Source organism: Aulonocara sp. 'chitande type north' Nkhata Bay, linkage group LG20, assembly GCF_057382095.1.
Source record: "Aulonocara sp. 'chitande type north' Nkhata Bay isolate Kocher_YH1m ecotype deep benthic linkage group LG20, A_spYH_male_GT1.1, whole genome shotgun sequence".
Taxonomy (NCBI): domain Eukaryota; kingdom Metazoa; phylum Chordata; class Actinopteri; order Cichliformes; family Cichlidae; genus Aulonocara; species Aulonocara sp. 'chitande type north' Nkhata Bay.
In genome coordinates, this window is record NC_141363.1 from 27745205 (window position 1) to 27806152 (window position 60948).

The 60948-nt window shown below is 42.2% G+C and overlaps 3 protein-coding genes across 4 annotated transcripts; 1 reads left to right on the forward strand and 2 right to left on the reverse strand.

The window, feature by feature from the left end:
* Positions 1–17436: 17436 nt before the first annotated feature.
* On the reverse strand, positions 17437–23910 carry LOC147305822 (uncharacterized). Of its 2 annotated transcripts, none has more exons than XM_086278049.1 (2): positions 20722–21192; positions 17437–18805 (listed from the first exon to the last, which is right to left on the reverse strand). In XM_086278049.1, the coding sequence occupies exons 1-2, from the start codon at positions 20931–20933 to the stop codon at positions 17437–17439; spliced, it is 1581 nt and encodes a 526-aa protein (XP_086134175.1). In that variant the 5' UTR covers positions 20934–21192. The 2 variants fall into 2 exon arrangements, 1 of the variants encoding a protein (XP_086134175.1); XR_015126653.1 differs by lacking the exon at positions 20722–21192 and adding an exon at positions 23844–23910 and having other exon boundaries at positions 18682–18805.
* On the forward strand, positions 22009–49003 carry phc2a (polyhomeotic homolog 2a (Drosophila)). The gene is made up of 7 exons (XM_086278047.1): positions 22009–22299; positions 23145–23307; positions 31726–31804; positions 32966–33077; positions 33506–33632; positions 40736–40985; positions 48468–49003. Exons 2-7 carry the CDS (start codon positions 23170–23172, stop codon positions 48620–48622), a joined length of 861 nt encoding a protein of 286 aa, XP_086134173.1. The 5' UTR covers positions 22009–22299; positions 23145–23169; the 3' UTR covers positions 48623–49003.
* Positions 49004–53066: 4063 nt separating this feature from the next.
* On the reverse strand, positions 53067–58614 carry kiaa2013 (KIAA2013 ortholog). Its single transcript, XM_086278021.1, has 3 exons — positions 57211–58614; positions 55852–56705; positions 53067–53396 (listed from the first exon to the last, which is right to left on the reverse strand). The coding sequence occupies exons 1-3, from the start codon at positions 58166–58168 to the stop codon at positions 53346–53348; spliced, it is 1863 nt and encodes a 620-aa protein (XP_086134147.1). The 5' UTR covers positions 58169–58614; the 3' UTR covers positions 53067–53345.
* Between the last annotated feature and the right edge of the window lie 2334 nt (positions 58615–60948).

Sequence of the window (60948 nt, forward strand, 5' to 3'; positions counted from 1 at the left end):
TTGAAAGTCCGTGTTGCTTGGCGACAGCCCCAAAACATCACTGCTCTCGAGAAGATCTGCATGGAGGAATGGGCCAAAATACCAGCTACTGTGTGGGCAAACCTGGTAAAGACCTATAGTAAACGTTTGACCTCTGTTATTGCCAACAAAGGTTATGTTACAAAGTATTGAGTTGTATTTTTGTTATTGACCAAATACTTATTTTCCACCCTGATTTACGAATAAATTCTTTACAAATCCTACCATGTGGATTCATGGATTTTTTTTTCACATTCTGTCTCTCACAGTTGAAGTGTACCTCTGGTGCAAATTACTGACCTCTGTCATCATTTTAGGTGGGGGAACTTGCACAATCGGTGGCTGACTAAATACTTTTTTGCCCCACTGTATATAAGATCAACAGGACCCTGAGAGCCTTCATCAGGAACTCAATGGGGATGTGGCGGACAACACTGGAGGCCAACCTCAAGCCCATAGCACAAGTCACCATCAAGTGCGGGATCTACCAAGGAGATGCTCTTACCCCACTGCTGTTCTGCATAGGCCTGAACCCCCTCAGTGAGATCATTGACAAGACTGGCTACGGATACCGACTACGGAATGGAGCAGTTGTCAGCCACCTCCTGTACATGGATGACATCAAGCTGTATGCCAAGAGTGAACGAGACATCGATTCACTGATCCACACCACCAGGTTATACAGCAATGACATCGGAATGTCGTTCGGGCTGGAGAAGTGTAGTCGGATGATAACAAAGAGAGGGAAGGTAGCCAGAACAGAGGGGATCAAACTACCAGAAGGCAACATTGCAGACATAGAGGACAGTTACAAGTACCTGGGGATCCCGCAGGCGAATGGGAACCATGAAGAGGCCACTAGGAAAGCTGTAACCACTGAGTACCTGCAGAGGGTCAGGCAAGTCCTGAGGAGTCAGCTGAACGGTAAGAACAAGATCCGGGCTATCAACACCTACACCCTGCCCGTGATCGGATACCCTGCTGGGGTAATAGGCTGACCAAAGGAGGAGATAGAAGCCACTGACATCAAGATAAGAAAGCTCCTTACCATGCATGGGGGGTTTCACTCCATGCACGGTACACAGTATGTACCACCGGCAGATAGAGGAGGTGGCTGATATCCAGAAATCCTACCAGTGGCTGGACAAAGCTGGACTGAAAGACAGCACGGAAGCACTAATCATGGCAGCACAGGAACAAGCTCTGAGCACAAGATCCATTGAGGCTGGGGTCTATCACACCAGGCAAGACCCCAGGTGCAGGCTGTGTAAAGATGCTCCATAGACAATCCAGCACATAACAGCAGGGCGCAAGATGCTAGCAGGCAAGGCATACATGGAACGCCATAACCAAGTGGCCGGCATAGTGTACAGGAACATCTGTGCCGAGTATAACCTGGAAATCCCGAGGTCAAAATGGGAGATGCCCCCAAGGGTGATGGAGAATGACTGAGCTAAGATCCTGTGGGACTTCCAGATACAGACGGACAAAATGGTGGTGGCTAACCAACCGGACATAGTGGTGGTAGACAAACAGAAGAAGACAGCCGTAGTGATCGATGTAGTGGTTCCGAATGACAGCACTAGGTGCGGTGACTTCCAAGCTAGGCGAGTGGCTCCAGCAGATCCTGGGAAAAACATCGGAGATCTCTGTCCAGAAGAGCGCAGTCCTAGGAACAGCTAAGATACTGCGCAGGACCCTCAAGCTCCCAGGCCTCTGGTAGAGGACCCGAGCTTGAAGGATTGACTGCCCGCAGGGGCGAGTGGGGAATTTTTTTTTTTTAATATATACATACTCTATATATCGCTATATGTGATGTTGAGATGAACTGCACTCCTGGAAGTGCTTACAAAATGGGTATTATTAAAACCTGATTCTTTGATCCCCATAACAGAACAGAGAAAACCCAACTCAGAGTGGTCAAAACATTTTATATTTAATTCAATCATCTTCCAGAAGAGAGAGCCTTGCACAGCCCAACGCCAATTGCAGAATCCCTAACATTAGAATCATAAAATGTGTCTCATATAGGTGTTATTTTGGTACTTTACACGTCACACAGTTTCAACAGCTCCTAATATGGTACAAGTTCCTCTTTTCTGTCTGGCTTCCCGTATTTATTAATATGCTTGTATAGCTCTAGACTAACTTCCTGTTTTTCAGTCTGGCTTTTGTAACCCCCAAATTACATTAATCCACTACAATTTTGGATGCATTAATACTGTGATTTGAAATGTCCTATAATTCAAATAGAACATCCAAAATGTATCCACTGATTGTGCAAATTGTCTTTCTGAAGTTGTAACTTTTATTAAATTGTCCTTACAGCTTATAGTCTGTAAGGACAATCAGCATAGAGCATACAAAATGAACGGTCAAGTCTCCAGTTCATGCTAATAAATAAGTAAATAAATAAATGGAAAACACCAGAGTGTGAGGTGACAGGGGACACTTTAGTGTACAGTGGTTCCTCGCTATAATGCAGCCTTTCGCGGCCTCGCTGTTTTTTTAGGTGCAATTTTCCATGCTTTTTTTTTTTTTTTTTTTTTTTTTTACAGTGCATTGTGTTCTGCGTCCTGATTGACAATGGTCTACAGCCAATCAATCTTGTGCCGTGTCTCCTGTACAGTACAGAATGCGTTCAGCTTGTCAAATTTACATAAATCTTTGTTCGCTAGCAGTGTGACTCTGAAGTGCTGTACTGTATGTTTGTAAGCTTTCTCCCCAACAAACACAACAATGTTGACAAAATGGTGTGTCAAAGGCACCTGCGGTAGCACCCAAAAGGCACAGGAAGATTTTATTTTATTTTTTTCAAAACAGTAGGGCAGGGTTTTTTTTAAAGATGTTTTCTAAGCTTTCTCTTTTTGTTTATGTCTTCTGTGATCTTTGGGGCTTGTTCTGAATTCTCACAAGAGGACAGTGTTGGCCAGGTAAATGTAGGTAATAAGACTGGGACTAGCCAGGATGACTCAGCCAGGACTGGTGTCCTACACCACCACATGTGTGCTGCTTAGCTGTCCAGTCCACTCAATACGGCTGAGGTATGAGGTATGTACTGTATGTGTGAACGAGAAGCTGTACGTTTTTTTAAATAACCATATGAATTATACTGGTGTTTCTGACTATCGCTCATTGTATTAGGGTGATTTAGAGAACTGTTTGCTCCCATTGATCTTTCTTCTGCCAATTAATTTTCATGGTAATACGATAACATGACATTGAGACTAACTGACGACTGTTTCCTCTTTTGTTTACTTACAATTATTTTACATATGATTTGACAGCGCATGATTTGTCAACTTCTATATTCTTCCCTCTCTGATATGTTAAGTTTGTTATTTTAGCCTAATAATGTCCTCCCTCACTAACATCTCTTTGAGCCTGAAAAGCCTCTTCTTCTTCTTCTGGGTCATCTTTTGGCTGTTCCCTTTTGGCGTCACCACAGTGGAGCATCTCCCTCCATCTTATACTACCTGTGACACACAAACCATCTTCGTATCTTTCTTTCCTGTAATATTCTCGATATTCACAAGCTATTGTGAAGAGCTATTTGTGTATATGAGCTATTTGTATATATTAGAGCTATTTCTTATATTTTGTAACTTTGGAATATATTGTATTATTTAATTTAGTTCAGTTTGTTACTGTTCTTATTGTCTGGGAGCAACTGTAACCACATAATTTCCTGAGGCATTAATTCTGATTTCATGACAAGCCTCCTCTTTGGTCTCACTCTTTTCCTCCTGCCTGGCAGCTCCATAGCAGATCAACATTGGTCTTCTGCTTGACTATCTCCAGATCTGCATAGAAATTTCATTGTCCTATATTTGGAAGATTGCTTTTGAAATGTTTAGATTGGTTTTTTTTGTATATTGAAAGCTATGTCAATGATTAAACATGAATATATAAATACTTATTTGTGTGATCTGTAATTTGGAACAGAAAATGCAAAACATGAAAAAAGTCTTAGTATTGGCTAGTTAAAAAATGTTTTTTTAATCAAGCAGTTTAATTGAGTTAGTGATACCAGGAACCATAGTAGTCCATGGTCACATTGAAGGATCCCTGAAACTGCTGGCTAAGAAAAAATGGGTCCCGACAAAACGGTGTTCCTGTCTTTGGGAATGCATAGCAGTGGCAGACATGGGCTGAGGCTCACCTGCGGCTTGGCAGCGTGCAGTGGGGTCCTGCACGCTGCCCTCCAGCGGACGCAAGGCAGGTCCCGTGGGTGCGCAGAACCCAAACTCTACTACAGCAGGTCCCTCCTGCGCTCTGGCCACCGCCGACCTCTGACTCCGGCTGCAAGGGACTCTCCCACATGCTGTCCGCTGGCTTAGGTCAAGCACCACAGTCCAGCACCTTGACCCCCGGGTCCGGCAGAGCAGGTCCCTCTGGTGCTCTGTCCAATGGGTTGGGCTGAGCAGGTGGTGGAAACTGAGGTTGCTCGACTGCCCTCCTCTGTGGAACAGGAACAGGTGAAGGCACCTGCCGGTCACCAACCGCCTCCCATCTGTGGATGGGGGTGAGGTCAGCAGTCCGGAGCAGTCCGGATATCAGCCACTCCACTGCAGTCAAGGGACACCGGTGGTGTCGGCCAGGAGCAGACTTTAGCAGCCAGACTCTATATCAGGTGTATCTGGTGCTCACTCCGGTTCTCCAGTTCCTCCACCTCTCGGGGCGACACCGCTGCCTTCTCCCTCTGCGTGGCCACCAGCTCAGCCACCATTTCAGGATCCAGTTCAATCCTTTTATATGCAGGGGAGAAAGATGCAGCTCAGGTGTGTCCGCCTCCCCCGCAGCCTCACCACCGACCACGCCACAGAGACCTACCACAGGTGTAACACAGCATCACTGGTCAGTAAAGCCCAACAACAACTACTTCCTCCGCAAGCTGAGGAGAGCACCTCAACACCTATTATGAGCACCTTCTACAGAGGCACTGTTGAGAGTATTCTCACCAGCTGCATCACTGTGTGGTATGACTCTTGCAAAAAGCTGCATCGAGTAGTGAGAACATCCGAAAGGATCGTGGGCGCTTCTTTTCTCTCCCTCCAGGATATCTATTGCACACACCTCACCTGAAAAGCCCTCTACATTACAGGTGACTCCACTCATCTGTCCAACAGCTTCTTCAGTTTGCTGCCATAAGCAATGCACTTGATTTCTTCTTATGGTTGCCTTTGTCTTCACAGTTACCTTCATTTCCCACTTACTAACCTTCAGCACTTCCCGATTCACTAAATTACCTCCATCTGTGCTCTTCTCTCGCTCATTTTCTTCATCAGCTGATAAAAGTACCCCTTGCATCTTATCAATACACTTTTTCATCCCTTTACTAGTCAATTTCCCTACATTTTATGTCAGGTCTGTAGTAAGAAGCGGACCCAAACACAGTGGTGATTTCCCCAAATTCCACCCAGTGCTTGTGTCCATGGCATGAATCGTGAATCTTCAATTCTCTGTACAATGGCTCCGCCCCCATGACAAACTCCATTCCCAAATCTTAGTGAGAAAAAAAAACATCAGTCTATCGGGCAAGCAGTGCGCACACAAAGTTTTCACTAGCGAACAGGGGCTTTAATGACAAGTAAACTCAACGATCTGGCATCGACTGAAGCTCAGCCACACAGTTAAGTAGGGAGGCTGATGACGATGACAATCAGCTGCAGCTGGTGAGGGCTGTGAGCAGCAGGTGTGGCAGACTTCAGCCTGGGAATACTTCTCGGTCAAATGACGCTTGAAACCAGACTTCCGGACACACACATCAAAACACAGAAACACACAAACAGGGTAGGGAACTGGGAGGTGAGCCGAGACAAAACAAATCACACAGACATAACGGGCAGGTCGAACGGCGAGGACATTTAAATTCACTTCCTTGCCTTTCATTCTCTCTCACCGGTTCTGAACATGCATTCACCCGCTCCTCTAGTTCTGTCTTTAACCAACAATATCACAACCCAGGCCCTGACCGGTCGAGTATTGAAATGTTGATGATGTGCATGTTTGGTAAAGAATCAAACAGGGGCATCTGGGCTTGTGGCTGGCATTAGGACTACACTGGCTTGTGGCCATCTTGACTTTTTGATTTAAAATCCACTGTGGGGTTGTGTGGAGGCAAAATTACAGTCTTTGTCCAGCAAATTTTGGACCTGACTCTATAGGCTCATCCGTACTGGCTTCACCTGGGATACATGAAAAACATTATGGATCTTGATGTTGTGGGAAGATTCAAATAAACAGTTACAGGGTTGATGATAGACTGCATTTCAAAAGGACCACTTGTAAGAGAGCCAAACCTTCTGGCCAGCTTGGTAGGAGGGAGCTGGAACACAACGTTGATCAGCCAGATGCTTGTTGTGTTACACTGACCTGAGGAAAGCTGCCTGTGTGGTCCTCCATAAACGGTGGTAGCGGTGCGTGTGTTGCTGCATGGAGGGTACAGCCAGTTCTCCCTCTGTGATGGTCAGAAGAAGAGGTTGGTATCCCAGGGACGCCTCAAAAGGTGACCCTGAATCCTCCCTTAGTTATGCTGCAATAGACGTAGGCTGCCAGGGGATTCCCATGATGCATTGAGTTTTTCCTTTCCAGTCACCTTTCTCACTCACTATGTGTTAACCCTTTAAAACTGGTCGGAGTGAGTACGCTCTGTTTTGCGTAACTAGTTTTAAATCCCTGTAGAACTGCAACCACATAAGCTAGCTCAATAATTTTTTTTTGCATAAGAAACCGGAGGAGTTGTACTTACATCTTATGCCATCAGCTTGCCATAGGTCACGGTTTCCTTCCACATATAGCTTTGCAAAACAAAGACATAATATTCCAGAAACACGCTTCGCCAATCCGATCAGCTATTCATAACACTTCCTAGTTGGAATAGAGGTCAGCGTGAGCTATCGCATGTCCACCATTACCTGCCCAAAACCGGAAGTGACGTCATTTTCACAGAAAATGTAGTTTTTTTTTACCTTTGGGGCCTTATAAGCCTACACTGGTGTTTTTAAAAGTCATGTTTGACTTTATGCTTTTCTGTATAGTTTCTGGGATGCTTAGAACTCAAATTGCACTGCAGGAAATAGTTTAATTTGATGCACATGGAGGTTTTTTGCAAATTTGCATTATAATGGGGTGGCTGTAGCTCAGGCGGTAAAGCTGATCGGAAGGTTGGTGGTTCGATTCCCCTAGTCTGCATGCCAAATATCCTTGGGCAAGATATTAACCCCAAAATTGCTCTCCGATGCATACATCGGCGTATGAATGTGTGTGAATGTTACTTAGAAAGCACTTAGATCAATGTGCTTGTGCGAATGGGTGTGAATGGGTGAATGCACAAGTTGTGTAAAGCGCTTTGAGTGCTCAGAAGAGTAGAAAAGCGCTATATAAGAACGAGTCCATTTACCGTTTAATATTTTTTCTTCGTTTTTCCTGCAGTATATAAAAATTGGTGTATCTCCAAAATAAAACTATGAAGACACTCAAAATAAATTTCCTGTTGTTGGAAACTATTTTGTGCAACTTTTTTGTATTTCCAGTTTTGAGGGATAAACCTCTTAAATTTCTCTAACTAGAAATATATGTAAAAGTATATATTTCTTTTTTGTAGTTTATTGCACTTTTTTGCAATTTGCGTAACTATTATGCACTTAATGCATACATATTATTAAAGTTTGGGCTATAATGGTTGTATTAATGTATAGCAACTTGAAATGCTCCCAAAAATGGCACTACAGCATGTAAAAATATAAAGATAAGCTCTGGCGGACTTGGTTCTATGGTAGGTCTTAAAGGGTTAATAGACCTCTCTGCATTGAATCATACTTGTTATTAATCTCTGTCTCTCTTCCTTTATCCTGTCTTCCTTCTCTCACCCCAACCAGTCGCAGCAGATGGCCCCGCCCCTCCCTGAGCCTGGTTTTGCCGGAGGTTTCTTCCTGTTAAAACTGAGTTTTTCCTTCCCACTGTTGCCAAAGTGCTTGCTCGTAGGGGGTCATATGATTGTTGGGTTTTTTTCTGTTGTATAATTGTACGATCTACAATTGAATTAAATTGACCCTGCAAGGGTTCAGAGAGGGGGATTAATGGAAGCCCCAACCTCTTGGCGAGGGTCTCATTGATAAAATGTTGTTCTGCCCTAGAGTCAACACATTTTCAGTCAGGCCTGTCAGTATCCCCACAGCTACTGATGGGCAGCATCTTTTAGCTGCGAGGGGCAGGAATCTGCAAAATGCCCCTTCTTTTCACCTACAATCTATCTTATTCTTCAATCAGGGTAGGACAGCTTGGCATGGCCGAACTGCATTGGCTATTCCTACCAGTCCACCTGCTCGTGTTCCACCTAGCGCCGGTCTGCAGACAGAGACCCTTTCCAGGGGCTCGAGCTTCTACCAGCCTGCCGAGGTCCACCAGTCCATTTTCCATACTCATGCATATGATCATCTGCCCTGACACACATAGCAATGAAAGCATCCAAAGATTTGGGCATTTCTTTTGTAGCCAACTCACATTTAAACTCCTCATTTAGGCTGTTCAGGAATGCTCCAGGGAGCGCTTTCTCCTCCCAACCCATCTCCTCACCCAAAACCCAGAAGTCCACTGAGAAATCTGCCATGCTTTTTCTGCAACCTTTATCAAAAACCTTTATCAGAATTTAGCCAAAAGGTCATTATATCATCACTTATTATGATGGCGGCGCGTGAACAACGCGAGGCTCAGTGTCTCTCCAGAATCTGCTATTTAGCGGTTTTTTATCTACTTTTAACCGGATTATTCGTCCAGAATTGCTGTGCGTTGCTGACCTACAGCAGACAAGAGCTTCTGGACATCTGGACTCATAACTCCAACAGTTTTATCGCCGATCTCCGACTCATCCCAGAGATCTCCAGGACACCGGAGGCTGCCCACTCTCCCTGGCCGGGCGGAAGTGCACGCAGACGGCGCAGAGATCGTAAACAAAGGCGAGGTAGGCGCGGAGGGCTACGGGCTACGGGCTAAGCTAAAGCTAACACCACACCGGCTGCCTTTACCCAGTATTTTCCTCGCCAATGTCCGTTCTCTGGCAAACAAAATGGATGAGATACGGCTCTCCATCACTAACAACTGACGGATTATGGACTCAAATGTCATGTTTTTCACCGAAACATGGTTGAACAACAGCTGCCTGGACAATGTTATCGAGTTAGCAGGACGCCACACACACTGAGCCGACAGGCTAGCAGATGACTCCGGCAAGACCAGAGGTGGAGGTTTGTGCATTTACATTAACAATGCTTGGTGCATGAACTCCACTACTACTGAGAGTCACTGCTCACCTAATGCGGAGTTTTTAATGGTCAAATGCAGACCTTATTATCTCCCCAGAAAACTCACTTCGATCATACTCACTGCCGTGTATATCCCCCCCGATGCTAATGCTAGGTTGGCCATGAAAGAACTTTCTGCAGCCATTAACAAACACCATAATAAACACCCCAAGGCTGCTTTTATTGTTGCTGGCGACTTCAACCACACCAACTTAAAGACAGTCCTCCCCAGATTCCACCAACATGTCTCCTGCCACACCAGAGGAGACAAGACTTTAGACCATGTGTATTCCAACCTGGCTGGAGCCTACAAAGCCACACCCCTCCCCCACATTGGACAATCGGACCATCTCTCCCTGTTCCTCACACCTAGGTATTCACCACTCATCCAACGTGTGAAACCTGCTGTGAGGACAATTAAAGTGTGGCCAGAGGGGGCAGACGCAGTGCTCCAGGACAGATTTAAAAACACAGACTGGAATATGTTCACCCACACAGACCTGGACCAGTACGCCTCATCTGTACTGGATTACATCTCCGAAACCACAGACAGTGTCACCACCCAGAAACGGATCACCATGTACCCCAACCAGAAGCCTTGGATGAACCGGGATGTTCGTCTCCTCCTGAAGGCCCGCAACACTGCCTTTAGGTCAGGAGATGCACACGCCTACAGTACAGCCAGGGCTAATCTAAAGAAGGGCATCAAAAAAGCCAAACACCATTACAAAAAGAAGGTAGAAGAACACTTCTCCAACTCCAACCCCCGACGCATGTGGCAAGGACTCCAGACCATTACAGACTACAGGACCACCAAACCCTCCCCCGCATCCTCTGATGTCTCCTTCCTCAACGAGCTCAACAACTTTTATGCTCGTTTTGACCGAGGGAACCCCACAACCACAACCAAAGCAGACATGACGCCAGACCACCAACCTCTGACTCTCTCCCCCACCGATGTAGGAGCGGTGCTGAGCAGGATCAATGTCCACAAGGCTGCAGGTCCTGATGGCATCCCCGGGCGTGTTCTCAGAGCGTGTTCTGGGGAGCTTGCAGGAGTGCTCACAGACATATTCAATCTGTCCTTGGCCCACGCTGTGGTACCGGCCTGCTTCAAATCCACCTCCATCGTCCCGATACCCAAAAACTCCAACCCATCTTGCCTCAATGACTACCGCCCAGTAGCACTCACCCCCATCATCACTAAGTGCTTAGAGCAGCTGGTCCTAGCACACTTTATATCCTGTCTCCCCCCCACCCTGGACCCCCACCAATTCGCATACCGCCAGAACAGGAGCACAGAGGATGCAGTCTCCATCGCACTGCACTCTGTCCTCTCACACCTGGACAACAACAACACATACGCCAGAATGCTGTTTATAGACTTCAGTTCAGCATTCAATACAATCCACCTCTCACAACTCATCAGGAAACTGACAGACCTGAGCATCAGTTCCCTCATCTGCAAATGGTTACTGGACTTCCTGACCAACCGCCCCCAACATGTCCGGCTGGATAATCGCTGCTCATCTACAATCACAATGAACACCAGTGTACCACAAGGCTGTGTGATGAGCCCTTTCCTCTACTCCCTCTTCACCCACGACTGCAGACCTGCTGATGGTTCCAACACCATCATTAAGTTTGCAGATGACACCACGGTGATTGGCCTCATCAGTGACAACGATGAGGCCGCCTACAGGGAGGAGGTGGATCGTCTGGCTGAGTGGTGCGACAGAAACAACCTGCTGCTTAACACCGAGAAGACTAAGGAGCTCATCGTGGACTACAGGAGGAATGCTGACCCACATCCACCCATCCACATTAAGGGGACGGCTGTGGAGCGTGTGAGCAGCTTCAAGTTCCTGGGAGTCCACATCTCCGAGGATCTCATCTGGATGACCAACTGCTCCAAGCTGGTCAAGAAGGCTCACCAGCGCCTCTTCTTCTTGAGGACTCTGAGGAAGAACCACCTGTCCTCAGACATCCTGGTGAACTTCTATCGCTGTACCATCGAGAGCATCCTGACCAACTGTATAACAGTCTGGTATGGGAACTGCTCTGCCTCGGACCGGAAGGCGTTGCAGAGGGTCGTGAAAACTGCCCAGCGCCTCGCTGGAGCACCACTTCCTGCCATAAAAGACATCTACAGGAAGCGGTGTCTGAAAAGGGCTGGGAAAATCATCAAAGACCCCAGTCACCCATCACATGGATTCTTCACCCTCCTGCCCTCTGGGAGGCGCTACAGGAGCCTCCGGACTAGGACCACCAGGTACCGGAACAGCATCTTCCCCACAGCTGTCAGACTCCTGAACTCTGCCTCCTGACATCTGACCCACGTTAAACTCATGGACTGAACATACACACACACACAATGGACAACTGTACCCTCAAACACACAATAATAACATGGACTGAACCACCACTCACAACCACTAGCACTTTATATAGCCTCTGTAGAAATTATCCACACCCTCACTTATCTTAACTGCACTACTGTATAGCTCTGTGTAAACAATCATTCTGTACATATGATAATTTTTAACCCTACAACTGTTTACAACTTGCATAGTTCCCATTTCTGTATAGCTGTATATCTCAGATGTCTGTAAAGTTATTTATTTCATATTCTGTATAGTTTTTCATATTTATATCCTGTTCATATCCTGTACATAGCTTGTACTCACTACAGCCTGTACATACCTATAGTTATAGAATATTCACAACATACTTCATACCGTGTACATTATAACAAACCATAATAGACCCATTTCTGTAATATACTTACATATCTATATTATTGCTAATATATATTGTAATATATCTATATCACTAAAGCACTTCTGGATGGATGCAAACTGCATTTCGTTGCCCTGTACCTGTGCATGTGCAATGACAATAAAGTTGAATTCTAATTCTAATTCTAATATGAGATCTCTGGGTGAGTCCTTGGTACTGCTTGTGCTCATTTCAGCGCTCGCCCCGTCACCAGTTCCACCACAAATGAAACCTTGGCACAGTCTGAAGCATAGGCTTGACTCTGCTGTCTGAAAAGCACATTGCATGAGAAAACCTGCACTTTTATCCAACTCTGTCAATATTTTTTCCGACACCAGCAGCGGATGCTCCCAAGGAAAGGGTGAAGGGGAGGTAGAGGACAGGCAGCAGGAAGGCAGAGAGGGTGGAACATTTTCTGCCATGGTGAGGTTGAAACATACATTTCAGTTTGGTAACAACCTGGAGGAGCACATTCTGTTCCTTTGAGATATGCTGCAGCATTTTCTTATGGCGATCCAAAAAATCTGCCTGAAGTGACAGCTCTCGCTGAACAGGGCTCGAGTCCACTGGGTCCTTTGCTGGCTGGATCATTCTGTCAGGTCTGTGGTAAGAAGCGAACCCAAACGCAGCACTCTTCCAACACAAAGTTTTCACTAGCGAACTGGGGATGTACTGACGAGTAAACTCAACGATCCAGCTTCGAATGAAGCTCTGTCACACAGTTAAAATAGGGAGGCTGCTGACGATGACAATCAGCTCCAGCTGGCGAGGGCTGATGAGCAGCAAGTGTGGCCGACTTCAGCCTGGGAATACTTCCCGGTCAAATGACACTTGAAACTGGACTTCCGGAAACACACACATCAAAACTAGAGATGGCACGATACCACTTTTTTATGTCCGATACCGATACCGATATCATAAATTTGGATATCTGCCGATACCGATATGAATCCGATATAGTGTGTTTTAATCAATAAAACTGTTTTTTTAAAAATATCTTGCTGCATTTTGTATAAGTTCATACTCAAGTTTAAAACAACAACTACACTAAAGCTATTCTGTTATACCTATATGCAAAAAAAAAATATTTATAGTTCAGCAATACTGATCAATCTAATAAACTTAAACCTACACCATCCTCCCTATTCTGGTATTTTAAAGAGTACTTAGCGTAAATATTAAGCAACCTAACTAATAGGGTTCCAACTCCCAGCAACAACAAAAATAAATAAATAAAAAATAGGGAACCACCCCTCACGCTCCACCTCATGATGCTTAATCAACGTAATCAACCTTAATTTGATGCAGTGTGAAAAAAAAAATGCACAGAAATCAATTATTTTTCAAGAAATATTAAATAGATTCAACATCTTTCTTCAACAAAATTGCAGACTGTACAGATGGTACCTTCCCAAAGGAAAAAGTACTATAGCTTACTAGGGTATATATATTAGACTTAATAGTCACTATATACAGTAATTGACTTCTATTCATTTTACATCAAATTAAAACTTTCGGTGTAAGATTCGGATAATTATTTATTAAAAGCTAGACATTTTAAATGAGAATAAGAAAGAAAAGTATGTCTTTGTGCCCCCTTTTCCCTGTTAATGCCCTATCGGCCCCCCTGGCTAAACTTTGCTAGATCCGCCCCTGCACAGTTACCAGCCGTCAGCTACATAGAAAAAGATCCTCGAGTAGAAAGTAATAATAAATAAATTCTAACAACAGCTGATCAAGCTTAAACGTGCTGCTGTTGTTTAGCCGCTGGTTTCCTCTTTCTGGTGCAAAGTGGGCCAAAAACAAACCAGAGAGATGGACTCGCAACAGAAAAGCCGATCAGCTGATCATTAAGCAGTTTCATGATTGAAGTAGCAGCAAGAAGAGGCAGTCGCTCCATATATCGCTTGTTAAGCTTAACGCAGGAATGCTTTACAAACATTCAGAGATGGACTTACACACTTGCTTTACTTCTCTCGGGGATAACTTTGTCGGAGATGAAATGCCGGTTGCTAGCGAAGCTCCAAATGCTATCCAGACCATCGACAGGTCCCGCATGCCACAGCCGCTCTATCACGTGATGCATACTGCTCCGACGTGCTAACTTTCTGAGGTGAGTTACGGCGTATTGCAAGTTTTGTGAGGTGCTTTCGTGATATTTAATGGATCGGATTACATTTTTTATTTTTCTCCGATATCCGATCCAGTAATTTAGGTCAGTATCGGACCGATACCGATACGTAATATCGGATCGGTCCATCTCTAATCAAAACACAGAAACACACAAACAGGGAAATAGAGAACCGGGAAGGGAGCCGAGACAAAACAAAGCACATGGACACAACGGGCAGGTCAACCGGCGAGGACATTTTAATTCACTTCCATGCCTTTCATTCTCTCTCACCGGTTCTGAACATGCATTCACCTCTAGTTTTGTCTAGCCAACAATATCACAACCCAGGCCCTGACCGGTCGGGTACGGAAATGTTGATGATGTGCATGTTTGATTTGGCAAAAACTCAAACGGGCATCTGGGCTTGTGGCTGGCATTAGGACTAAACTGGCTTGTGGCCATCCCCCTACCTGGGTTCAATTACATCACATCTTGACTTTTTGATTTAAAATCCACTGTGGGGTTGTGTGGAGGCAAAATTACAGTCTTTCTCCAGCAAATTCTGGATATGACTCTAAGACATTGATTTTTAAAATAAAGGTACTGTTATGGCAATAGCTTAAGAAAATGCACTTGAAGACATTAAAAATCCTCTTTTTTAACATTATATAGAGGACATGGCAGTATGAAACATATACAAAAACCCACACACCTACAGTCGATTTAGAATCACTAATTAACATAACGACATACATGTCTTTTATAAGAGACAGATAAGACGAAGCTGGAGTACCCAGAGAGAACCGCCAATCCCCACACAGAAAGGCCCAGGCTGCATTCAAACCCTGGAGCTTATAGTATGAGGCACCAGTGCCACCACACCACCATGCTATCTGAAAGCAAATGCCAAATGTCTAGCAAGTGATAGTTTAATCTTTGATGTTTGTTTTTTTTAAAGGATCAGTGCATAGGATTTATAGGCATTTAGCCATAAGTTTACAAATTCAAACTCACTAAATATACCTTTCACTTTCCAAAACGCAAATGCCTAGGGGAGCCAGCATAACAGAAGAAGACCCATCCAGGTCATCGTACTATAAGGAGCTTGGAAAGAAAAGCGTCTGGACTTCTTTAGGTTGCTTGAAGACGTTTCACCTCTCATCCGAGAAGCTTCTTCAGTTCTAGGGTCAAATGGTGGGGAGTCCCAGATTTAAGCACCGTGGGAGTGTCTCCTCAAGAGGGACAATGGATACCCTATGATTCTCTACCTAAGCATACGAGCCGAGGTGTGAAAACAGGTGTGGGTCACAATCAGCCACGGTTTCGGGTGAGCTCATTGTGAAACCCAGCCCCACCCTATCATGTGATTTCCTGAGGTCAGATGGCCCAGGGTGTGAGTGGGCGTTAAGGCGTCTGGGAAGGGATCTCAAAACTGGATTATAGATGGCAGACAGTTGGTGTCGTAAGCCACTGCCTCTGTTCAAAGATGGTCGCTCACAGTGGACATACTGTCAAATGGCTTCTTTCACTCCTTTTTCAAACCATCTGTCTTCTCTGTCCAATATGTGAACATTGGCATCCTCGAAAGAGTGACCTTTGACCTTTAGATGCAGATGGACCACCAAGTCTTGTCCCGTGGAGGTGGCTCTTCTGTGTTGTGCCATGCGTTTATGAAGTGGCTGTTGGGTCTCTCCAATGTAGAGGTCTGAGCATTCCTCGGTACACTGTACAGCATACACCACATTGTTAAGTTTGTGTTTAGGAGTTTTTCTTTTGGATGAACCAGTTTTTGTGTGAGTGTGTTGCTGGGTCTGAAGTACACTGGGATGTTGTGCTTGGAGAAGACTCTCCTGAGTTTTTCCGATACACCGGCTACATAGAGGATGTCACTAAGGAAGGAGGCACGTTGTACAAAATGCTCAGGGTAGAAATGCAACATATAAGACCCAGTCCATTTAGCTAACAAAAACAAGGCAGTTTGTAGGTGATTGTAAAGAAAAGATGAGATAATTATTTATATTACCCTTCAGTTTTGGCACTGGGCCCCCCCTGTAGCCTGAACAATGGTCCTTTATATAGAAAGTCAGTAATAATATCTTGAAATATCAGAGTTACATTTTCAAGTACCTCTCACTTTGTCTTTTTCATATCTGACTTTTTGTCATCTGAGTACAATGTGTCAGCTTGCAGCTCAAAGTCTAGGATTTTTCCCATGGTTAGCCCACAAGCGGTATTACAGCTTATGTCCTATATCATAGAGGGCTTTATATTTTATTTTGGTATCTCTATCCTGTTCTCAGTTGAAGTGTTCTCCGTTTTCATTTAGTTTGAAACAAATTAATAAGGGGTATAACATTTTCCTCCTAGAATACTCTAGAACTTGAAATTTGTTTAAAATTTACCCTATCAAGCCATATTCTGTAATCGCCCCACAGCCCTGTTCAGAGGGCTTTTTTGCTACAGCTGCTTCAAATCTCTTCAAAAAGCCAGATGCAATTTTCACTCATACGATGTTTTATCTTCCAATGAATATGCAACAGGGCAATTATAGACAATTATGCTAACAATAGCAACAAAGGCAGCAAACACACACACATTCATTGTGTATTTGTGTTTGCAGATCTTCCAGAAGTAACCCCCTCGCAGCAACATCCCACAGCTCTCACAGCCGCATATGCTCTGGATTTGTTTGGTTAAATGATCAAAGCAAATGGCAATTGTATAAGGTAAAGGTTGTTGTCTTCCCTTTCTTTGCCAAACTTGCAACTTACATTTAAGATTTTAGGTTTTTGCATCATCAGAGGAATAAAAGTTGAAATGAGCCCATACTGAAGGCTTTGTTTTTCATCAATCTTTGTAAACTAGTAAAAGATTACTCTTAGAGATATAAAATCTCTTTCCTCTCAAGAGGACTCTCCATTTATATGAACAAACTGGAGTCTATTAGATAGATATGATACAAACTACTGCAGCGCAGTACCTGTAATACCTACAGCATGTTCTAATCGCTCTAATAGGACATTATGGTCAACAGTATTGAACGCTGCACTGAGGTCTAGCAGGACAAGCACAGAGATGAATTTAAATTTAGGGGTTTTCAGAATCAGATTCTTCTAATTATAAAGCTACTAAAGATTCAAACACAAAGCCTACCTCATTTCTGCAGATTAATTTTCTTATTTTGTGTTTTTCCTGTTGCACATTTCTAACTTTTCTTTTATTTCATTAGAAAATGTACAAATTAAAATGACACAAGATACAATAAAACCTGACTGCATAAACAGTTTCTAATGGAGAATTTATTTTGAAACTGTTCTGGTGTATAATTTGTTTCCAATGACAGGCAAGGAAGGCTGGTCCATTGGTCCAATCAGGTTTGAAGGGGGATTTAAACACCAGCAATCCTTCACTGTATAACCTGGTATAGTCATAGCTACCTCTTGCACCAACCTTTTCGTAGCTCTCAGCTTCAACATGTTTATGCTGGCGGAGCTGTTTGGCAACTGACTTTGGCAGCATTTGGTGAAGCAGATCTTCAGCCAGCTGCCTCTGGTGCTTAAGGTCTTGTGTTTTCTCCTTCAGACTGTGGGCATAGTTCTGTATCCACTCTGTCATCTGTTTGAAAGAGAACATCACCACAGGGTAGATAAGACATGCCATGGCCAGCAGGCATATCCTCATACTGAGGCCTGAAGAGATGGATCGAGAGCCCGCCCTGAGAGCCAACACTGCACGATCAAATAAACACTGCTGAGTGTTTGTCAGAGCTTGAATTCCAGTGTGAGACCCAGACAGACGTTCCGTACTTGTGCCAGAGATCTGCCATTGACTTGTGTCAAAAATATAGGAATGCTGAACATCCAGCGTAGTGTTTATCTCGTGGTCTATGTTTTCTAGCCAACAGTCATTCAGTTTCTCTGTCAAAACCCTGGCAAAGCTGAGGTAGCTCAGAATGTATGACCATCTAAACTGGAAGCCAGTAGGAGTTTGCATGTGGCCAAAGTCTCTCAACTGGTGGTTGAGCTCAATAAATGTGACCAACAGTCTTGCAGACAGTACATCTCTCCAATTAGAATTCTGTTTGGCCTTTTCCAAAGTATCTTCTACTGTACACCAGACGTCAAGAAGTCTTTCAATAGCCAGTGAGAAAGCAAGAATTCCACTTTCACTGGTAATGTTTGTATCCTGTGAAGTATTTAAAAATCCTTGAATGCTCCTCACTAGCTCTTTGCAAAAGCTAGGAAACTCAGTACTGCAAGGAATCCCGATGTCATTACTTCGACCCACCAGTTTGTCACAGTGATTATCAAAGATGAGAAAAAGCATCTTAGGAAAACTTGCCTCAGCTGTCTCATTCCCTACTTTTTTGGAAAATAAATGTCTCGTCTTTTGAAGTTTACTGACAAGTTGCAGGAGAGTTAGAGTCTTGCATGAAGTCAGCTCGCTGTAAGCTGCTTCTGTAGTGTACAGCAAGTCAAAGTTGGAGTTGACGTCGATGAATACAGATCCGAGCAGGGCCATGAAAGAGAGGAGGCAGGCTGTCAGAATCCGACGAACAGTCTGGTTGCTGCCTGAATGGGAAAATATGGAACATCTGCAAAAGAAGAATACAGTTTGTTTAATGTGCTTCAGACTAACTATCCAATGCTAAGTACTGTCTAAATGCTAATTACAGGCACTGTTTTTGTTCCTTTTAGACAAATACCGGTTTCTAGACTCTGTATTTTTAAGCTTTAATGTTATTGCGCCCACTATGCTGGCACACATGCGAATTAGTGCTAAGTGACACATTAAAAAAAACAAGAATTGAACCACACAGCTCATAGCAGGCCATGTTATTTGTCAGGTGAATATGCAAGTGCATATTATTTGCATTACAAATATTCCAAAGGACATCACTACCAGACGTTTAACTGGGTTTTAGTCCTTTTTTTAAAAAAATGTATTTTGCTGGGACTGTTGCAACACATCATACAACATGTTGTTGTTGGGTATTTTTAATATTAGTGGGAATAATCTCACTATATGTTATTGTACAGATACATTCTTTATTAAAATGGCCTGTATTTATACAGCGCTTTACTAGTCCCTAAGGACCCCAAAGCGCTTTACATATCCAGTCATCCACCCATTCACACACACATTCACACACTGGTGATGGCAAGCTACATTGTAGCCACAGCCACCCTGGGGCGCACTGACAGAGGCGAGGCTGCCGGACACTGGCGCCACCGGGCCCTCTGACCACCACCAGTAGGCAACGGGTGAAGTGTCTTGCCCAAGGACACAACGACGAGACTGTCCAAGCCGGGGCTCGAACCGGCAACCTTCCAATTACAAGGCGAACTCCCAACTCTTGAGCCACGATCGCCCATTATTACTGTTATATTTAGTGGTAGAATCGTTACAAAACAATAGATCCTATTATGTGCTATTGTCAAATATTATTATTATTATTTCTCAAGGACTGATATAGGGACACAATTCTTGCCCCAAATCATTTGACTCTGTGGTGAGATGGCTGCTTTTACTTCTGTCAGGCGTATGTCTTATGGATCTTGAATTATTTATAATGTTAAAACAAAGTCCTAAAAACACCTCCCTATTTAAGTGAGGGAGGACAGGAATAGATTAATTAACAGAATGTAGAATCGGAGAAATTAGAAAAATTCTAGTGAAAAGTGAAGATTTGCCTTCTTCCTGTGTACTCTTTGGTCTGGACCCATTTGAGTGCCCAGTATAGTCCTATTATAACTTGATCATGGATTTTCAGAGAAAAGCAGGGGAATGATCTGAAAAGCTTGTGTTCAGGTCATTCACCTGACCTGAACACAAGCCTGGAGACGAGCTACTTCAGTTTTTGTTTTTATTATTTTATCATGACGATATAACTTGTGGTTGTGAATTTATTAACTTTATCAAATGAATAGTGCTGAGTAGCATTTTGTAGATTTAATTAAGTGAAAGCCTCTTTATGAGGTACACCAGGCACCTCCCTTCAGCCTTTTTAGCCAACCTAAACTGCCAGCTCATTAGTAGGAAGCCTCAGACCAAATCCCTCCACAACTTCCACATTACTTTTCTTTTTGTTGTCACTTTTTTGATTTTCACCGAGTTTTTAATTACTTGGTGTGATGTCGCAGTTTCTCAGTGCATCTTATAGGACAGAACACATAAACCTTAACTTTAATGTTGTTGAGTGTAGAGGTCCACCAATATTTAGATGTACTGTGAATAAAGCTGATAATCTCTTCATATTCTTTGTTTAGTGCAAACAAACTAAGCAAACTCTTGTTTTCCGCTAAATAAGATGCAAACTTATCCAAATAGTCATTATTATGAAGACAACATAAACATGCCCTAACTACAATCTGTCAAGTAATCAGTCAGCAGAATCTACAGCAAATGTGGAAAATGTATTTATTTATTTAATTTTAAAAGAACCATATATTCCAAATGTCTGCCTGTGTTTGGGGGGTTTTCTCGGTGTGTCCTAACTTTCTGTCTCACCTGCACAGCTGACACTCGCTGCCCGCATCGTGTTGCCTCCCCGGAGCGACTCTGCTGTTCTTTATGAACCTTCTTTTGAGAGAAGCTGAGGACAGCGTCCCAGATGCAAAACACTGTTTTTTCATCAAGTCCAAGGACGTCATGAGACTTGTGCTGGAGCTGCTGTTATTTGATTCACCGCAGATGATAGAAGCTGATAGAAGCCAGCGCATTTGTGGCCTTAAAAAAGTTAAATACTGATAAAAAAAATAAATGTATTCATTCAAATAAAACGCATTTAATCCAAAACACACATTAGGTTAGTTTTACCGTAAAAGCTGTTTCTACCTTTCGTAGCTCTGTGATCGCCGGCCTGTGCGGGATGTAGTACGCAGCCTCTCTCCCGAGCGGCGGGGCACGACTAAAGCTGCATGTCTCTTCGATGGCACAGGCTCCAGCGGTTTTATTATGAAAGTGATCTCGGTGGACAGGAAGTCGTGGTTTTCCTGCCAACTATTTGATGTTTTATTGGTAATAACTATTCAAATTTGATTTAATAACATGGCCATGGTTAACCTGGCACAAGTCTTTCGATCTATTTCTAAAATATAATGTTTGGGATACAGAATCATATTTTCTATGAAACTGTAAATCTCTGCAGCAGGTCACAGTTATTCATACTGCGTAAATTCCCCTAATGTTAATCAGCCTGAAAATATCTGGCTGATTACAGCCAGATATTTTACATCTGGAAGCTGAACTGAACCGTGTCCACGGGCTGATCTGCACGTCCCACTCTGCACGGTCTCGGATTAACTCTAATTAAATGCTATACTCATATAATCCCGTTCACCCTTTTGTTCCTTTAGAATCGTATGCCATTCACTCTTGTTGTTGTTTGTCTTGTCTTTCTATTCTCCTCTTTTTCCTGTCTTTTCCTCAGCCAACCAGTGGGACGGATGGCTGTTGCTGTGGGGCGATATAAACAAAACGGACTAAACTGACTGAAACTTTCATTGGTCCAATAAGTTCACTACCCAGACTTTTGTGTTTTGCAGTGGTTTCACTGCATTTTATACATTTAAAATATATATATATATATTTCTCATCTCACTCGAAAACATTTCTTTCGATTAGATGTAAAGAAAGAAGTTCATGTTTTCCGAAGAGATATATGGAAATTTGAGTTTAGATTCAGGAATCGAAGCGCACATATTTGCACAGCTCTTTTTCCTCTTGGTTGTGGCTTTTAATTTTGAAAGCGCTTGCCGGAAGTGCTTTATGTAACTTTATTTGGCTTGAGAAATGAACACACACTCCAAGTGTATAGTATTGTGTGCAGAAAGAAGGAGAATGGTGAAACATAGTGCGGTTATGGTAGGGTCGCTAACTTTCCGCGTCCTCGTGTAACGCGGTGGGCCCGCTGCCCGGTAAAGATTCCCGGGTCGGACTCCTTGTCGTTTTCACGGAGGGAGTGTAATCAGTATATGGAAGCGTTGTTTGGAGCCGTTGAACAAAGAGCTTTTCTTCCCTCTACTATTGTTACGGACTGGGACGGCTGGTATCCCTCCGATCCAGAGGCGGTCTCGAACCGTAAAAGTAAGTAAACTCATCTTTAATGTCTTTTTTTAAGGAGAAGAAAAGGTGCGTTTGAATGCGCTACTTTTATCCATTACGCAACCAGCAGGTCCAAGTGTCCGCCTGGCTAAACTGATTTGATTCAAAGCTAGCTGTAAGTTTACGCAACACTGCATATATATATATATATATATATATATATATATATATATATATGTGTGTGTGTGTATTTACAGGTATATTTGGTGCTGTTTAAATTTGAGCCAAACTCCTTGTTTTGTTTTCGTTAGCGAGTTTGGAAAACTAACACTCTGCGTTCTTACCGTTCAAAGTCACACAACCTATAGTGTTAACGTTATCCAGATCACATGCATATATATGGCAGCGTGATTCCACGGTTCTTTCTTTCATTTTTTTTGGTGCTTATTAAATCGTGGGTTTCCACAGCAACCGCGCACGTACAACCCCACGTTAGCCTAACTGAGGTCCCCCTTTGTAAGAGTGACTCACGCCATTCTTAAATCTGGAAATTCAGATTCAGTTAAGGCACATATATACGCTCGAATCGGACCGGGACACAGTGGATCCTGTCTTTATATCAGCATGAGTTAAAACTCAGATTAGTGCAAGAAGTTGGCAAAAGAACCAAAGTTTACATGACTGAAAAAACAGCTGCTGTAAGGGATTCAGGATCCAAAAGTGTTGCTGAAAGATTAAAATTAACACTTTTCATAATCAGTGTTATATCAAGGCGGTGAGCTTTGCCAGAGACACTGAGTAACATTTAATTGTCTCTTCCAAATAATGTGAGACTTCGTCCACATGGCGAGCACTTGTTGAGTTTGTCATGTTGCTCCTGTTGACAGGTGAGGGGTGCCCTGTGCTCCAGTCATGACCTCTGGGAATGGGAACACTAACAGCACCCAAAACAATGGAGAGAGTAAACCTGCCCAGGCCATAGTCAAGTCTCACATCCTCACCCATCTCATAGAAGGCTTCGTTATCCAAGAGGGTGCAGAGCCTTTCCCTGTGAGTACCAGAGCTATGTATGTTTCTGTTAATGCAAATGTTTGTTGAGTGCATGAATACACAGCCTGAAAGTGACAACAGAAGATTAGATTTGATATATCTGACAGAATATAATGTTTTGTGTTGTGTTTGTCAGCTGTTCCTCTCAGACTTCAGGTTTCTAACAGTCTGAGTCCTAATCCTCAGAACCCTTTGCACAGTGTTTGGCTCTTTCTATCAAAAGACTTCTTATAGAAAAACAATATTGATTTTCTTTCATCCTCGTCTCTTTTCACCATTTTCAAGGAGAAACACTTGCGTGAAACTTCACCTTACACCGAATTATTTTTTGTTTGCAGGCCTGAGTGCTCCTCATCCTCCCTCTTTGGGATTTTTGAGCCACTACTTGAAATTTTCTTGGCAGAACTGACTTTATGTTTCTATATAGATTATAGTGCATTATGACATTATAATAATTGGCCTCACTTAGTAAATCTGTCCAATAATGTATAAAAAAATAAAAGCATCTTATTTTCTTATATTTACGTGCTGTGTACCTGCGCTACGCCTCACTGGTTAGGATTTCCATGACTGCAGTAAAATTCTTCATCCATCACTTATCCCAGCTGCCCTGAAGAAAAAATTAATTCATGATGATCCCAAAGACTGCAGTTACTAATGACCACTGATGACCTTAAACACATTTTTATAATTTAACATAGTCCATAATCTTGAGCTTGTGTAGCGTTCTGCGCTCTTCATGCAGAAACAACTCAACAAGAAGCAGTTTATATTCCAGAGTTGTGGTGTTCACAGTTCAGCTGTGGTTAAAAACTTAAGAATGATCAGGAGGTAGGGATGCAACGATACCAATTTTTGCAAACCGATACGATACCGATACTTGGATCTGAGTACTTGCTAGGGCTGCTCGATTATGGCAAAAATGATAATCACGATTATTTTCACTGAAATTGAGATCTCGATTATTTGACGATATTTATTTAACCCTTTAAGACCTACTATAGAACCAAGTCCGCCAGAGCTTATATTATTTTTTTACATGTTGTAGTGCCATTTGTGGGAGCATTTCAAGTTGCTATACATCAATACAACTGTTATAGCCCATATTTTAATGATATGTATGCATTAAGTCCACAGTAACTACATTAATTGCAAAAAAGTGCAATAAACAAAAAAAAATTGAAAATCGTTTTTGTTTTTTTTACATATATTTCTACTTGGAGAAGTTTAAGAGGTTTATCCCTCAAAACTTTAAATACAAAAAAGTTGCAAAAATAGTTTACAACAACAGGAAATTTATTTTGAGTGTCTTCATAGTTTTATTTTGGAGATACAGCAATTTTTATATACTGCAGGAAAAACGAAAAAACAATCCTATGATGCAAATTTGCAAAGAAAACAGCAGGTGCATCAAAATAAACTATTTCCAGTTCTAAGCATCCCAGAAACTATTCAGAAAAGTCAAACATGACCAGTATAGGCTTTTAAGGCCTACAAGTAAAAAACTACATTTCCGCAAAAATTACGCCACTTCCGGTTTCGGGCAGGAAATGGCGGACATGCGATAGTTCGCACTGACGTCTTTTTCAATGTGGGAAGTGTTACGAACAGCTGATCGGATCGGCAAAGCGTGTTTCTGGAATATTATGTTTTTGTTCCTGCAAGCGCTTTTTATGCAATATTTGCAAAGCTTTATGTGGAAGGAAACCGTGACCGAGGACAAGCTGATGGCATAAGATGTAAGTACAACTCCTCCAGTTTCATATGCAAAAAAATTATTGCGCTAGCTTATGCGGTTCCGGTTCTACAAGGATTTAAAACTAGTTACGCAAAACGGAGCGTGCTGCTCTGACCGGCTTTAAAGGGTTAACAATAACAATGTATTGAATAATGACTTTAAAAAATAATATAAAATAGTGTGCAACACCACTGAAGTTTTTTTTTTACCTCTCTTTTCAACCAACAGCAGTCACTCTCCTCTCCAAATAACTTCTGCTTAGCTTTCCGAGCTTCCCTCGGGTCCTCTTAATCAGCGGTCTCCAACCTTTTTTGCGTCACGGACCGGTTTATGCCCGACAATATTTTCACGGACCGGCCTTTAAGGTGTCGCGGATAAATGAGGGAGGGGCTAATAATCGGCTCAGTCATTTTTAATGATCGTTGAAAGCCCAGATCGTAATCGTGATTAAAATTCGATTAATTGAGCAGCCCTAGTACTTGCCGATACAGAGTACAAAAACCGATACTTCTACCACACACACACACACACACACACACACACACACACACACACACACACACACACACACACACACACACACACACATTCAATGAATTGGAAGACAGGTTTTATTTTATTCTCTGCCAATAATAAATAATATCTTAATAAAAATGACCACAAAAAAATTTCAAGTGAAAAATAAGCACTTCTGTTAAATTATTGCAGAGTCTCCACATTGTAATTTAACAAAATATCACTGAACTATTGGCACTGTCTCGAGCTTTCGGAATAATAAATAAACACTTCTGTTTGGAATAAAATAAATACAAATTAGGTTTGAGAATAAAATAAACTTTTAAATTGTTGCAGAGTGTCCATATTGTAAACAAACAAACAAAATAACGAAAGTATTTGGCATTGATGAACGAACTCCCCATCTGCCCGTGGTCATCCAGAGCGATAAAATGAGTCAGAGCCTCTGTTATTTTAGCTGCCCGTGGATTTTCTCTTGAAATTTTTCATCGCTTTTCCAAAACCTGAGTTAAAGTTGGCTGTTCCGGTCCACACTGCTGACATTTTGTTTGTCCTAGCTACAGCAGCCTCCAGTAGGGGTGCAACGATACACAAAATTCACGGTTCGGTTCGGTTCGATACTTTGGTGTCACGGTTCGATATTTTTTCGATACAAAAAAAATGTTCATGCCTTTTTAATTTGTCATTTATTAAAATTATAAATATATATTTTAACTCAAAAGTACAGTTTTTAAATTTAACCCTAACCCTTGTGCGTGTTTTTTATTTTGACAGCGAATGCGCACCTGCGGACCACTTATGTGCACCCCTGGTTATTTAGCTCGTCATATTGCAGCCACAGAAATTCTTTTGTCCATGAAACCATAAAGCTGCACTTTCTTTTTGCCTTATAGTCTGATTTGTCATAACTTCTCCGTTTTGTGGTAAGCTTTTCTTTGGCTGTCACTTCTTCACCCTGACCTGTCTTATTTGGCTCAGCAGAACTAAAATATATATCCTGCTGCTTTTACACACTCACTCACATAAGCTCAGCGATCCTCTGTGTGATCAACCTCTCACAAGTTTAAGCTGCGGGAGATTTCACTTGTCATGTTTGCATAGTAAGCTAACGATTAATAAGACGATGTCAGAGGAATTGGTGCACAAATTATCATCACTCACAGATCAGTGCTGTCACTCTCTATACACAGTTCGCGTGTTTGCAAAGTGAAAGCAAAAAAACAAGCGCAAATTCAAACGCGATTTCAATATGTCACATATTGACAGTGGCTCACCGATGCCAATGACATAATTACCCAGCTACATTTCTGAAAGAATGCAAAAGCATTGACATATATTTTTCCTTCCTACAATAGCCCGACGGGCAGGGCAGAGATAGATTTTGGTAGCCCGACTGGAAAAATCGCTAGCCCCAAGGCGTCGGGCTAGCGATATTGCAAGCCCTGTATCTGATTGAGGAATCACTCATCTTTGGAAAAGAGAGTTTACTACAGAGAAATGGCTCTTTCCAAAATAAAAGCTATACTATCCGCTTCTTCTGGGCTATATTCTCAGCAGCATAAGGAGAATCATGTGCTAACAGCTGTCTAAATGACTCGGGTAAAGTTTGTAGCATGCGTGCTTGTTGTTTTTGTCTGCTTCCACTTGTCTTTGCACTAGGATGATGTCGGCGTAAATGTGCAGTCATATTCGTTGTGTTCCCACTAGTGCTTTCAGGTTAATCTCGTTGAAATGACCTTAACGCCACAACACGGCAAATCTCTGTTAACGAGCTACCCCTGATCGCCCCGTGCGTGGGGCTAGACGGCCAACACGTTGACGAGCTAACTGCGCTAACACACTAGTTCCCACCCATGTAATTGAGCATTGCGTGGCACATCCAACATACTGTTTTACTTTAGTCCATGACGCGCTTACCTTCAGGGTCATACGTCACATGAAAACCAAAATAATTCCAAACGCCAGATCTGAATGAGGGTGGGGGAGGTTCAATTTGCCATGTTGCAAGGAGAGCTTAACTTCTGTCTTGCTAGCTTGCCCTGCGCTCTTCCTTCTGACGATGCTGTCTGTGTGGAGCGCTCAGTGGATCTGCGCTCGACAGTGCAGCCTAGGCGGAGTAGTCGAACGCAGATTCACTGAGCGCTCCACACAGACCGCATTGTCAGAAGGAAAGTTGATAAAATAAATTACAAATGTTGTATTGTTCGATACATATGCGTACCAAACCGAAAGCACTGTATCGAACAGTTCAATATCGATACGAATATCGTTGCACCCCTAGCCTTCAGTTTCTCTTTTTTTTATTTTGAGCTGCCAGTCTGACTCGTCTAACCCTGTGCCTGTTTAGCGCGGGATGTCCCCCTAGTGGCCAATCCAAAAAACTACAACAAAAATGACAAGCCACCCTCTGATTAATGAAATGAGTTAGTATCGGTTCAATGTATCGGTTAACTTTTACGAGTATGAGTACACACACATTTTATAGTATCGGCCCCAATACCCGATACCAGTATCGGTATCGGTGCATCCCTATCAGGAGGTTATGGCATTAAATGCAAAACTACATGATCTGCTCCACTTTGTTTATTATGGCAGTTGTTTTCATGAATGGTCTGATAGTCTGTCGTCATGAATTATGGGATGGCGTCTCCCCCTATTTCATAAAGGATGGTCCAGTGACAGTCTTTTCACATAACGTGGCTACTCTGGTTCTGACGATCTGTGCTGATGGTTTTACAAACTCACTGTAGAAAGCTGGAGCGTGTGGCTCCACGTCCTCCCATTGTGCAAATGTGAAACCAGACTTTCCCGTCTGTGGGAGCTGTTACGTTGCACTTTTGGAGCCAGTGTCTGCGCAGTACTGACTTGAGGTGCAATCACTGCGTCGAACTCCCGCCCACACCGACTGGACGTGACCACGAACATGCCCCTCTGCTCTTTTAAGGTAGCCCAGCTGCTCCAGTTTGAGGGTATCTGCTGATGGGTTTACCGTTACTGACAGCTTGTTAAATTAAGGTAAATACAATCACGTCACTATAATTCAAAAGACTCACATCTTAACGTCTTATAGTTGTACACAACACCTGACATCACTCTGTAGCTCCTGGTGGTGATTTGTTTGCTAGATTAGCTGTTAGCGTATGCAGTGTGTTACTGGCTAGTTAGCAGTGCTACACACATTTTTGAAGGATTTATTACTCCTTAGTTTGTGTTGTCTTATTTTAAACAGAGGTGATGTCAGCAGAGTTGCTTTTAGAATTATCTGGACATTAAAAGTCATTCTTTGAGATTTTAACATAAGACTGAGGATGATATAGAACTGCAGATTTAAACAGTCTTAGATCCACTCACAGAGCACTCTGCTGACATGGAAACATTAAATAAAATGTTAGATCTAAAAATGCAGCAGAAGGTTTGATAGAAGTTTAATTTGTCCTTTTCATGTAATAACAGAGTCCACATTATTATGAACAGATAGTGAGGGAGACCAAGCTGGGTGTCCAGAGGTTTGGAAAAGCTTGTTTCCTTTCTGTCACCACAGCTGTCCTGTGCCAGATGTTCTGTTGACTCACTGAGAGACATCATTTCAGAAACATCAGGAGGACTGAAGCTTATCGCAGGGATCAGCCTGCTAGAACAGCCTGTTTCAGTTTAAGCGTTGTTTTCAATAAATTTAATGCTCAAAAAAGGTTTAGTGTTCCATGTTGAAGCAAAATATGATTTTTGCCATTTTTCAAGTGGTCTTAAAGTTTTGGACTGTGTATTATCCCCTCTGGTTACTCTGGAATGAATGGCTTTGAATGACTTTATGGCAAATAAGACTCTATTAGCAAAACACAATGTGAAAGAATTCCTTATTAAAGTGAATAAGTGAAGACCTTTGACTTTCATCAGGTTTTATTTAATGCTGTCAAAGAAAATCTCATGTTCTCTTTATGCAGTTGAATATATTCAGTGTTTAAAGCAGAAACTGTGCAGGTCTGAGATCAGCAGCTTTCCTAAACACTGTTTATGCTCCTATATAATGACTCCAGTTACATGGATGTTTAATCTCTTTGACTTTTTGAAGTTTAGTCCAATGTAATGTGGGTAGTTACCATTAAGAGTGGACATATAAGAATATTTATCTGTTGTCACTGGGCAGGGTGAGGAATCCTAGGTCAGCATCTGTTACTCTATAGACAAAATAATCATCACAAACTGTCAAATGTGAAGTTTATCCCTAAAATATGTGGAGACAGAAACATGCAGCTGTTTACAGATATTTATTTAACAGCTCTGCAGAGGAAAAGGAGAACAGTTCAGCCTGTAATGTAACAGTAATGTTGGTGACTGGGCAGCGCGATGACTTTTGGACCTCGGTGTAACAGCATCAAGTTAGAAGTTAGAATCAAACTTATGGGAGAGGGTAGCCCTCAAACACGTAATGAGAACGACCAATAACAGCTGAAACCATCTTTGGGTAAAACTTATCTGAGAAAATGTGTTTTTGTTTAGTTTTACCACAGTCCCATCTGCTTTATGGCCTGTGCTGCAGCTAGACACCAGGGGGCAGTAGAGATGGCTCCAGGTGTTTTCTACATTCATTGGTCTGAATGAGTAATGTCACATTAACAAGATGAGGATTGTGCACGCCCCTGCCCAGTGTCTTAAGTTTCTGCCTTATTACTGTTTTGGAGAATGCTGTGTGTGTGTGTGTGTGTGTGTGTGTGTGTGTGTGTGTGTGTGTGTGTGTGTGTGTGTGTGTGTGTGCGCACATTACAGTGAGGTAATTTAATGTGATGTAGGCACAGTAAAAATGCTAAAATTTTATCAGCATTTCAAAAACCAAACATGAGCACACTGTGCATGTGTGTGCAAAAGTTCAAGGCCTTAACTTTATACAAAGTCTGTTTGGGCTGAGCAAGTGAAGTAAGGTTCAGTGACTGAGGGGAAAATGAAATTTGTGCTCTTTGAGCACTTTGCCTGGGCTGAGCCACCTGACTGCTCAGTGGTAGCCTGTATCACCATGTTCAGTTTCATGCTCCTCCAAAAGTACAACAAACTGCATGTAAATCAGTGCCTTTGTTACAACATCAACAGCATGGTTCATTTTAAACACCTATTTGCACAACGCCTCCTGGTGTATAACACAATGCAAAAATACCAGTTAAAATTCTGGGTTTGATTCAGTCACTTTAACTCCTCCTCAGAGGCTTGATATTTTTCCCAACCATAAAAAACGACTCAAAAAACACTAAAGATAAAAAGCCTGAAATTTTCACTGTTTTTTGTTTGGTTTCTTACCATCTAAATTGTTAATTAGTATAAGCAATGTGAGCGACACAGAGAAACCATGAAGGTCCTGGGTTCGAATCAGCTATCTGGGGCCTTTCTGTGGGGAGTTTACATGTTCTCCCCTTGTCTGCGTGGGGTTCCCTGCAGGTACTCTGGTACTCGTTCTTCCTCCCACAATCCAGAGACATGTAGTTGGTGGGATTAGGTTAAAGTGATGATTCTAAATTGCCCATAGGTATGAATGTAAGTGCAAACTAATGTCTGTCTCTCTGTGTTAACCTGCAACATGACCTGTGTAGGCGGTACCCTGTGTTTTGCCACATGGAAGCTGGGATAGGCTGAAAAGGAGAAAAATATTTTTGTTTTGTTTTATTTATTTTTTGCCAACACAAATAAAATCTTACTCTCACAGCAACTTTAATAAGTGCTTTTATTTATTTAGATTACTTCCTTCTTCTGTTGCTCTGTCTAAGCAGATTTCTGTAATTCTATAATTCAAACCAACGACATGTTTGTTAAACCGTTTCCTAACAAGACCGTTGGAAGAAGCCTCAGCATTAATATGCTGTTTATCTTTATTAAAAGACTATGTATAACAGGCTTTTAAGTCATGTTTTTAACCACAGTCTTCTTAAAAAGCTTTTGTTTTTGCTAATTATAGAATTATTCCTAAATAGTTCTAGGATGACGTCAGTTCTGCCTCCATAACCCACCGGCTGATCGCTGTAAGATTTAAGAGAGACACAAGGCCTTTTATTTCCCACTAGGACAAGAGTGATTATAGGTCATACTATTAAGAAAGTTTCATTCATGTACATGCTTATGAATGATTTCATCCAACAGTATTTAATAAGCATGAGTGCACTGATATGTTTTTGTGTCTGCAGGTGGAACGTCCATCTTTCTCAATAGAGAATCTAAGAAGATATACACCAGATTCAAAGATGGACAGCCTGTCAACAAAGGGTTTGTCAAATTTAAACGTTTCTCTTTCTCAGAATATGGGTTTGGTTTGGGCACGCTTGTCCCTGTAAATCAGTCCAAAGCTGTACTGAGTGGTTGTCTTTATTCCTCAGATTCCTTGTAGACTTTCAAAATCAGTGCCCAGGACTATGAAGCTGTTTTTGTGGCTCTTGGTGGCCCGACACTTTACTAAGACAAGCTATAAAATTAATTTATAACTTTTTAGAAATGCATTTCTCTGGATTTTTATAGTTATTGTTCTGTCTCTCACTGTTCAAATCAACTCAAATTGTAGACTAGAGGTAGAATTCTTTATTTAGTGGGCAAACTTACAAAATCAGCTGGTGTTCAAATATTTTTTTCCCTGACTGTAGATTGTACCAACATCAATTTGTGTCCCACTGTTTTCCAACTGTCAGTAGGCTTTTGGATGGCCCTTTGTAATAAATGTATAAATGAAAATCATTACTGTGCCTCAGCATATTTGACCCGTCCAACACTTCTTCCCCAGCTGGGTTTGTGACAAAGATTTGATTGACTGCAGAGCTTCAGAATACACAGTAAGCTGTAGTCAGTACCACCCACACCTTCATCCTTGCTCAGTTATATGCAAGATTGAGGAGATTTCCAGCATTTCTTTTCTGAGGGTGCATGTAGAGGTAGAAGGTGTAGGACAGCATCATGTTGAAGATGCTTAAAAGCATAAGAGCAAGCAGGGACGCTTGTTTTGCATCACTTTTGAATGGGCTCTGAACAGGAACGTTTTACAGAATGATGCCATATGCATTTTCATGGAAGGACGGTATCATCAAAAGCTCCCTAAGTTGGAACAGTTTGTTAGTCCAGTCTGATCTGTCACTACCACAGGGATTGGTCGAAGGGTTTTGAAAGTAGCAAAGTGACCTCAGCTGCACATATAAACGTGTTTTGGCTGCTCAGTGAGACTAAAAAAGTGCCATTAAATTTCATTCAGCATTTATTTTGTGTAAGAAAGCAGTCAGGAATACTGGGCATAAAGGGAGTTGTGTAGAACTCTAGAGTTGTGTTAGCCCCTTGTTTTGGTTAACAGCTTTGGTGTTGGTGCTGCTGGATGCAGTTGTTTTTACTGGATGTTCAACAGTTTCAGCGTGATGATCACAAAGATTGTGTTGACTGTTCCCTCAGAGGTAAAGGGCCAGCAGGAGCCCATGCTGACCTGTGAATTATGCGGCAGGGTGGATTTTGCCTACATCTTCAAAAGATCTAAGAGGTTCTGTTCTACGGTCTGCGCTAAACGGTAAGATCATTGTCTTCATTTTCACAGTTCACTGTGGTTCACTGCCTTAATATTGTCTTCGAGCTGATACATCATTAGTCGACATTTAGGAGAATATGACTGAGGAAGCTACTTGAGTGTTTGGTCCAGACTTTGCCTGTGACCTCAGTGTCACATGTTTCTCTCCCGTGTGCAGTGACTTGCTGTGTGCTATAGTTCCAGCTATTTTAAAATATTTTAGGGTCTTTACCTTAGAATATAAAGCACCTTGAGGTGACTACTGTTGTGAACTGGCACTATAGAAATAAAATGGAACTGAATACAAAGAACACTTCTACTGAGAATGACAAAGGAATAATTTAATTCACAACACACCAGACGTAAACATCTAGTTCAGATTTGTGAATGATGCACAGATTTTGAACTTGCCTTGTTTGCTATCCTTGTAGTTACAATGTGGGATGCACAAAGCGAATGGGTCTGTTCCCGAACCGCAAAACCACCCTGGAGAACATGAAGAAGCAAAAAGCTGTGAATGGAAACCACAAAAACACCATCATAGACTCTAAAAAGAAGGTGAGACAGTCAGGACTATTTACCCTAATGAAGTGAAGGATAACCGAGAGTGGTTTGCAAAGATGGTGGTGGTTGGTGCTTTGAACCCCGGCTGCTCCCATCTGCATGTGGCTAACATTGTAACGTTAGTAAGATGCTGAACCCAAGTTACTCCCAGTGCATCCATCAGACTGTAAATGTTACATAGAAGTGCAGAGTGTGTGTGGGTTTGCTGTGTCTCTCAGTACGGTCTCAACAGCATAGAGGAGGTTTCAGTACTCTAGCAGAGCTGAACACGGCCATAGAAGCTCTTTAAGCTGTCAGCGGGACTGGTATCTGCTCCTTTGTGTAAGAAGGAACAGGATAAGCACTGCCCAAACCAGAGAGTGGATATCTCTGACCAAACAATCAGAAACGAGCTTCATCAGGATGGCCTGAGGGCACGAGTCCTTCAGTGGCCTTGTGCTTCCTGCAGTTTCTGAAGGATGAAGAACTGAAATGTTTGAAGGTTGCCATGTTGCCACCATCCTGGAGGTCCAGACTGGCTCTTAGTCCATATTCTTGTGCCTTCCCAGTGTCATCAGCATGGACCCTACCACTAACAAGGGTGTTCAAAACACAAACAACCAAAACATAAATAAACACGAGGCTAAGAAGAATTCTGGATTCTGCTGGTAAAAAAATATGGGTACCAAACTTTTGAATATGGTTATATATATATATATATATATATATATATATATATATATACGTATATATATATATGTGTGTGTATATATATATATATATATATATATATATATATATATACGTATATATATATATGTGTGTATATATATATATATATATACGTATACGTATATATATATATATGTATACGTATATATATATATATGTGTATGTGTATATGTATATATATGTGTATATATGTGTATATGTATATATTAGGGGTGCAACGATATTCGTATCGATATTGAACCGTTCGATACAGTGCTTTCGGTTCGGTACGCATATGTATCGAACAATACAACATTTGTAATTTCTTTTATCAACTTTCCTTCTGACGATGCTGTCTGTGTTGAGCGCTCAGTGAATCTGCGTTCGACTACTCCGCCTAGGCTGCACTGTCGAGCGCAGATCCACTGAGCGCTCAACACAGACAGCATAGTCAGGAGGAAGAGCGCAAGGCAAGCTAGCGAGACAGAAGTTAAGCTCTCCTTGCAAGATGGACCTCCCCCACCCTCATTCAGATCTGGCGTTTGGAATTATTTTGGTTTTCATGTGACGTATGACCCTGAAGGTAAGCGAATCATGGACTAAAGTAAAACAGTATGTTGGATGTGCCACGCAATGCTCAATTACATTGGTGTGAACTAGTGTGTTAGCGCAGTTAGCTCGTTAACGTGTTGGCCGTCTAGCCCCATGCACGGGGCGATCGGCGGTAGCTTGTTAACGGAGATTTGCCGTGTTGTGGCGTTAAGGTCATTTCAACGAGATTAACCTGAAAGCACTAGTGGGAACACAACGAATATGACTGCACATTTACGCCGACATCATCCTAGTGCAAAGACCAAAACAACAAGCATGCTACTAACTTTAGCCGAGTCATTTAGACAGCTGTTAGCACGTGATTCTCCTTATGCTGCTGAGAATATAGCCCAGAAGAAGCGGATAGTATAGCTTTTATTTTGGAAAGAGACATTTCTCTGTAATAAACTCTCTTTTCCAAAGATGAGTGATTCCTCAATCAGATACAGGGCTTGCAAAATCGCTAGCCCGACGTCCCGGAGCTAGCGATCTTTCCAGTCGGGCTACAAAAATCTCTCTGCCCTGCCCGTCGGGCTATTGTAGGAAAAATATATGTCAATGCTTTTGCATTCTTTCAGAAATGTAGCTGGGTAATTATGTCATTGGCATCGGTGAGCCACTGTCAATATGTGACATATTGAAGTCGCGTTTGAATTTGCGCTTGTTTTTTTGCTTTCACTTTGCAATCATGCGAACTGTGTATAGAGAGCGACAGCACTGATCTGTGAGTGATGATAATTTGTGCACCAATTCCTCTGACGTCGTCTTATTAATCGTTAGCTTATATGCAAACATGACAAGTGAAATCTCCCGCAGCAAGCTTAAACATGTGAGAGGTTGATCGCGCAGAGAATCGCTGAGCTTATGTGAGTGCGTGTGTAAAAGCAGCACGATATATATTTTAGTTCTGCTGAGCCAAATAAGACAGGTCAGGGTGAAGAAGTGACAGCCAAAGAAAAGCTTACCACAAAACGGAGAAGTTATGACAAATGAGACTATAAGGCAAAAAGAAAGTGCAGCTTTATGGTTTCATGGACAAAAGAATTTCTGTGGCTGCAATATGACGAGCTAAATAACCAGGGCTGCACATAAGTGGTCCGCAGGTGCGCATTCGCTGTCAAAATAAAAAACACGCACAAGGGTTAGGGTTAAATTTAAAAACTGTACTTTTGAGTTAAAATATATATTTATAATTTTAATAAATGACAAATTAAAAAGGCATGAACATTTTTTTGTATCGAAAAAATATCGAACCGTGACACCAAAGTATCGAACCGAACCGAACCGTGAATTTTGTGTATCGTTGCACCCCTAGTATTTATATGTGTATATATGTGTATATGTATATATACAGTGGGGCAAAAAAGTATTTAGTCAGCCACCGATTGTGCAAGTTCCCCCACTTAAAATGATGACAGAGGTCAGTAATTTGCACCAGAGGTACACTTCAACTGTGAGAGACAGAATGTGAAAAAAAAATCCATGAATCCACATGGTAGGATTTGTAAAGAATTTATTCGTAAATCAGGGTGGAAAATAAGTATTTGGTCACCTCAAACAAGGAAAATCTCTGGCTCTCACAGACCTGTAACGTCTTCTGTAAGAAGCTTTTCTGTCCCCCACTCGTTACCTGTATGAATGGCACCTGTTTGAACTCATCATCTGTATAAAAGACACCTGTCCACAGCCTCAAACAGTCAGACTCCAAACTCCGCCATGGCCAAGACCAAAGAGCTTTCGAAGGACACCAGGAAAAGTATTGTAGACCTGCACCAGACTGGGAAGAGTGAATCTACAATAGGCAAGCAGCTTGGTGTGAAAAAATCAACTGTGGGAGCAATCATCTGAAAATGGAAGACATACAAGACCACTGATAATCTCCCTCGATCTGGGGCTCCACGCAAGATCTCATCCCGTGGGGTCAAAATGATCATGAGAACGGTGAGCAAAGATCCCAGAACCACACGGGGGGACCTGGTGAATGACCTGCAGAGAGCTGGGACCAAAGTAACAAAGGTCACCATCAGTAACACACTACAACGGCAGGGAATCAAATCCCGCAGTGCCAGACGTGTTCCGCTGCTGAAGCCAGTGCATGTCCAGGCCCGTCTGAAGTTTGCCAGAGAGCACATGGATGATACAGCAGAGGATTGGGAGAATGTCATGTGGTCAGATGAAACCAAACTAGAACTTTTTGGTATAAACTCAACTCGTCGTGTTTGGAGGAAGAAGAATACTGAGTTGCATCCCAAGAACACCATACCTACTGTGAAGCATGGGGGTGGAAACATCATGCTATGGGGCTGTTTTTCTGCCAAGGGGACAGGACGACTGATCCGTGTTAAGGACAGAATGAATGGGGCCATGTATCGTGAGATTTTGAGCCAAAACCTCCTTCCATCAGTGAGAACTTTGAAGATGAAACGCGGCTGGGTCTTCCAACATGACAATGATCCAAAACACACCACCCGGGCAACAAAGGAGTGGCTCCGTAAGAAGCATTTGAAAGTCCTGGAGTGGCCTCGCCAGTCTCCAGACCTCAACCCCATAGAAAATCTGTGGCGGGAGTTGAAAGTCCGTGTTGCTCGGCGACAGCCCCAAAACATCACTGCTCTCGAGAAGATCTGCATGGAGGAATGGGCCAAAATACCAGCTACTGTGTGTGCAAACCTGGTAAAGACCTATAGTAAACGTTTGACCTCCGTTATTGCCAACAAAGGTTATGTTACAAAGTATTGAGTTGTATTTTTGTTATTGACCAAATACTTATTTTCCACCCTGATTTACCAATAAATTCTTTACAAATCCTACCATGTGGATTCATGGATTTTTTTTTCACATTCTGTCTCTCACAGTTGAAGTGTACCTCTGGTGCAAATTACTGACCTCTGTCATCATTTTAGGTGGGGGAACTTGCACAATCGGTGGCTGACTAAATACTTTTTTGCCCCACTGTATGTGTATATATGTATGTATATATATAAATTCACGGTTCGGTTCGGTTCGATACTTTGGTGTCACGGTTCGATATTTTTTCGATACAAAAAAAATGTTCATGCCTTTTTAATTTGTCATTTATTAAAATTATAAATATATATTTTAACTCAAAAGTACAGTTTTTAAATTTAACCCTAACCCTTGTGCGTGTTTTTTATTTTGACAGCGAATGCGCACCTGCGGACCACTTATGTGCAGCCCTGGTTATTTAGCTCGTCATATTGCAGCCACAGAAATTATTTTGTCCATGAAACCATAAAGCTGCACTTTCTTTTTGCCTTATAGTCTGATTTGTCATAACTTCTCCGTTTTGTGGTAAGCTTTTCTTTGGCTGTCACTTCTTCACCCTGACCTGTCTTATTTGGCTCAGCAGAACTAAAATATATATCGTGCTGCTTTTACACACGCACTCACATAAGCTCAGCGATTCTCTGCGCGATCAACCTCTCACATGTTTAAGCTGCGTGAGATTTCACTTGTCATGTTTGCATAGTAAGCTAACGATTAATAAGACGATGTCAGAGGAATTGGTGCACAAATTATCATCACTCACAGATCAGTGCTGTCACTCTCTATACACAGTTCGCACGATTGCAAAGTGAAAGCAAAAAAACAAGCGCAAATTCAAACGCGACTTCAATATGTCACATATTGACAGTGGCTCACCGATGCCAATGACATAATTACCCAGCTACATTTCTGAAAGAATGCAAAAGCATTGACATATATTTTTCCTTCCTACAATAGCCCGACGGGCAGGGCAGAGATAGATTTTGGTAGCCCGACTGAAAAAATCGCTAGCCCCAGGACGTCGGGCTAGCGATATTGCAAGCCCTGTATCTGATTGAGGAATCACTCATCTTTGGAAAAGAGAGTTTATTACAGAGAAATGTCTCTTTCCAAAATAAAAGCTATACTATCCGCTTCTTCTGGGCTATATTCTCAGCAGCATAAGGAGAATCACGTGCTAACAGCTGTCTAAATGACTCGGCTAAAGTTAGTAGCATGCTTGTTGTTTTTGTCTTTGCACTAGGATGATGTCGGCGTAAATGTGCAGTCATATTCGTTGTGTTCCCACTAGTGCTTTCAGGTTGATCTCGTTGAAATGACCTTAACGCCACAACACGGCAAATCTCCGTTAACGAGCTACCGCCGATCGCCTCGTGCATGGGGCTAGACGGCCAACACGTTAACGAGCTAACTGCGCTAACACACTAGTTCCCACCCATGTAATTGAGCATTGCATGGCACATCCAACATACTGTTTTACTTTAGTTCATGACTCGCTTACCTTCAGGGTCATACGTCACATGAAAACCAAAATAATTCCAAACGCCAGATCTGAATGAGGGTGGGGGAGGTCCATGTTGCTGAGAGCTTAACTTCTGTCTCGCTAGCTTGCCCTGTGCTCTTCCTCCTGACTATGCTGTCTGTGTGGAGCGCTCAGTGGATCTGCGCTCGACAGTGCAGCCTAGGCGGAGTAGTCGAACACAGATTCACTGAGCGCTCAACACAGACAGCATCGTCAGAAGGAAAGTTGATAAAAGAAATTACAAATGTTGTATTGTTCGATACATATGCGTACCGAACCGAAAGCACTGTATCGAACGGTTCAATATCGATACGAATATCGTTGCACCCCTAATATATACATATATGTATGTATGTGTGTATGTGTGTATATATATGTGTGTATGTGTGTATATATATGTGTACCAAAATCTATCTCTTCCCTGCCCGTCGGGCTATTGTAGGAAGGAAAAATATATGTCAATGCTTTTGCATTCTTTCAGAAATGTAGCTGGGTAATTATGTCATTGGCATCAGTGAGCCACTGTCAATATGTGACATATTGAAGTCGCGTTTGAATTTGCGCTTGTTTTTTTGCTTTCACTTTGCAATCGTGCGAACTGTGTATAGAGAGCGACAGTACTGATCTGTGAGTGATGATAATTTGTGCACCAATTCCTCTGACATCGTCTTATTAATCGTTAGGTTACTATGCAAACATGACAAGTGAAATCTCACGCAGCAAGCTTAAACATGTGAGAGGTTGATCGCGCAGAGAATCGCTGAGCTTATGTGAGTGCGTGTGTAAAAGCAGCAGGAGAAGTTATGACAAATCAGACTATAAGGCAAAAAGAAAGTGCAGCTTTATGGTTTCATGGACAAAATAATTTCTGTGGCTGCAATATGACGAGCTAAATAACCAGGGCTGCACATAAGTGGTCCGCAGGTGCGCATTCGCTGTCAAAATAAAAAACACGCACAAGGGTTAGGGTTAAATTTAAAAACGGTACTTTTGAGTTAAAATATATATTTATAATTTTAATAAATGACAAATTAAAAAGGCATGAACATTTTTTTTGTATCGAAAAAATATCGAACCGTGACACCAAAGTATCGAACCGAACCGAACCGTGAATTTTGTGTATCGTTGCACCCCTAGTATATATGTATATATGTATGTATATATATATATATATATATATATATATATATGTGTATGTATATATATGTATGTATATATATATATGTATATGCATGTATATATATGTATGTATATATATATATATATATATATATATATGTGTATGTATATATATGTATGTATATATATATATGTATATGCATGTATATATATGTATGTATATATATATATATATATATATATATATATGTTATGTATGTATGTATGTATATATATATGTCTTTTCTCTTTTTCTTTTTTTCTTTTTTTTAAATCAGACTGATGTATTACACCTATAAATGAGAGAAAAACCTCAATATAGTCCCATTTTTCTCTCGGACTCTCTCAGACTGCTCCCTGTGTTCAGAGGCCTGCTGCTGCTCTGCCTACTGCTCACTCAGTCCACCCTGCACAGGAGGATTCAAATCAGTGTTCAGATTTGTCCCTCTACAAAAGACCCCCGTCCCCCGTGTCAGTTCCCCAGCGCCTGCCTGTGACACAAGGCTCTGAGCTGCCACTGCTGCACCATGGCTTCCTGCCCAGTGATCCGGGGCAGTGGAACATAGGGGACGTTTACGAGTTCATCTCGTCTCTGCCAGGTGGGTGATCAATCTGGTAACGCCTGCGTTCATCTCCAGCTGTGAATTTTTCTTTCTTTACAGTGCAGAAAGAGTCAAGTGTGCACAACTCTACAGAGGCTCTTCTCATTTATTCATAATTTGTTTCTATGGAGACAGACAAACTTGTAATAACTTAAACTGAACATTAATCTACAAATCGTTAAAGGCACTTAACTCAATCGATGACAACTAAAAATCTCAACCAGTCTAAATCTCAGTGACCTGAAGTTTTGTGAAAATCTTGTGAATTTTCTAACCCTGAGAGGAAGCCACTTAGGGGTTTCAAACTGATACCATTGGTGTATCTACTATCTGCTCTCAGACAAGTTCCAGTGTCAGTCATCTTGGACTCAGCGTCAGAATCAGAATACTTCCTCAGGGATTAATAAAGTTTTCTGATTCTGTTTCAGAGGTGAGAAGTTGCGTTTTCTAAAAATCTTGTGAATGCAGTAACTGGACATGACGTAGGATAGGTCTATCTCCTAAATATCTTGGCTGTAGCTCAGGTGGCAGAGCAGGTCAGTCACTAATCAGAAGGTCGGTGGTTCGATCCCAGGCTGCCTCCTGGCTGCATGTCAAATATCCTTGGGCAAGATACTAACCCCATGTTTGCCTACTGGTGGTGGTCAGAGGGCCCGGTGGCGCCAGTGTCCGGCAGCCTCGCCTCTGTCAGTGCGCCCCAGGGCAGCTGTGGCTACAATGTATCCCATCACTAGTGTGTGAATGGGTGGATGACTGAATGTAGTGTGAAGCGCTTTGGGGTCCTTAGGGACTACATTTTACCATCTTTGACGAGTTCAAATCTCAGTGACCTTGACCTCAAGGTTAGTGGTCAAGTTTCTGTAACCTTCTGAATGCAGTAACTCAACAACAAAGTCACCTCGGATTTTAAAACTGATACCAGATGTGTATCTACAAGGAGCTAAGGGGTTGCACTGGCAGCTGCCAGCAAGTTTGTTTTTCCAGTGAAATATATAAAAATGCCAAAGATGATACGGTTTGTCAGGCATAAAATAATATTTTTACACCACCAAGGTATTACCAAAGAGCCTTTGGGATGGTGTGTTGGGTATGTTCTTTAAAAACTCGAGATATCTGGACAAATGGAGGACAGAACAAGCTGTCTACAGCAGCTGACCAAATTTAAAAAATCCAGCAAAGATCTGACGCAGATTAAATTGATCCTGACTCAGCTGATCCTGTGGTTTGCTGAAGCCTCATCATCAATTGATTGATTGATTGATTGATCAGACTTTATTCATCCCAAGGGAAATTGGGTTAAGGCTGCCAGCCGTGCCAGCGCCATCTTACCCTTCTGACCTACACAAACATCACATGGGGAAGACAGGTCAGAGAGGTATAACAATGGTAAATACACAACATGAGGAAATACGAGGAGAAAAAAGAACTCCCCCCAGACTGAGCTCCAACAGGGAGATCAGTTTGAGAACAGAAAAAAAAACAAAACACCTCAGTGCATACAAAAAGCACATGACTATCAATACACCATAGAAACACAAGACAAGCAACAGGGGCGGGCAAAGGGTAATAGAGAGCCGGTGTAAACAGCGCATCCGGTCCTGCAGCATGTCTGCGCTGGTCCAGTCGACCGCCATCTTCCCCGGGAGGGGACAAGCATCGAAGCCGTTTGGAAAGGGAGGGGGGATGAGTGTGTATCAGTGTATGTGTGTGTGTGTCCAGAGTTCAGCTGAGACGGTGTCCTTCGCCCTGCCAGGCTAAGTAAACAGTCTTCCAGCCAGCCAGCCAGGTGGCCTTGCATAGGGGAGGAACAGTCTAAGCACCGTCTGTTATCAGGGTGTTTTTGTTCAGCTCCAGCCTTGAGATCACAGCTGGCGCCGAAGTGGTAGCTGCATGAAGTGATGGTGGTTTTTACTTTAGTGCGAACAACTCATGTGAATTTCAAAGCTGTTCTAACAGTCCGACACTGGTCTCTCAATCTCCTGTTGGAGAGCCGTGAGCTTCTCCATGATGTTATCAAACTTACGCTCCGTGATGTTGTCATTCTGGGTGGCTGTAGCTCAGGAGGTAGAGCAGGTCACTTACTGATCGGAAGGTTGGAGGTTCGATCCCAAGCTCCTCCAGTCTGCATCCAAGTATCCTTGGGCAAGATACTAACCCCAAGTTGCTTTCCGATGCATCCATCGGAGTATGAATGTGTGTGAGTGTAGTTAGAAAGCACTCAGTATAGAGGTAGTGCTTGTGAGAATGGGTGTGACTGGGTGAATGTGGCGTGTTGTATATGCTTTAAGTACTCCGGGAGAGTAGAAAAGCGCTATATAAGAATCAGTCCATTTACCATCAGTCCATTCTTGTGCTCAAAGAGCCGATTCTGAGAACTCACGACTGCAGTGAGCTTCTCCAAGGTGTAATCAAATTTTCGCTCAGAGGTCTTATTCTCAGTGTTCTTCTCCAAGATATAGAATAGAATAGAATAGAATAGCCTTTATTGTCATTGTACAGAGTACAACGAAATTGGAGTGCCACTCCCTTGGTGCAAGTTTCAATAATAAATATAAATGTAAAATATAAAAAGTACAAAAAAAACAATCGTAAGTACTCAAACAATAGTATGTACAATATATACAGGATAGCAGCATTAATATAATGACAGTATGAATAGCAGCATAATATAATGACAGTGACGGTATGGAATAGGTTCAATTGTTTTTGTGCTTATTTACTACGGTGATAGCTCTGGGAAAGAAGCTATCCCTGAATCTGTTTGTCCTGGTTTTATGTGACCTGTACCGTCGGCCTGACGGTAATAGTTCAAACAGTTGGTTGCTGGGGTGAGAGTGGTCCTTGATGATATTGCCAGCTCTGCTGAGGTACCGAGAGTTTGCAGTGACCTCCAGGCTGGGCAGAGAGCAGCCAGTGATCTTCTGGGCTGTGTTGATGACCCTCTGCAGTACTTTCCTGTCTGCAGCTGAGCACCCTGCATACCATGTTGTTATGCCGTACGTTAGGATGCTCTCTATGGTGGCTCTGTAAAATGTCACCAGCAGCCTCTCCTCCAGGTTGTTCCTCCTGAGCACTCTCAGAAAGTGGAGACGCTGCTGGGCCTTTTTAACCACCGCTGTAGTATTTGCAGTCCAGGAGAGGTCATCAGATATCTGCACGCCCAGAAACCTCATGGAGTGTACCCTCTCCACACAGCTCCCGTGAATGAAAAGTGGGGCCGGGTCTGCTCTGCCCTTCCTGAAGTCCGTGTTGCGCTCAATGAGCCCATTTTGAGAACTCACCACTCATCCCATCGATTCAATCCCAGCGGGCAGCCTTGTGGGGTTTTGAACAGCCGATTCCGCTTTCTTTATCTTCAATAAGCCAGGGCCAAGCCAGCTCCGATCAACAAGAACCCTGTTATCATGGTTCCAAATAGGTAGATATCTTCAGCGTCTTCGATCGACAGTCCCGCCAGGCACACAACCCTCCAGTTCTGCCACCTGTCCATCGTGTATCCGGCAGGGAAAGTACCTCCAGGACACTCAGGCTCACCCGAGCCCAGACTTCTCGTTGAGAAAAGGGTGTCAATTGCATTCAGGGGCCAGTTGATCAAATCCATAATTCCTCTTTAGGTTTTAGAGAACGACAGTGAGAGAGTGTTCCAGGGAAAAGTAATACAAAAAACACGAGACTAGACAAGGACACAAGAGGCTAAGCAGGGAAGATAAGGGAGAGGAGGAGAAAAGTGCGACCGCCTTCACCAATTCAGACGCCACCAACCTTCCAGTTAGTAGATGACCTGTTGTCCCACATCTACCACACTGGGCTGGCTGTCACTTCCAGTTAGTAGCACAGGTCAACTTCTAATTGGAAGGTTGGTAGTTCGATCACCATCCTCTAACTGAAGCATCAGAGAGCAACTTGGAATTAGTATCTAATCTAATTAGGCAAGCTGAAGAGGGCGGTGATCGAACTACCAACCTTCCAGTTAGTAGATGACCTGTGCTACTAACTGGAAATGACAGCCAGCCCAGTGTGGTAGAACAGTCCCCATCAACAATAACTGCTTCCTGAGAGTGGCTGTTTTCAGGTCATCAAGCCACTGATGTAATGACACTGAGTATTCAGGACCACCTGTGTGTCTGTGTGAAGGGGAGTGAAACAGCAGTGATGGCTGAGAATATCCATGGAAGACAAAAGGCTGCATTTAACTGCAAAACACAAGTTTGGCTTTCCAAGTAACTTAAGGGTTAACCCAGGGTTTTCTGTACTACTAAGGTGGTTTACTCCTTAACAGGGTAAGTCGTCATGGTAACTTGTGCTGTGAACCTATCTAGCTCTGAAGCAGGTTAAAATCCAGATCAACAATCAGTTCTCCAGAAAGTAGCATCACCTGTCCTGGAAAATCTGCCCGACCTCTGTACACACACAGTAGGAGGGTTTATTGTTTTTTAATGGAGGTGTCTTTGTTTCCCTAATGAACGTCTGTAATAAATAATGTCGATGTTTAGACACAACTTCATTCTGCGACACCACGCCCAACATGTTGGCAGAACCTTCACTGTATATCAAAGTCATACATACATTATGTTTGAATTCTATTTTTATATTTAATATTTGCTCTCAAATCCAACACTGAGTGTGCAGCTGAGAGAATAAAAGCTGAAACCGTCAGATACAGGTTTCAGTTTAAAATCGGCTGGAAGTGCCACATTTACAGTTTGTTTTAAGCATATTATAGAGTTACTGCTGGTTGAATGTGTTTTATATGTGCAGCTTGTTAAACTGTGCTTTGCTAAAAAACACTGAATGAATCACAAACTGTCACATTGTCACAAGAACACAGGACACATGTTACGATTACCTGTTCATTAGTTTAAAGCTTTCCAGTAAGCTTTAAACTGGATCCATTTAAAGATTAAAGTTGCAGAGCTCTAATGTTTAACCATCAGCTTAGGAATCAGCAGTGAGAGTGCACTCAATGTTAAAATGATCAACTGGATTTAAAATGATACCATTCTGTGTGCTGAATCACCACGTTAACAATGAATGATCGTGTCTTTTTTTACAACAGTGTTTCATTTTATTGACATGTTTTCTATGTTTCTTATAGATTTTAACACATTTCTAGTAAAGCTGTCACATGGATCATTTTCTGTGATCCATAAAGGCTGGTAATGTAAATGTGCATTTGAAGTGTTTTAGGTAGCAGGTCATTTCAAATGCAACATTTCTGTCAGCTGAACAAACATCAGCAAACACACAAACTGTGTGTGTGTGCAGTCTGTGACAGTGTGTTGCTAACTAAAGGTCCAGCTGCTGGATTCCCAGGGAGAGAAAAGAGTGTAACTTTAGTCAGAGATGGAGGAAGACAGATGAACAGGTTATAGTTAAAGGTAAGAGCTGCAGATTTAAAGGTTACATGTAATGTCCTCATTTTTATTCCCATATTAGATCTGTATAGAATGTGTTTTGATAAGTTGTATATTTTCACATTGTGAAACTCCCTGCAAAACGAGCTAAGTATAGTAACTTTGTGTTATTCAAATGCTGATGTTGCATGGTAGTTTTGTGCAGGTTAAACAGGTTAGCTTGCTCACAGTCAGTGTTGGGTTACATTAAATGTAGCAAAGATTAATGTGGACTGGAGCTGCTGTCGCTTAGATTCATTCACTGAATTTCTAGCAACTGTATAAAGACAGTGTACTGTTAGAGTAGGATAAGTCAGCAAAGATGGCTCAGTAAACATCTGCTTACATTTAGTTGAATTCAGTTGTCTAAATCCACAAAGAGCAGCAGGTCAGCTGACCTGTTCACTAATAATCACAACTGATGTAGAGTTACTGAATCCCACCTTAAACCCCGACTGTAAACGTTTTTCTGTTTAGATGTGGAGGCAAAGTCGCCCTCTACAATATAGGCAACAGTTTGGAATGATGTTTGGAAACTGTCTTTCACTGCCTGTGTCCTGCATCACTCGTTTAAGCTTAGTGCATTCATTAGAATTAGAAAGTAGATTTGTATTCTCCCATTGTAGTCTAATGTAAAACTAGGTGTAGTTACCGTTGGTAGAATTGTCCTTCATGGAGCTACTCTTTACTTCCTTACTTTCAGTACATTTCACTTGTTTACTTATACTCGAGTAAAATTGATTTAATACTTCAACTTTTACTGCAGTATTTTTTTTAATTCAGGTATTTGCACTTCGGCCTATTTCAATAATGTCTGTACTTCTGACACTCTGTGCCTTCATAAATTAGACAGCAAAGCCTTGACAATCTCTCTGAGATTGCAACCAATCTGTCCAAGTGAGGCTATGACTATTTGCTGAAAGGTTACCTCCTGTCAGGGGATATTTGCTGTCTTTAAAAAAAAATAATAAAATATCAATATTTGGGTTCCCCGTATTAATACAATATGCCTGCGAAAAATTTGGTGATGCTATGCTGTATCAATTTTTTCCTCCACCCCCTTTGAGTTTAGTGATGCAAGGCTTGGATGCAGTTGCTCAGCTGTGGAAAACTGCTCCATGAGCCCCTCTCCACCCTTTTCTTGATCTAATCTGAAGACCACCTGAAGTTTGGAGCTGACTGTGATTTTATGTGGCCTACCACTCCATGTCTGGGTTGCTGTTATTCCCAAGTACCACTAACTAGATCATTGAAAAGATCATTGGAGCCTCTGTTCCCTCCATCACAGACACTTATCGCACCCACTGCATCTGCAACGCCACCAGCATCGTGGACGACCCCACACACCCCTCACACACACTCATCATCCTGCTGCCTTCTGGCAAGAGATACCGCGGCATTCGGCCCTCACTGCCAGACTGCCAAACAGTTTCTTCCCTCACACTCCAGAACACTCAGTGACTGGACCGACACGCTGACACACACCTTCTTACACCAAGTGACTTTTTGCACAACACTCAGTCTTTTGTGCATTTCTATTGCACTGTTGTGTCTGTATCATTCTGTTGTGTCTTTGTTGTAGACCATGTAGCACCATGGTCTTGGAGGAATGCTGTCTCGTCTCACTGTGTACTGCACCACTACACGTGGTTGGAATGACAATAAAGCCACTTGACTAACAGCTGACTGCAGAACATTTAGTAGTCAGGATTTTTACTGATTTTTACTCGTGAACTCGAGGCTGGTCACGAACATGATCCTGTCGGACATCAGACTGGTCGACTTTGGCCACACAACAAAGGCAGCAGTGAAATTGTAAGAAGTGAAGCTGAACACCAAACAGGTGTTAACAGCATGGAAATCCCAACCCTCTATGCAGATTAGGGTTGTCACTATCTGATTATTACACAACAACAGTCGATCATAGTGATTTCTTTGATGCCTGACTTCAGCAGTGTCCTGTTCTGATTCCGCTCTCTTTGTGCTTCCCTTTTCTTGCAAAGAGATCTCCGATAGATTGTTTTACTGTTCTCTGTAAGGACTGCATGTGAGCTGTGAACTCACCGTTGTCGCTCTGTTGCTGCAGGCTGCCTGGAAATTGCCGAGGAGTTCCGCTCTCAGGAGATCGACGGGCAGGCCCTGCTGCTGCTGAAGGAGGACCACCTAATGGGAACCATGAACATCAAACTGGGGCCTGCACTCAAGATCTTTGCTCAGATCAGCATGCTCAAAGACTCATAGTTCATCTCATCCAATACATACCCAGCTCTCAATGGCAGCTCAGCTATTACTGCACTAACAGGACGTGCTCAGGATTCCCCATGTTAAATAGTTCTCGGCTGAATTCAGGTCCCAAGACAATTTTCATTGATGGATATTTTGTAACTGTCTCCTGACCTAATGGCCGTCAGCTCCAACGTTTACACTGAAAACTTCACTGTGCCCTGTGGTTGGGAGGGCTGCTGTGTTAGCTAGGCAGTGTAGAAAAAAGTTTGATTACGAATACATTTAGTTTTTTATAGTGTTTATTGTACCTTAAGTTTAGCATTTCATTTGTTCTGGAGGGTGACTGTGAAGATTTCAAACGTGTGCCTACTGTTTCAGTAAAATACACTTTATTCAAGCCTCTGCGTCCTGCATGGAGTCAGTTATTCCTGAATGCCTGTGATCCGGCTTTAGGACTGTCTCATCAAACTCTGCGTGGTTCTGTGTCTGGTTTGCACAGTATTTGAGCTATGGGAAAAATACATTTAAAAAAATCACAAGGAAGTTAACTATTCATTTATCCAGCTTAAATACAGGGCTCTGATTAATTGTGTTAAAGTTAGACATTAGACAGTTAACAAAGTAACTAAGCTTTGTCCAGACTCTGCACTCTATGGAAGGTATGGTTTTGTTTGTTTAGTAATCTTTGACTGAAACGGAGGTAAAGATGCAGAACAGCCCAGGAATGTGTAAGAGTATACTCTGTCAGAGCATGTCATTGCTTCATACACAATAACATTTAAAGGTTTTCAGAAAGGTGAACTATGAAGCAAGTTCAGGATAGCCAGGTGTTCTTATTTAGATGGCCCAAATATTCGAGCAGCTACCACAGCAGTGGCTTCACTCACTTAAAATGGGGCTATTTGCCTGAACATTTGTTAAACACAGACTGGTGCTTTCTGATGCTCTCCAAAATTCAAGGAGGCCTGGAAATTGCCTGGAAGTGTGCAGAAACAACAACAATCCAATACACTTTCTGCAAAAAACAGAAATAAGAAACCCTCAAGAGGCTCTTCAGCGATGGTACTTAGACTTTTTTTGTTGTGCTTTTATTGCACTGAAGCCGTCGTAATGTTTTCTTGGTATTGATACACAGAACTACTACTAAAACTGGTCTGTGGAGGTTCATCTCCAGGACAAAACAGAAACTAAACAACATTGTGTATGCTGTGCAGAGCAGTGAGGAGTGCTCAGTCCGTTACATTGGAGAACCTAAACCATAAACACATGGCACAACATAGAAGAGCCATACTGACAGCACATGACTCAGCCGCACATCTGCACCCTAGGACAAAGGTCACTTTTCGAGGATGCTGATGTTCACATTCTGGACAGAAAAGACAGATGGTTTGATAGAGGAGTGAAAGAGGAGGCCAATTATGCATACTGTCATCTTTGAACATGAGCTTACGACTCATGGCTCAGAGAAGGTTGGGGACCACTGCCTTAGATGATTCTAGAATGTACTGCATATGTGTCAGCCTTTTAATTACTTAAAAGCTGCCTTGTGAAGGTGACATGCTTCATTGCTATATGACAACATTCGTCTAAATCAGTTGGAAGACCTACACTTTTCCATGTTTATGGAATAGTGTTTGTCTGCTTCCACTCTGCCAGACTAAAGATTTCATTGGTGGTGGATGCACAGACAATATCAACTGGTCACAGGATGCCTTCATCAGATGAGCAGCTTGTTCGTTGGATCAAAAACAAAAACAGGAACAATCAGTCTGCAGAAACATGATGATTACTTTTGCAAGAATTTGAATTTACAAACACACAGACTCAGGTTGAGGCTGACAGCAGGAGCACCTGTAAAGTTGATGGTGTCCGTTGATTCAGTCACATTTCAGTTCACCACTTGCATTCATTGTTTCTTTACAATGTGCTTCTCGTGTCCTCTGTCCTCTGATCATCTACATGTGACCTCAAGCAAACCAAGGATGTGTCAAAAATTAAAATACAGCTGTGGTGGGCTGCATCAAAACAATTCATGATTTAGTTATAAAATTATGTCATTAATATTATTTATAAAGGTTTACAGATATTACATTGGATTCAAGTTTCTGCCCTTCCTGGGACACTGAAGGACATTCAAAGAGTGGTCCTGATTCAGTCCCTTTCTGTGTCCCTACTGTCATTGTCCCGTTGGGAGATGAACCTTTGCACCAGTTGGAGGTCCAGATTGCTCTGGAGCAGGTTATCAACAAGCATGCACTGTACACGTTCATCTTTCCTTTGACCATTACTAGTCTCTCAGTTTCCAGTCTCCCCCCAAAGCCATCCCCACAACATGATGCTGCCACCGCATCACTGTGGGGATGGTACTGACCAGGTGATGAGCCGTGCCTGGTTCATCCAGACATCATGATTGGCATTCAAGCCAAACAGGTGAACCTTTGTTTCATCAGACTAAAGAATTTTATTTCTCATGTAATGCATCATTTACTGAGGAGTGGCTTCGTCTGGCAGCTCTACCATACAGGGCTAATTGTTGCAGTGCTTCAGAAATGGATGTCTTGGAAGATGCTCCTCACTCCACAAAGCAGCACTGAAGCTCTGTTGAAGTGACCATCGGGTTCTTGGTCACCTCACTAACTACAGCCTCTCTACCCTGATTGCTCAGATTTGCCAGGCAGGAAGAGAACTGGAGGCCACTGTGCTCACTGGGACAGACAATTCCTTGTAACTAGACACAAAGGAATATATTCTAGCATCCACAGAACCTTCTTTTGTGGTCTTCCAGATCTTTTGGTGTTAGACCTGTTATGGGCTCCTGACCTGTCTCTTGCCCAGGGACAGTTGGAATAGGCTCCAGATTAAGTTTCACACTTTTTTTTTTCTCGATAAAACTTGACCCTGAAGCTGATATAGGCTGCTTGGAAACCAGCCAAACCAGTTTATTCCTAATGTTGGTCCCGAGCCCAGGTAAATCAGGAGGGTTGCATTGGGAAGTGTAAAACCTTTGCCAAATTAGACATGTAGATAATCCTGGGTTAACAACGCTGCCAAATCGTTGTTCAGTAAATTATGTGCAGTTTGTTCACCTATTAGTTCTGTTTCATTCAGCCGACACTGGGTCCGATGGGTCCCAGATGAAAGAAGAGAGAAAAAATGAACACATTTCAATATTTTCTCACAATAATTCGTGATTTATTCTCCCCAGTGTAAGACAAAAAATCATTTGCTTTAAATTTACACGATCAGAAATCACCCTAGCTTCTTTCTTCATTATAAGGCACACACAACAGAAACTAAAAGCTTCACATCCTCTCGGCTACAACGTGTTCATGAACATACACTCACGTAAGAACCTCAGTTGAAAAATACAAAACATTTTTTGCAACTTGTTAAAAGTAGTAGAAATGTGTACACACATAAACTGAGTTTGCTTTGTTTTTAAAACCCTTTATTTGATACAAGTATTTTTGCAAATTCTGAAATCAATTCTAACCTTCGATTTATTTATTTTATTAAAGTTGTTATAAATAGTCAGTTGCAAATTGTTTTTGAAGTGCTTCAGTAAAGATAGAAAACAGCAGAGCTACAAGTTACTAATGATGTTGTCATGGCCTCTGACACTGAGCTCTGTGCAGACACTAGAATAAACTGTTGGCATTAAAATAGTTGTGCTGGTCTAATCTCATCTGTCTGATACATCATTTATCTGAATGATGATTTTTCCTCATGCACGAGTTCTGCAGGATTGTGTGTTGGGACCAGTACTTTCCATATTCTACATGCTTCCCTTAGAAATTATTATAATGAAAGTTATTATTAAATTATTAGAAACACGTACATTGCACATGATACCTAACAGCTTTTCTGATGAATAAAATGTCTACCATCATCCCCATTTGAACTTAAAAATGTCTGTTCGACACCTTTTCAATAGAATGTCTTCTGTCTCATTACTGACAAACAAAACCTAAAGTGCCAGAATTATTTGAAAAATGCAAGAATCATGTAAACTCAGGTAAACTGACTCAGCTGTAGCTTAAATCTTATCATTTACTTTTAAGAAGCTGGTACCAGAGGTTTGGTCAAACAGCCACAATCTCTGGTCATAAAAACTGAAATATAATATAACTGAAATAAATATATATATATATATAAATATATATATAAATATATAAATATATATATAAATATATATATATATAAATATATATATAAATATATAAATATATATATATATATATATATATATATATATATATATATATATATATATATATATATATATATATATATATAAATATATAAATATATAAATATAAATATATAAATATATAAATATATATATATAAATATATAAATATATATATATATATATATATAAATATATATATATATATATATATATATATAAATATATATATATATATATATATATATATAAATATATATATAATCTTCATTTGAGTTTCCTTGTTGTTAGTCACAGTCACTTTAACCAACACTGACGATTAGTACTAAACTTTTGCTTTCACTTAGTTTTTGGATCACTGGATCATGCTTTGGGTTTATGAGCTCTATTTTCTGGGTTAATAAACTAAATTCCATTTTAACCAGTTAGTTTTACAGGAGCGCTCTGCAGCAGATGACGACTGTGACTTACAGGTCAGCACATCCATGTTAATACCCCCCCCCAAGCTCAAGCAGGACCACATGTGTGTGCATCACACAGCTGCAGCATTCACTCAGTGTCCAAGGAGTCATGGCAGTTATCCTCATGTTTGCTGGTCACCTGGTGAAGTCAGAGGGAAAGGTTAAAACAGCTGGCTACCCCAACCCAACAACTCCACCCAGGAGAAAAACAGACATGCTGAGAGTGACAGGACCCCGACCAAAGCATAGGAACATATCACAGAGCAGCAGGGGAAAAAAAAGAGAGAGACAAATCCACATATTTCTCATCATTTAATTAAGTGATTTGATATAAAACATCATTAAAACGCAGGGGGAAAGGAACAGCAGAAAGAGACCTGGCAAAGAAAGCACACGGTTCATGCTGATCTGAGAAACGTTTAACCTGCCTCTCTTGCAAATGTCCAATTTTGGTATTTTATGCTTCCAAATTGATGTGTGTTTGTTTGTTGTGCTGAAAACGTGAAGAAACGAGGAAGAAAGAAATGAGCAGACACCATCAGACAGCAAAGAAAGCTCTCCTGAAATACCGATAACACCTGACTGCAGAGCTAACACGTTAGCCTTTCATTTGTCTCCACTTAGGTTTGTCTACAAACCAATAAATAAAATGAGAGAATCTACATATTCCAGATCGATATGATACCGATTTGCAGATTTCACAGTTTAACATTTCCTTTCATTATCGGAGCGGTGCTAACGCTGGCTCGTGTTTTCTGTGACTGCCTGTTATTTGTTGTGTATTGTTAATGAACAGAGCGTTTCTGGGCCGATGGTTTACTCCAAAATGAACTGATGAACTTGTTTCAGTCAAACATTATACTGGGAGCATAAAACTGCTTTTCAAAATGAAAGCACTAACCTGTGGAGTACCTGTCACTGGTTTAAAAATCCTCAATGTTTGACACATATACCCTATAATTACTTTACATGAGCAATGCACTCTGGGTAAATGATGTAAACTGATGGCACTTCAGAGCAGTCTTTATCAACTGCCACTTAACAGGTTACACAAAGTATAAAACATGGCACAGTGTGCTACTTTTGGCTTTGATTTCAAGCTGAAAGGAATCAGGGGAAGTGACACTGGTCTCTTTCTTATTAGAAAGGATTGTGGAAGAAGACAATACCCACAACACTTACTGTGGTGTTCTTGGTACGAATCACCTAAAAGAGCAGACAAATGGCAGATAGAGTCCAAACACCCTTGAATAGTCTGAGAAACATGAAAAATAAGAAATGCTTTCCTGCTGGGTGGTAAACCAATCACAGCCGCAGTTCCTGTTCCTGAAAGCAAACTGGTACTCATCACGACCCTGATCACAGAGGCAGCAATAACTGCAGAGGTTTAGCCACGTTCAATCAGCTGGTGTATAAAGTATAAGGTGATCATAAAATGATGACCACTCTTCCTCTCAGCAGGGCAGCAGTGGCTGCACTGACATTCTCGCCTTGCTTTAATGTCAGATATGTCTTCCAGCTCAGTTTGAACCATCTGTTGAATTACCCAGACTGCAATGCAACTTAAACAACAATGGCGGCTTGTTATTATTATATCAGGTCTTAATGTTAGTATAACAGGCTGTGCACACATTCAGTCAAGGTGCCTTTTAAATGTGAATTCATGTGGGAGGCTGTTTGATTATTGCTGCTCCACATTTAAAACACATGATGTCCTGTCTAATGGACAACTCTCCAAGAGGACTGTTCAGTGTCATAGAACAATGAAACCATCATTTTCATTTCATTCAGAGATCGTTCATCACTACAGGAATGTGGGTAATAAACATGGCATGTTAAGCCAATTTTTAAAAGAAGGGATTATTTGGAAAAGGAGCTCCGAATTTTTGACATTGAAAAGTTGAGAAAGAATTGAGAAAACTGAGATCACATGGTTTCAATTTCAAACATTAAACCAATTTTACTAAATCCAGGTTTGATCAGCAAAATCACAGCACAGATATCTGTTTGTACATTTATTCATTTTTCCTATTCTTTTTAATTTCCCGACTTTTTGTTACTGTTTAACCTGACAGCAACCATAAAACTCATTATTGTAGGCGATTAAGACACCAGCCTGGATTGATGGGTAAGCTAGCAGGAGAAAAATAATGAAACAGTAGCCCCTTGTGCTCAAAATTTCACCATTGTAATCAACAATGTTTTACATTCCACAACGAACATGAAGTGCAAACAGATGTGCTAAGAGGACTGCAGACTAAATGATTTACTGCAACTCTGTAAGGACGCTACTCTTTGTTGCTACTCTGCTTTTAACTGAGATCTGACTTTGCCTTCAGCCTCTTAGAGTAAACATGTGCAGTGAAAATCTTTATCAAGTCATTCAACATGAAACAAAAACTGTAAAAAGAGCTGGAAAGGAGAGGTGTGTAATGTCATTATGCCAAAACGATCCATGTGAGTTTAGAAAACAGTTCATTGACAGAAAAGGTTAAAGTCAAAACTGAGAACCCATCCCACAGAGAGAGCACTGAGCCAGCGACACACACACACTCGAGCAGAGAACAGTTCTGCTTCATCTCTGCTGTTTATACCTTGCTCCTGAAGAGAGGCTTAGCTCCGGGTCCACAGTACTCGTTGTATATGAGCTTGAACAGGAAAAGGTGGAAGAGAGTTATGAGCGAGGCCACGCTGAACCAGAAGAGGAAGGGCAGGCCTGGGTACCTGTTGGCCATGTGTTCCTCGTGAGCGAGGATGGCCTTGAGGTGCAGAGTGTGGCGGAGGTCCTGCAGATGCCGCAAGTCTGTGGAGATGTAGAGCAGCGGCGTGATGGGCTGCGTCACCATGACGGGGAAGGTGTGGCCTTTGATCTCTGAGGTTAACTCCACGGGCTCGTTGAGGCAGCCGGCCTCACAGGCATACAGCTTCACCGGCTTTTCCTGCGGCTTTACCGACACGTGGAGAAAAGGCTTTCCGTCCACATCCAACAGCACCGCCAAGTTGATGAGGTCCTGGTTGTAGTGAATGCCTCTCAATGCGTAGCTGTTGTGCAGCACGTCTGGGTCGGTCTGGAACTGAAGATGGTTCTCTGTGAACTGAAGGCCACCAAAGCTGAGCACCATGCCCTGCATGACTCCATGGGCCCCAGCAGCTACCAACACCTTGCAGCCTCTTTTGTGCAAAGTCAGAGTCCACAGCGTGACCAGCTGCAGGATCTGAGCAGTGCTGCTTACTCTCTCAGGCCACAGGTTTTCTGCATGCATGGTAGCGTGGCCGCTGAAGCAATGGTCAGCGTAGTTGAGACTGGATTCGAGACTGGCGCGCTCCTCGCCATTTAGCCTTTGGTCCAGAAGCGGAGCCGCGGAGGAGGACAAGATGTAGTAGAGGGTGGTGTTCACAGTGCGGCTCGATGGCGTGTGGGAGTCGATGATCTTCCTCATTTCAATACCTGAATGGAAACAAAAAGCAGAGTTATAGCTTCACATGACTCCCTGGGCCCCTTCTGAATAACACAGCAGGTGAAAGTAGCTATTGAAAATACATTTAACTGTACACAGAGAGACACTATTGGCTGACAGGAAGCTTTAATAAATTAAAGACAGGGTCACTCACATCCTATTCCTGTGGTAGCTGCTGATTCAGTTCATTTGTTAGTCTTGCTACTTCTGTGTTATTTTTGGTATTTTTGTAGATTCAACTAAAGAAATGGGAACAAATGTTGTGTTTTTGTGACTGCCAATAAAAAACTACAGACACTAAACTGGGTCTTTATAGGCAGACACAATAGTTACTAACTTAAAAAAAAAAGCTTCACCTTTGGACGACTTGCAAATCACTGCACTGTTTTTATTTAGCTTTAAAGGAGGTTTGCTCACTCTCACGCTTGCATTATGGCTGTACAGTGACACCATCTGTGATCGCTTTTGGTGCAGCCAGCTACTGCTACTCCTCACCTGAAATGAAGAGCTCCCTCCAGGCTTCCTGGTGGTGTTTGACCAGGTCATCCTCACTGGTCCTCAGCAACTCTTCCAGCTCCTTTTTGGCTCCATCTTTGAGGGCGCTGAAGGTCTCCTCCAGCATTGAGGACTCGATGGACTCTGAGGTCCACACCACACTCACAATGTTGTCTACGTGCTCTGACTTAGCCAAAACATGGATCCTGCTGCTTAGCTTTTTGGTGACCACCACGACCAGAACCATCCTATTTTTTTCCACCGGCACCCTGCCAGAGGAGAGGACTACCTCTCTGTCCTCCAGTTTCTCCACACTGGTGGAGAACTTGCTACCGAAAGAGGGATTTCCAGACGATAAGTCCAGGTTAAGCGCCCTATCGGAGGGATTGTTGATATGGATTCGCTGCAGAAATACGTTAGGTCTGCTTCTATGAGCAATAAACTCCTCTCTAATAGTGACACAGTCTCGGGTTGACTGCAGGGTGGCTGGTGAGGCGCAGCGGACTGACAGGACCGATCCCTTCCGGAACCACAGCATGTTAGCCTCAGCCTCGGCCAGCGCCCCATCCAGGCTGACGGTGACTCTGGGAGAGTACTCAGTCTGGTGTACCGGAGCCGAGCCAGGCTGTGAGGATGAGGCTACCCAAAGTTTGTTAGACTCAATATCAATCAGAATATGGCCGTTTCCAGTTACAAAAGGCGTGTCTAGCCGTTCCTGAGGTGTGCTGTATATGCCTTCTCCTCGGTCTACCAGAGACCTCCACCTGTAGATCTCAGTCAAGAGACACTGGCCGGCCGCCCCTCCGGGCATGGCCGAGCCACCGAATAACCTCCATCTTCGCTCGGCTCCCAGGTACCAATAGAAAATGAGGAAGAGCAACAGTCCTATAAGGAGTCTTCTCGCCCAACTGCTTGATAACAAGCCTGGTAGCCCCTTCAGTCGTTGCTGTAGCCACATTTTACGATCAAAACCCGGCTGTGAGTCTGCTAAGGACAGCACCCAGAGGGCTCGGGGTGAACACGCGAGGATGTCTCACATGGAATTTCGCTCGTACTTTCTCCAGGAACGAAAGCTGACAAACAGGATTCAGGCTAAATGAGCTCGTTAGCTAGCACTGTGGACAAAAGCTGCACAAAATGTGCGGACGCTTCTCGCATTGTAAGCTTCTCTCGTATCCTCAGAAGTGAGACTTCAAGATCTCCGTTTGACTTCAACTAGAAAAAAAGCGAATAAATAATTAAAACAATTCTCTCCAGAAACAACTTTGCCATAGGCTGACACTTCTGGTTTGTCAAAAATGTCGTAAAGCAAATCGGCAAAAAAAAAAAAAAAAAGATCGGCAAACATAACAACCGGAACTGTCGCAAAAACCAGTAACTTTACGACAAACAGCGCTGGACAGGAAAACCCTGCGGAACTGATCATTCAACATCTCCGGCCAGAGCAAAGTGGAGTTACTGGTGCTTTATGCTTGCTGATGTTTGGGTACAACATGAATAACGACAGCTGCAGTCAGGGGAGAGGAGATCAGCGTTTACTTTCCATAACAGCGACTGTCTGTCTGAACTGACAGAGAGAACATGTCAGGTGGTCTCGACTAAGGAACACGAGTCTTCATTTTTATAAATATCATAAAATTTTGATATTTCATACCTCAGCAATAATCATTTACCCAAAAAATAAAATGAAAATAGGGGAGATGGACTAGGTTGATGAACAGAATGTTTGAGATAGAAATTAAACTGATGGAATAATTCATATTGGTCTGTTGTCATTTTTAGAAAAAAAAGTTGAATTTTTGGACAAAAATGTCATCTTTTTAGAAACTGTTTTGGTGACCTGTGTGTGTGTGTGTGTGTGTGTGTGTGTGTGTGTGTGTGTGTGTGTGAGAGAGAGAGAGAGAGAGAGAGAGAGAGAGACTAAATGTGTTGAACCATAAAAAGAAGGTTATTTTTGATTAAATCGGTGCTTTTGTAACAACAGAGGGCAGTGAAGATGGGGGGAGTTGGAGGCTGTGTGCTTCGTTGGCTTTGATTCGTTTCATTTGTGTTTGTTTAATCCAAACAAAGAAAATCAAAGTCAGACTTACACACACTCTACCTTAGCGTGAGACGGTCGTACCTGAGCAAGGATCCCCAAGTCACACAGCAGCCAGTGTGGGTAAAATGAGGATGTCTCTGACTCACAGTGCGACCCCAAAGCAATTTCAGAAAAGCAGGCTCTCACTTTGCTCTCCTCCAGAGAGTGGAGGAGGCCTGGGTTTAACCTGATCCATGTGAAACAGCTGTTTGTGGGGGGATATCCCACCCCCGCTCAACTCCAGCGACCCCGAGTGACTGGAAGTTATTGCTTGCCTGACTTTCACCAACTGGAAATATCCCCCCGACTGTAACCCCACGGCCACAACCGCGAACTCCTCCCAGACCGTCAATAAAGTCATTACAGTGAGTGTTACTTCAGCCACTGAAACACCAGGGGATAGCTTTGATCTGACCAATGAGCCTAATTTACTGATGAGTGAAGCGCGCAGAGTTTTTGAAATCAACCAAGACAGCTTTGCAGATTCTGACTTTTTAATCAACATTTTATTACTATGCTTTGAAACAATGTCAGATTTCCATATAACATTTATTTGTATGTTGTAATGTTTTTCTTACACCGCGTGTAATTTTTATAGAAACCTTATTCATTGTATGAATGTGTAATCATGTATCTTTGATAAATAAAATATTTCATCTTTTATTTGTTTACTTTGTGGTTATTAAATAAAGATTAGTCACATATCGCATTGATAAACACAGATGGCAGATGGAAAAAGCAAACACAGTGTTGTGCTGCTAAACTTTGAGGTTCTAAGACACCAACGTTCAAATAAGAAAAGATCAAGAGGAGATGAGCAGCCCTGAGTCTGCATGTAAAACATGAAAACTCCAAAGCAGCCAACCCAGGTGGCCTTGCATGGAATGGGAAGGAACAGACTCAACACAGTCGTTATCAGGGAGTTTTTGTTCGGCTCCAGCCTTGAGCCCACAGCTGGCGCCGAAAGGGTAGCCGGATTATGATGGTAACATCTTAGATCTATTTCCAGGGGCGAGAATGTTGTATGTTAGATTTTGTTTTAAATCAGATGATTATGGGGTAAATTGCAGTACTGAAGGCAGAACATACATATAATACTGAGTGCAGAAAGAGATGGTTTCACTTCACAGGTGTGCCTGTCAGGGTTCATTTGTAGCCTTCTTAATGAGGTTGGGACCATCAGTTGTGTTGTGCAGCAGTCAGGTTGGTACACTGCTGACAGCCCTATTTGACAACTGTTAGAATTCATATTATGGCAAGAACCAATCAGCTAAGTAAAGAGAAACAACAGCCCATCATTACTTCAAGAACTGAAGGTCAGTCAGTCTGGAAAACTTTGATTGTGTCCCCGAGTGCAGTCGCAAGAACCAAACGCTATGATGAAACTGTCTCACATGAGGACCGCCCCAGGAAAGGAAGACCCAGAGTCCCCTCTGCTGCTGAGGACACATTCATCCGAGTCACCAGCCTCAGAAATCACAAGTTAACAGCAGCTCAGATTAGAGCCCAGATACATGCCACACAGAGCTCCAGTAGCAGACACATCTCTACATGTTCAGAGGAGACTGTGTGAATCAGGCCTTTATGGTCAAATAGCTGCTAAGAAACCACGACTAAGGAAAAGCAACAAGCAGCAGAGATTTGTTTGGGCCAAGAAA

Coding starts and splice junctions, on each gene's coding strand:
- kiaa2013 (XM_086278021.1), bottom strand. CDS start 58,168: ATGTGGCTACAGCAACGACTGAAGGGGCTACCAGGCTTGTTATCAAGC. Junction 56,706..57,210: donor GAGGGAGCTCTTCATTTCAG/GTGAGGAGTAGC, acceptor GTTTCCATTCAG/GTATTGAAATGAGGAAGATC. Junction 53,397..55,851: donor AGCCTCTCTTCAGGAGCAAG/GTATAAACAGCA, acceptor TGACTTCACCAG/GTGACCAGCAAACATGAGGA.
- phc2a (XM_086278047.1), top strand. CDS start 23,170: ATGACCTCTGGGAATGGGAACACTAACAGCACCCAAAACAATGGAGAG. Junction 31,805..32,965: donor GGACAGCCTGTCAACAAAGG/GTTTGTCAAATT, acceptor CTGTTCCCTCAG/AGGTAAAGGGCCAGCAGGAG. Junction 40,986..48,467: donor GTTCATCTCGTCTCTGCCAG/GTGGGTGATCAA, acceptor CTGTTGCTGCAG/GCTGCCTGGAAATTGCCGAG.
- LOC147305822 (XM_086278049.1), bottom strand. CDS start 20,933: ATGCGCTGGCTTCTATCAGCTTCTATCATCTGCGGTGAATCAAATAAC. Junction 18,806..20,721: donor AGCGAGTGTCAGCTGTGCAG/GTGAGACAGAAA, acceptor CTTCTTTTGCAG/ATGTTCCATATTTTCCCATT.